General features: G+C 43.8%; 1 protein-coding gene across 2 annotated transcripts; it reads left to right on the top strand.

Annotated features, from left to right (window-relative positions):
• Positions 1-27,638: 27,638 nt before the first annotated feature.
• Positions 27,639-46,160, top strand: LOC123425948 (serine/threonine-protein kinase 24-like). 2 transcript variants are annotated; one of them, XM_045109721.1, is made up of 20 exons: positions 27,652-27,999; positions 30,810-30,866; positions 31,369-31,396; positions 31,508-31,630; positions 31,791-31,902; positions 32,861-32,898; positions 33,004-33,057; positions 34,342-34,410; positions 34,481-34,597; positions 34,708-34,776; positions 40,017-40,096; positions 40,209-40,340; positions 40,412-40,685; positions 40,766-40,858; positions 40,963-41,127; positions 41,211-41,335; positions 41,422-41,542; positions 45,442-45,566; positions 45,644-45,805; positions 45,896-46,160. In XM_045109721.1, the coding sequence occupies exons 1-20, from the start codon at positions 27,905-27,907 to the stop codon at positions 45,933-45,935; spliced, it is 2,079 nt and encodes a 692-aa protein (XP_044965656.1). In that variant the 5' UTR covers positions 27,652-27,904; the 3' UTR covers positions 45,936-46,160. The 2 variants fall into 2 exon arrangements, with proteins under 2 accessions (XP_044965657.1, XP_044965656.1); XM_045109722.1 differs by lacking the exons at positions 45,442-45,566; positions 45,644-45,805; positions 45,896-46,160 and having other exon boundaries at positions 27,639-27,999; positions 41,211-41,327; positions 41,422-41,514.
• Positions 46,161-72,089: the final 25,929 nt, after the last annotated feature.

The following is a 72,089-nucleotide window of genomic DNA, read 5'->3' on the forward strand; positions in this document are numbered from 1 at the left end:
GAAGTGATGGTTCAATAACCTCATCAAGTTCTACTACCCTCCCACTCAATTCTTTCGAGAGAAACCTTTCCTCGAGAAAGGATCCGTTTCTAGAAACAAACACTTTGCTTTCGGATCTGAGATAGGAGATGTACCCAACTGTTTTGGATATCCTATGAAGATGCATTTATCCGCTTTGGGTTCGAGCTTATCAGACTGAAACTTTTTCACATAAGTGTCGAAGCCCCAAACTTTCAAGAAATGACAGTTTAGATTTCTCTAAACCTCAGTCTATCCTGTGTCATCTCAACGGAAATACGTGGTGCCCTATTTAAAGTGAATGCGGTTGTCTCTAATGCATAACCCATAAACGATAGTGGTAATTCGATAAGAGACATCATAGTATGCACCATACCAAATAGTGCGTGGCTATGACGTTCAGACACATCATCACACTATGATGTTCCAGGTGGCATGAACTGCGAAACAATTTCCACATTGTCTTAACTGCGTACCAAAACTCGTAACTCAGATATTCATTTCTATGATCATATCGTAGACAGTTTATCCTCTTGTTACGACGAACTTCACTCCGAAACAGAATTGAACTTTTCAATATTTCAGACTTGTGATTCATTAAGTAAATACTCTAGTATCTACTCAAATCATCATTGAAGTAAGAACATAACGATATCCACTGCGTGCCTCAGCACCCATTGGACTGCATACATCAAAATGTATCACTTCCAACAAGTTACTATCTTGTTTCATCTGAATGAAAACAAGGCCTTGCTCATGTGGTATGATTTGCATGTCACTAGTGATTCAAAATCAGGTGAGTACAAAGATCCATCAGCATGGAGCCTCTTCATGCAATTTATACTAACATGACTCAAGCGGCAGTGCCACAAGTAAGTTGTACTATCATCATTAACTCGTATCTTTTGGCACCAATATCATGAACATGTGTAACACTACGATCGAGATTCAATAAACCATTGAAGGTGATTATTCAAGCAAATAGAGTAACCATTATTCTCTTTAAATGAATAATCGTATTGCAATAAACACGATCCAATCATGTTCATGCTTAACGCAAGCACCAAATAACGATTATTTAGGTTTAACACCAATCCCGATGGTAGAGGGAGCGTGCGACGTTTGATCATATCAACCTTGGAAACACTTCCAACACGTATCGTCACCTCGCCTTTAGCTAGTATCCATTTATGTCGTAGCTTTCATTTCATGTTACTAATCACTTAGCAACCGAACCGGTATCCAATACCCTTATGCTACTAGGAGTACTAGTAAAGTACACATCAACATCATGTATATCAAATATACTTCTTTCGACTTTTGCCAGCCCACTTATCTACCAAGTATCTAGAGTTGCTCCGCCTTAGTGACTCTTCCCCTCATTACAGAAGCACTTAGTCTCGGGTTTGGGTTTAATCTTGGGTCTCTTCATTAGCGCAGCAACTGTTTTGCCGTTTCACGAAGTATCCCTTCTAGCCCTCGCCTTTCTTGAAACTTAGTGGTTTTACTAACCATCAACTATTGATGCTCCTTCTTGATTTCTACTTTCGCAGTGTCAAACATTGCGAATCGCTCAAGGATCATTGTATCTATCCTTGATATGTTATAGTTCATCACGAAGCTCTCACAGCTTGGTGGCAGTAACTTTGGAGAACCATCACTATCTCATCTGGAAGATTAACTCCCACTTGATTCAAGTGATTATCGTACTCAGACAATCTGAGCACATGCTCAACGATTGAGCCTTTCTCCTTTACTTTGTGGACAAAGAATCTTGTTGGAGGTCTTGTACCTCTTAACAAGGGCACAAGCATGAAATCACAATTTCATCTCTTTAGAACATCACTTATGTTCCGTGACGTTTTACAACGTTTTCGGCGCCTTGCTTCTAAGCCATTAAGTATTTTTGTATTGAACTATCGTGTAGTCATCAGAAACGTGTATGTCGGATGTTCACAGCATCCACAGACGATGCTCGAGGTGCAGCACACCGAGTGGTGCATTAAGGACATAAGCCTTCTATGCAGCAACGAGGACAATCCTCGGTTTTACAGACTCGGTCTGCAAAGTTTGCTACTATCAACTTTCAACTAAATTTTCTCTATGAACATATAAAATAGTAGAGCTATAGCGCAAGCTACATCGTAATTCGCAAAGACCATTAGACTATGTTCATGACAATTAGTTCAATTAATCATATTACTTAAGAACTCCCACTCAAAAAGTACATCTCTCTAGTCATTTGAGTGGTACATGATCCAAATCCACTATCTCAAGTCCGATCATCACGTGAGTCGAGAATAGTTTCAGTGGTAAGCATCTCTATGCTAATCATATCAACTATACGATTCATGCTCGACCTTTCGGTCTCATGTGTTCCGAGGCCATGTCTGCACATGCTAGGCTCGTCAAGCTTAACCCGAGTGTTCCGCGTGCGCAACTGTTTTGCACCCGTTGTATGTGAACGTTGAGTCTATCACACCCGATCATCACGTGGTGTCTCGAAACGACGAACTGTAGCAACGGTGCACAGTCGGGGAGAACACAATTTCGTCTTGAAATTTTAGTGAGAGATCACCTCATAATGCTACCGTCGTTCTAAGCAAAATAAGGTGCATAAAAGGATTAACATCACATGCAATTTATAAGTGACATGATATGGCCATCATCACGTGCTTCTTGATCTCCATCACCAAAGCACCGGCACGATCTTCTTGTCACCGGCGTCACACCATGATCTCCATCATCATGATCTCCATCAACGTGTCGCCATCGGGGTTGTCGTGCTACTCATGCTATTACTACTAAAGCTACGTCCTAGCAAAATAGTAAACGCATCTGCAAGCACAAACGTTAGTTATAAAGACAACCCTATGGCTCCTGCCGGTTGCCGTACCATCGACGTGCAAGTCGATATTATCTATTACAACGTGATCATCTCATACATCCAATATATCACATCACATCGTTGGCCATATCACATCACAAGCATACCCTGCAAAAACAAGTTAGACGTCCTCTAATTTTGTTGTTGCATGTTTTACGTGGTGACCATGGGTATCTAGTAGGATCGCATCTTACTTACGCAAACACCACAATGGAGATATATGAGTTGCTATTTAACCTCATCCAAGGACCTCCTCGGTCAAATCCGATTCAACTAAAGTTGGAGAAACCGACACTTGCCAGTCATCTTTGAGCAACGGGGTTACTCGTAGCGATGAAACCAGTCTCTCGTAAGCGTACGAGTAATGTCGGTCCAAGCCGCTTCAATCCAACAATACCGCGGAATCAAGAAAAGACTAAGGAGGGCAGCAAAACGCACATCACCGCCCACAAAAATTTTTGTGTTCTACTCGAGAAGACATCTACGCATGAACCTAGCTCATGATGCCACTGTAGGGGAACGTCGCATGGGAAACAAAAATTTCCTACGCGCACGAAGACCTATCATGGTGATGTCCATCTACGAGAGGGGATGAGTGATCTACGTACCCTTGTAGATCATACAGCAGAAGCGTTAGTGAACGCGGTTGATGTAGTGGAACGTCCTCACGTCCCTCGATCCGCCCCGCGAACAATCCCGCGATCAGTCCCACGATCTAGTACCGAACGGACGGCACCTCCGCGTTCAGCACACGTACAGCTCGACGATGATCTCGGCCTTCTTGATCCAGCAAGAGAGACGGAGAGGTAGAAGAGTTCTCCGGCAGCGTGACGGCGCTCCGGAGGTTGGTGATGACCTTGTCTCAGCAGGGCTCCGCCCGAGCTCCGCAGAAACGCGATCTAGAGGAAAAACCGTGGAGGTATGTGGTCGGGCTGCCGTGGAAAAGTCGTCTCAAATCAGCCCTAAAACCTCCGTATATATAGGTGGGAGGGAGGGGAGGAGGCAGCCTCAAAACCTAAAGGTTTGGCCGAAATTGGAGGTGGAGGAGTCCTACTCCAATCCTACTTGGAGTAGGATTCCACCTTCCCACTTGGAAACTCTTTCCACCTTGTGTTTTTTCCTTCTCAAACCTTATGGGCCTTAGTGGGAACTTATTCCAGCCCACTAGGGGCTGGTTTATCTCTTCCCATAGCCCATGAGACCCCTTGGGGCGTGACACCCCTCCCGATGGTCCCCGGCACCCCTCCCGGCACTCCCGGTACACTACCGATGAGCCCGAAACTTTTCCGGTAATGCACGAAAACCTTCCGGTAACCAAATGAGGTCATACTATATATCAATCTTCGTTTCCGGACCATTCCGGAAACCCTCGTGACGTCCGTGATCTCATCCGGGACTGCGAACGACATTCGGTAACCAACCATATAACTCAAATACGCATAAAACAACGTCGAACCTTAAGTGTGCAGACCCTGCGGGTTCGAGAACTATGTAGACATGACCCGAGAGACTCCTCGGTCAATATCCAATAGCGGGACCTGGATGCCCATATTGGATCCTACATATTCTACGAAGATCTTATCGTTTGAACCTCAGTGCCAAGGATTCATATAATCCCGTATGTCATTCCCTTTGTCCTTCGGTATGTTACTTGCCCGAGATTCGATCGTTAGCATCCGCATACCTATTTCAATCTCGTTTACCGGCAAGTCTCTTTACTCGTTCCGTAATACAAGATCCCGCAACTTACATTAAGTTACATTGCTTGCAAGGCTTGTGTGTGATGTTGTATTACCGAGTGGGCCCCGAGATACCTCTCCGTCACACGGAGTGACAAATCCCAGTCTCGATCCATACTAACTCAACGAACACCTTCGGAGATACCTGTAGAGCATCTTTATAGTCACCCAGTTACGTTGCGACGTTTGATACACACAAAGCATTCCTCCGGTGTCCGTGAGTTATATGATCTCATGGTCATAGGAACAAATACTTGACACGCAGAAAATAGTAGCAACAAAATGACACGATCAACATGCTACGTCTATTAGTTTGGGTCTAGTCCATCACATGATTCTCCTAATGATGTGATCCCATTATCAAGTGACAACACTTGCCTATGGCCAGGAAACCTTGACCATCTTTGATCAACGAGCTAGTCAACTAGAGGCTTACTAGGGACAGTGTTTTGTCTATGTATCCACACAAGTATTGTGTTTCCAATCAATACAATTATAGCATGGATAATAAATGATTATCATGAACTAAGAAATATAATAATAACTAATTTATTATTGCCTCTAGGGCATATTTCCAATAGACTACATAACACTTCACCATTATTTGGGCCTAGAGGAAGGCATTGGGAAGTAGTAAGTAGATGATGGGTTGCTAGAGTGACAGAAGCTTAAACCCTACTTTATGTGTTGCTTCATAAGGGGCTGATTTGGATCCACTAGTTTAATGTATGGTTAGACTTTGTCTTAATTCTTCTTTCGTAGTTGCGGATGCTTGCGAGAGGGGTTAATCATAAGTGGGATGCTTGTCCAAGTAAGGGCAGTACCCAAGCGCCGGTCCACCCACATATCAAACTATCCAAGTAGCGAACGCGAATCATATGAACATGATGAAAACTAGCTTGACTGAAATTCCCATGTGTCCTCGGGGGCATTTTACCTCCTATAAGACTTTGTCCACCCTTGTCCCTTGCTACAAAAGGGATTGGGCCACTTTGCTACACCGTTGTTACTTTTGTTACTTGCTACTTGCTACGAATCATCTCACCACACAACTACTTGTTACCGATAATTTCAGTGCTTGCAGATATTACTTTGCTGAAAACCACTTGTCAGATCCTTCTGCTCCTCGTTGGGTTTGACACTCTCACTTATCGAAAGGACTATGATAGATCCCCTATACTTGTGGGTCATCAAGACACTTTTTTGGCGCCGTTGACAGGGAGTGAAGCGCCTTTAGTAAGTGGAATTTGGTAAGGAAACATTTATATAGTGTGCTGAAATTTATTGTCACTTGTCACTATAGAAACTAATCCTTTGAGGGGCTTGTTCGGGGTATCTTCACCTCGAACGGAAGCACAAAGAGTTGCTCCTCAACCTGCTGCACCTACTGAAAATATTTGCTATGAATTTCTTTCGGGTATGCTTGAGAAACTGCTGGCTAATCCTTTTACACGAGATGGAACATCACATCCCGACCTGCATATAATCTATGTAGATGAAGTTTGTGGTTTATTTAAGCTTGCAGGTTTGCCCGAGGATAAGGTCAATAAGAAAGTCTTTCCCTTATCTTTGAGGGATAAGGCTTTGACATGGTATAGGCTATGTGATGATACTGGATCATGCAACTACAATCGGTTGAAATTGGAATTTCATCAAAAGTTTTACCCTATGCATTTAGTACATCGTGATCGGAATTATATTTATAATTTTTGGCCTCATGATAGAGAAAGCATCACTCAAGCTTGGGGGAGGCTTAAATCAATGTTATATTCATGCCCCAACCATGAGCTCTCGAGAGAAATTATCATTCAGAACTTCTATGCTTGGCTTTCTCATGATGATCGCACCATGCTTGACACTTCTTGTACCGGTTCTTTTATGAAGAGAGATATTGACTTCAAAAGGAATTTATTGGAGAGAATTAAACGCAACGCTGAAGATTGGGAGCTTGATGAAGGTAAGGAGTCAGGTATGAATTTCAAGTTTGATTGCGTTAAATCCTTTGTTGAAACAAATACTTTTTGTGATTTTAGCGCTAAGTATGGACTTGACTCTGAGATAGTAGATTCATTGTGTGAATCATTTGCTGCTCATATTGATCTCCCCAAAGAGAAGTGGTTTAAATATCATCCTCCCTTAGAAGTCAATGTAGTTAAACCCAATCAAGTTGAAGAGAAAGTCATTGCCTATAATGATCCTATTGTTCCTAGTGCTTACATTGAGAAACCACCTTTCCCTGTTTGGATAAAGGATCATTCTAAAGCTTCAACAGTGATACGTAGAGGCTACATTAGAACACCTACACCCCCTGAGAAAATTAGAGTTGAACCTAGCATTGCTATTATCAAAGATCTCCTGTCCGACAATGTTGATGGCCATGATAATCACTTATGTGAAGATGCTGCTAGAATTGCTAAACCACACGCTAGAGACAAACATAGGCTTGTTGTTGGCACGCCTGTTGTTTTTGTTAAGATAGGAGATCATTGTTATCATGGTTTATGTGATGTGGGTGCTAGTGTCAGTGCAATACCTCAATCCTTATATGATGAAATTAAAGATGAGATTGCACCTGTCGAGATAGAACCCATTGATATCACTATTCAGCTTGCCAATAGAGATACTATTTGCCCTGTGGGAATTGTTAGAGATGTTGAAGTCTTGTGTGGTAAAACGAAGTATCCTGCTGATTTCCTCGTTCTTGCTACCACACAAGATAGCTTTTATCCCATCATATTTGGCAGACCCTTCCTTAACACCGTCAATGCTCATATTGACTGTGGGAAGCAAATTGTCACTGTTGGCTTTGAAGGTGTGTCACATGAGTTCAATTTCTCCAAGTTTGGTAGAAAACCTCATGAAAAAGAGTTGTCTAGTAAGGATGAAACTATTGCCCTAGATTTCTATTGCCGTGCCTCCTACTGATCCTTTAGAGCAATACTTGCTTGAGCATGAAAATGATATGCATATGGATGAAAGGGATGAGATAGATAGAGTTGTCTTAGAACAATATCCTATCCTTAATAATAATTTTCCTGTTGAACTTCTTGGAGATCCACCCCCACCAAAGGGTGATCCTGTGTTCGAGCTTAAACAGTTGTCAGATACTCTTAAGTATGCTTATCTTGATGAAAAAGAGATATATCCTGTTATTATTAGTGCTAGCCTTTAAGAGCATGAAGAAAAGAAGTTACTAAAAACTCTGAGGAAGCATCATGCTGCTATTGGATATACTCTTGATGATCTTAAGGGCATTAGTCCCACTCTATGCCAGCACAAGATTAAAACCGATCTTGATTCCAAACCAGATGCTGATCATCAACGGAGATTAAATCCTAAGATGAAAGAGGTAGTAAGAAAAGAAATACTAAAGCTCCTGGAAGTAGGTATTATCTATCATGTTGCTCATAGTGATTGGGTAAGTCCGGTGTATTGCGTCCCTAAGAAGGGAGGTATTACCGTTGTCCCTAATGATAAGGATGAATTGATCCCACAGAGAATTATTACTGGCTATAGGATGGTGATCAATTTTAGGAAATTGAATAAAGCCACTAGGACAGATCATTACCCTTTGCCTTTTATCGACCAAATGCTAGAAAGACTGTCTAAACACACACACACACTTCTGCTTTCTAGATGGTTATTCTGGTTTCTCCCAAATACCTGTTGCACAATCTGATCAGGAGAAAACTACTTTCACCTGCCCTTTCGGTACCTTTGCTTATAGACGTATGCCTTTGGCTTATGTAATGCACCTGCCACCTTTCAAAGATGTATGATGGCTATATTCTCTGACTTTTGTGAAAAGATTGTTGAGGTTTTCATGGATGACTTCTCCGTCTACGGGTCTTCTTTTAATGATTGCCTCAGCAACCTTGATCGGGTCTTGCAGAGATGTAAAGACACCAATCTTGTCTTGAATTAGGAGAAGTGTCACTTTATGGTTAATGAAGGCATCGTCTTAGGACATAAAATTTCTGAAAGAGGTATTGAAGTCGATAAGGCTAAGGTTGATGCAATCGAGAAAATGCCATGCCCCACAGATATCAAAGGTATAAGAACTTTCCTTGGTCATGTTGGTTTCTATAGAAGGTTCATTAAAGACTTCTCTAAGATTTCTAGGCCTCTTACAATCTCTTGCAAAAGGATATTCCTTTTGTCTTTGATGATGATTGTGAGGAAGCCTTCGAGATACTTAAGAAGGCCTTGATAACTGCACCTATTGTTCAACCACCTAACTGGAACTTACCTTTTGAAATCATGTGTGATGCTAGTGATTATGTTGTTGGTGCTGTCCTAGGGCAAAGAGTTATAAGAAGTTGAATGCTATTCACTATGCCAGTAAAACTCTGGACAGTGCCCAAAGAAACTATGCTACTACAGAAAAGGATTTTTTAGCAGTCGTGTTTGCGTGTGAAAAGTTCAGATCTTACATAGTTGATTCCAAAGTCACTATTCACACTGATCATGCTGCTATTAAGTACCTCATGGAAAAGAAAGACACTAAACCTAGACTTATCAGATGGGTTCTCTTGCTACAAGAATTTGATTTGCATGTTGTCGACAGGAAGGGTGCTGATAACCCCGTAGCAGATAACTTGTCCAGGTTGGAGAATGTTCTTGATGACCCACAACCTATTGATGATAGCTTTCCTGATGAGCAATTGAATGCCATCAATACTTCACATAGTGCACCGTGGTATGCTGATTATGCTAACTATATCGTTGCCAAATATATACCACCTAGTATCACATACCAGCAAAAGAAGAAATTCTTCTTTGACTTGAGACATTACTTTTGGGATGATCCTCACCTTTATAAGGAAGGAGTAGATGGTGTTATTAGACGTTGTGTACCTGAACATGAACAGGGACAGATCCTACAGAAGTGTCACTCCCACGCCTACGGAGGACACCATGCGGGAGATAGAACTACACACAAGGTATTGCAATCAGGTTTCTATTGGCCCACTCTCTTCAAGGATGTCGTAAGTTTGTCTTGTCTTGTGACGAATGTCAAAGAATAGGTAATATCGGTAAACGTCAGGAAATTCCTATGAATTATTCACTTGTCATTGAACCATTTGATGTTTGGGGCTTTGATTATATGGGACCTTTTCCAAAATCCAACGGGTATACTCATATCCTAGTTGTTGTTGATTACGTCACTAAGTGGTATAAGCTATCCCCACTAGTAGTGTTGATCACAACACCTCTATCAGGATGCTTAAAGAAGTTATTTTCCCTAGATTTGGAGTCCCTAGATATCTAATGACCAACGGTGGTTCACATTTCATTCATGGTGCTTTCCGTAAAACGCTTGCTAAGTACGATGTCAACCATAGAATTGTGTCCCCCTATCACCCTCGGTCCAGTGGTCAAGTAGAGCTAAGCAACAGAGAGATTAAACTAATTCTACAAAAGACTATCAACGGGTCTAGAAAGAATTGGTCTAAGAAGCTCGATGATGCACTGTGGGCTTATAGAACTGCCTATAAGAATCCCATGGGCATGTCCCCGTACAAAATGGTGTACGGTAAAGCATGTCATTTACCTCCTGAGCTAGAGCATAAGGCTTATTGGGCAATCAAAGAGCTCAACTTTGATTTCAAATTTGTTGGTGAGAAGAGGTTATTTGACATTAGCTCGCTTGATGAATGGAGAACTCAGGCATATGAAAATGCCAAGTTGTTCAAAGAAAAGGTTAAGAGGTGGCATGATAAAAGGATACAAAAGCGTGAGTTCAATGTAGGTGATTATGTCTTGCTATATAATTCTCGTTTAAGATTTTTTGGAGGCAAGCTTCTTTCTAAATGGGAAGTTTCCTATATTGTTGAGGAAGTATATCGTTCCGGTGCTATCCAGATCAACAACACGGAAAGTAATTGTACGAGAGTGGTAAATGGGTAGAGAATCAAGCATTATAGCTCAGGTACTCCCATAAATGTTGAAAGCAATATTATCAATACCATAACTCCGGAGGAGTACCTAAGGAATATTTATCATCCTGTTTCAGACTCTGAAAAACAAAGAGGTATGTGATTCGGTAAGTAAACAGACTCCAAAACTTTTCGAGTAGGATTTTTCCTCCGTTTTGGAATTTTTGAAAAAATGGAAAATTTTGAAGTAGTCCGGAAAGCGCACGAGGAGGCAACAAGCCTGCCAGGCGCGGGCCACCCCTTGGCCATGCCTGGGGGGCTTGTGGCCACCTCGTGCGCCTCCCGAACTCTGTTTTCTTGCGGAGTACTCCTTCTGGTCGGAAAAAAATCATTATATATCCTACCGTAAGGTCTGACCCTCGTATCACACAAAATTCCTCTGTTTATGTTTCGAGCATGTTTCTGCTGCAGATCTAGATCGCTATGGCGTCACCAAAAACTCCCAAGGACAAGATCTTCGAGAAGGTCATTGATACGTCTCAAACGTATCTATAATTTTTGATGGTTTCACGCTCTTATCTTGTCATCTTTGGATGTTTTATGTACCTTTTATATCTTTTTTGAGACTAACTTATTAATTCAGTGCCAAGTGCCAGTTCATGTTATTTCTGTGTTTTTGACTCTTTTCAGATCTGATTTTGGAACGGAGTCCAAACGGAATAAAAACCCCGAAATGATTTTTTTTCCCGGACGGAAGAAGATCAGGGGGCCTTTGGGACAAGCCACGTGGGCTCCAGGGAGCTCACAAGCTCCCACTCCGCCACCAGGGGGAGGCGGCGGTGTTAGGGCCTGTGGCCTCCCTGGCCGCCCCCTGACCTAGATCCTTGGCCTATATATTCCCAAATATTCAGAAAAAAATCAGGGGAGCCTCGAAAATACTTCTCCGCCGCCGCAAGCTTCCGTTTCCGCGAGATCTCATCTGGAGACCCTTCCCGGCGCCCTGCCGGAGGGGACTTTGGAGTTGGAGGGCTTCTTCAGTTAGTAGCTAGATGGCTTATTCTCTCTCTTGGATCTTCAATACAAAGTTCTCCATGATCTTCATGGAGATCTATCCGATGTAATCTTCTTTGGTGGTGTGTTTGTCGAGATCCGATGAATTGTGGATTTGTGATCAGAATATCTATGATATATATTTGAGTCTTTGCTGATTTCTTATATGCATGATTTGATATCCTTGTAAGTCTCTCCGAGTCTTGGGTTTTGTTTGGCCAACTAGATCTATGATTCTTGCAATGGGAGAAGTGCTTGGTTTTGGGTTCTACCATGTGGTGACCTTTCCCAGTGATAGTAGGGGCAGCAAGGCACACATCAAGTAGTTGCTATCAAGGGTAAAAAGATGGGGGTTTTATCATTGGTTTGAGATTATCCCTCTACATCATGTCATCTTGCTTAAGGCGTTACTCTTTTCTTATGGACTTAATACACTAGATGCATGCTGGATAGCGGTTGACGTGTGGAGTAATAGTAGTAGATGCAGAAAGTATCGATCTACTTGTTTTGGACGTGATGCCTATAGATATAATCATTGCCATAGATATCGTCACGACTTTGCGCGGTTCTATCAATTGCTCGACAGTAATTTGTTCACCCACCGTCTACTTGCTTTCATGAGAGAAGCCACTAGTAAAGACTACGGCCCCCGGGTCTATTCACATCCATCGTTTACACCTCCGCTCTTACTTTGCTTTGTTACTTTGTTGCTTTCAGTTCTCACTTGGCGAACAATCTATAAGGGATTGACAACCCCTTCATAGCGTTGGGAGCAACTTTTGTGTTTGTGCAGGATCTTGTGATACTCCTCCACTGGATTGATACCTTGGTCCTCAAACTGAGGGAAATACTTACCACCGCTATGTTACATCACCCTTTCCGCTTCGAGGGAACACCAACGCAAGGCTCCAAGGCCACGGGGGAAATCCTTTGCATACTTGCCTAGGAAGTCCCTTAAGGCGTAGCCGCAGCTGAAGGATTCCTGGTGCCGTCGACACGACTATTCTTGGCGCCGTTGCAAGGGAAGCACAGCTGACATCAGTCATCAATCCCTACCTCGCGGGAGTGTTGCAACACCCTCAATCTATTGAGGTGCGTGAGGGGATGTTCATATCCATGATGTTGAGGGGCCCAAGAAGACCGGAGGCATGGAGGCGAGGCTCGAAGCAATGGAACAACAAGTCTTCAAGTGCCAAGGGATGGTGGAGCGTGGACTCAACGCCAACCACATGAAGATCACGGAGTTCACCAACAAGCACAAGATCGATGCCAATGACATCGGGAAGCACCTCTCCAGACTCTATGACAGAATTGATCACCTCCAAGCCCAGATCTATGACCTGCAGAACCAAAACTGTGAGTATGAGTATAGATTTAAATCAATACGGTTGGGTGCAGATTTGAGGATTCCGGAGACTCGGTCATCTTTCCATGATGGAGCACCTATGCCTTGGAAGACAGAGGATCAAACGCATGTTGCAACAACTCCACCACCATCACCTCCAAAGGAAGACAACTGAGCATGGGTATGGGCAATCCCCTTGGCTTGTGCCAAGCTTGGGGGAGTTGCCCCGGTATCGTATCACCATCACATCTTTTGCCTTTACCTTTTCTTAGCTCGTTCCTTTTTGGTTTTATCTTTCTCTAGTAGAATAAAGGTCTTAGTGTTTTAGGCTTGAGTTTTGCTTTGTGTCACCCCTGATGTATTCGAGCTCGTGAGCCATATAATAAAGAGTGTCTTAGTTAAGGGCCTTGCCTCATGCCATGATCAAAAGAATGAGAAAAGAACAAAAGCATGAAAATATCATGCAATGATCTTATGGGAAGTGATGGCTTCACATATGAAAAGAATGATGATTCAAACTTGTTGAGGGTAGACAGACGTAGACCTTGGTCATTGTTGCAATTAATAGGAAGTGATAAAGAAGGAGAGGTTCACATATAAATATATCATCTTTGACACCATCTATGATTGTGAACACTCACTACACTATTACATGCTTAGAAGTGGATGTTGGACAAGGAAGACAACATAATGAATTGTGTTTGCTTGGTTCCGAACAATGTTATATGACTAGAGATCCCTTAGCATGTGACGATTGCTTCCACCTCATATTAGCCAAAACTCCCGCACCAAGTACAGATACTACTTGTGCATCCATAAACCTTCAACCCAGTTTTGCCATGAGAGTCCACCATACCTACCTATGGATTGAATAAGATCCCTCAAGTAAGTTGTCATCGGTGCAAGCAATAAAAATTGCTCCCTAATATGTATGATCTATTAGTGCATGGAAAATAAGCTTTGTACGAACCTGTGATGAGGAAGACATAAAAGCGACAGACTGCATAATAAAGTTCTTTATCACAGGAGGCAATATAAAGTGACGTTCCTTCACACTAAGAGGACGCACATCCAAACCTCAAAAGCGCATGACAACCTATGCTTCCCTCTGCGAAGGGCCTATCTTGTACCTTTACTTTTTGCCCTTGAAAGAGTCATGGTGATCTTCACCAATTCCTTATTTCGTCTTTATCTTGGCTAACATCATATGCTAGGGAAATATCTATATTCATATGTCAATGTGGAAGTAAGTATTCATGAATTATTATTGTTGACATTACCCTTGAGGTAAATGGTTGGGAGGCGAAACTATAAGCCCCTATCTTTCTCTGTGTCCAACTGAAACTTTGATCTCATGAGTACCACATGAGTTGTAGCAATTGTAAAGAACAAAAAGATGATTGAGTATGTGGATTTGCTTTACAATCTCTTATTTGACTCTTTCCGATGTTATGATAAATTGCAATTGCTTCAATGACTAAAGGCTATCGGTTGTTAATTCTCGGTAAGGATCTTGATCCATACTTTACCTTGTGAAGGAACTATCACTTTAGCATGAGAGATTATATGGTGGTATTGTTGTTCTAACTATGATCATGATGCATGCATGTCCGTATCTTGTTTTGTCAACACCTCTCTCCATAAACATGTGGGCATATTTATTGATCTCGTCTTTCGCTTGGGGACAAGTGAGGTCTAAGCTTGGGGGAGTTGATACGTCCATTTTGCATCATGCTTTCATGTTGATATTTATCACTTTTTGGGCTGTTATTACACTTCATGGTACAATACTTCATGGCTCTCATCGGAGGGGACTCATCACCATCAACATCTTCATAAGCACCTTCTCATCTCCAAACCCTAGCTCATCTCTTCTAACCAATCTCCGTCTCGCGACTCCGATTGGTCCTTGTAAGGTTGCTAGTAGTGTTAATTACTCTTTATAGTTGATGCTAGTTGGATTACTTGGTGGAAGATTCTATGTTCAGATCCTTGATGCTATTCATTACCTCTATGGTCATGAATACGATTATGCTTTGTGAGTAGTTACTTTTGTTCCTGAGGACATGGGATAAGTCATGCTATAAGTAGTCATGTGAATTTGGTATTCGTTCGATATTTTGATGTGTTTTATGTTGTTTTTCCTCTAGTGGTGTTATGTGAACGTCGACTACATAACACTTCACCATTATTTGGGCCTAGAGGAAGGCATTGGGAAGTAGTAAGTAGATGATGGGTTGCTAGAGTGACAGAAGCTTAAACCCTAGTTTATGCGTTGCTTCGTAAGGGGATGATTTGAATCCACTCTTTTAATGCTATGTTTAGACTTTGTCTTAATTCTTCTTTCGTAGTTGCGGATGCTTGCGACAGGGGTTAATCATAAGTGAGATGCTTGTCCAAGTAAGGGCAGTACCCAAGCGCCGGTCCACCCACATATCAAACTATCAAAGTAGCGAACGCGAATCATATGAACATGATGAAAACTAGCTTGACAGAAATTCCCATGTGTCCTCTGGAGCGTTTTACCTCCTATAAGACTTTGTCCATGCTTGTCCCTTGCTACAAAAGGGATTGGGACACTTTGCTGCACCGTTGTTACTTTTGTTACTTGCTACTTGCTACGAATCATCTCACCACACAACTACTTGTTACCGATAATTTCATTGCTTGCGGATATTACCTTGCTGAAAACGACTTGTCAGATCCTTCTGCTCCTCGTTGGGTTCGACACTCTTACTTATTGAAAGGACTACGATAGAACCCCTATACTTGTGGTTCATCATTCTTCTCTCTTGGTCGTCAATGACTTAGTAAATTAGAACATGTTCAGTCCCTAGCCGAACTCACAAAGGGTTGTTGCAACAACCCAATGTTTGGTTCTTAGTAATCGACAATTGCGATGGCGGTGGCGACACATCCGCGACCACGTGCTTGGGACAGTGGTGGCCGATAACGCTCTCAGCTTTCTCTATTCGATGGCAACTCTCGGCCCTGATCCCCGACGACCATCTATCATCGGAGATGCGCATGACAGAGCGTTGTGCCATGATGATGCCGGAACTAGCATATTGTTTTGTTACAACTAACAGAAAGAATGGTGAACCAAATATCCCAACAAATGCAACCAACGAAATATTCGGTCGTTTTTTTGTTGCAAACCGGTCAGCCTAGTGCCGGAACGGGGCAACCCAGTGATGTAACCAACGATGACGACAACTACCACCTCCAACAACGACCATTTTGTTGGCAAAGCATGAACCTCCACCTGAATTTTTGTTGGAACCACTGGTTGGGGATGATACAAACATGGGCAATTTTCGCTGGAACCATGTTCCTTTATTGTTGGAACGTTCCTAATTTTTGGCCACCGCCTTGTTCTGATTTTGATGGAACCATCTTAAAAATTGCTCCCACTGTCTTTCTATTTTGTTGGAACCGGTATTTTTTTTTGCTTCAAGAGAATTTTGTTGCTTTTAATTTTTTACTGGATGATGCCAATTTCAACCAGAGACGGGGATGAAGACCCGGGGTTGCGACCAATGGGGGGTTGCGGTGATTCCCGATGACGAGATCCAGCATGGAGCGGTAGGGGGACGTCGGACTGTGACACCGGACTATCGAGAAGGCGACGTGTGTTACGTGAGGAAGGAAAAACTTTTCGGGATGAATCGTTTTTTTAATCCAATGGACCAAACGACTAACATCCAACGACCGACACACGACCGGACGGATTTCTCGATAGGTCGACCGACGCCTATCACTGATGAAAAAAAGACCATCCCTCACGCATGACCCGCGGTATCCACGACCATGGTTTGGGCCACGGCCACGAGCCACAACCACAACCACAATGTATTCTATTCTATTCTAACCTATAAGGATGCTAGCCGACCCTCCTCCGCGGAGCTCCTCCCGTGCGCATCGTTCATGGTCGTTAGATGAGCTTTGACTTTCTTTGGTGACCATTGGATCGGTTGACCGTGTGGTAGTAAGTTTGACCCGTGCTTGGTTTTCACATCTGGATGACTTGTGGCCCTTGTTTGGGTGAGGTTTGGCATGTTCTTCATGGGTGAACGTCAACCTGTCCGGTCGCTACGCGTGGTGGTTGAGGAAAGGCGGAAACAATGGGACGTGCGCTGATGTCGAACCGCTTGTCCGCTTACGTGTAACACACTGTGATTCTCCTCCCCAATCCCCACCAACCATCTCCCGCACCTCTCTTCCTCCTTCCTTCAGCCGCCACAGCCGCCGCACCCCTCCTCCTCCATCTCTTCCCTCCAAAATCCTCCTGCGTCAGACGCCGCTAGGCTCGTCCATGGCTCCATATCTCGCCCTCCCTCTCTCGTCCCAGCCCAATGCAGGCGGAGCCATGGGGAGCAGAGAGGAGGAAGGAAGGTGGAGCAACGATGAGGAAAGTGTGGACACGACACACGAGCTTCATGCCCAGAAACTAGTTGCCCTGGGTCGTGCCTACACGAGCAGCGTTGCGTCTTGATGCTTCCCCGCCTAACGAGGACGGTGAGGTACATGTTGAAAATGGCAACGGGAGGCCGTCAGATCCATCACCGTTCGAGGCCGTTGTCGTTCACATGCTCCTCCTAAAGCTCCTCCTCACCACCACGGGGCAGCCAAGCCACAGAGCTAGTGTTGCAGCCTCCCCGTCGGCCTCCTTCATACATATGCGTACGAAGCCACCGCTCTCTGCCCATTCTTCCTCCCTTTGCCTCTCTTCTCCAGCACGCATCGCCGCCACTCTTTCACACCCCCTCCTCCCCACGGGGATAGGCTGTCAGGAACTAACATCATATCTGACGGAAATAAGTAGAAATCATACGAATTCAGAGGGTGGAAGGAGCCTAAGCTAGGGTTTTCGTTGCTTAACAAAAGGGGGAAGTAGGTTTTCTCGCCACAGGCGGCTTAGGGTTTTACCCGGAGATATATTACATGCCCAAATCGAGAGAAAGACCTGGCTTATAAAGGCCATTACACTCATAAAGTAGCTAAAAAACAAAAGTAAGTTGGTGTTGCTTTTCGGAAAAGCAACAACGACTCTCATCCTCCCTCATCGGTGAACCGTTATCGCGCAAGGTGAGCCGTCAGATGGCAGATCGATGCTTCAGGAAGTTTCACGCACGCATGAACAGGGGAATGCAGAGATTCAGAATATTGAAGCCTCACACTTTCTCCCCGATAAGCGACAACTTGTCCTCAAGCTGCAAAAGAAGGAAAAACCTTTTGAATAAAAGTTGAATCTTCCCAGGTAGCTTCTTCCACAGGCATGTTGACCCATTTGATCAACCATCTGACCACAGGAGTGCTTATGTTGCCTTGAATTATATGAATCAGTTTTATTTCCAAGATTGCCTCTGGTTCCATCTTGATCAACCCATCCTGACCCACTAAAGGAAGATTCTTGCAGGGTACAACTGATGGCCCAATGTGTTCCTTTAGCTGACTCACATGGAATGTACTATGTAATTTGCAATCCTCCGGCAGCAATAATTTATAAGCATGTAGACTAATCTTTTGATAAACTTGGAAAGGCCCATAAAACTTGGAGTGCAACTTAAGGTGCCTGTGTAGACTGAGGGAAGTATGCCTGTAAGGCTGCAGCTTCAATTAGACCATATCCCCAACCAAAAATTATCTTTCCTTCCTCTTCTTGTCAGCATACCATTTCATTCTAGCTTGGGCCTTGATGAGGTTTTTCTTAATCACTTCCAGTGCTAGTTCCCTGTTTTGAAGTAGATTCTCATTGTCCTCACAGATAGTATCAGGTAAGGTTGATTCAGCTACCATGGGAGGAGGAAAACCATACAAGGCTTGAAAAGGGGTCATTTGCAAGGAAGTGTGGAAGCTAGTGTTGTACCACCACTCAGCTAATGCCAGCCATCCATGCCATTTCTTTGGTTGCTGGAAGCACATACATCTCAGATAATTCTCTAAACATTGGTTCACCCTTTCAGTTTGTCCATTGATTGTGGATGATAGTTGGTGCTCATGTGCAACTTGATCTTTAGTGATTTGAACAACTACTCCCATAAGTTGCTAGTAAAGATTATGTCTCTATCAGTGACAATTACCACTAGCATTCCATGCAATTTGAACACTGTATCAGAAAAAACCCTTGCTACGGCTTCCACTGATAGAGGATGTTTCATAGCAATGAAATGAGCATACTTAGTAAATCTATCCACCACTACCAAAATCAGGTCCTTGTTTTCACATACAGGAAGGCCTTCCACAAAATCCATACTCACATGAGCCCAAGCAAAATCAGGAACAAGTAATGGTTCCAACAGACCTGGGTAAGGGCAATGTTTAGCCTTATTGATTTGGCACACAGGGCAAGATTTAACAAAGGAAATGACATCTTGCTTTAGTCCTTGCCAATGAAACACCAACTTCACTCTTTGATAAGTAGCTCTTTCTCCAGAGTGCCCCCAAGTTCAAAACTATGAAATGTTTTCAGAATATCCATTCTCAGAGAAGTTGTACTTCCCACCACAATCTTATTCTTGAATCTGAGGATACCATTTTTAAAGGAGTAAGAACTAGTTTTGTCCCTGTTCATAGCACACCGAGCAATAAGTTCCTTTATTTTTTCATCTTGGTTATATCTCTTAACCACCTCTACTACCCAAGTGGGAGTAGTACTGCTAGCAGTAAGCATGAAAACTAAGTGCTTGACTCTGGATAGTGCATCGGCGACTTTGTTTTCCTTGCCCTTCTTGTACTCAATAGTGAAATTATAGCCTAGCAACTTGAGTAACAACTTGTGCTGAATTCCTTCTGTTAACTTTTGCTCTTGGATATATTTCATACTCTCTTGATCTGTTCGGATTACTAATGCAGTTGCCAAGAAGTAATGTTTCCATTTCTTAACAGCTTCAATGATAGCTAGGGCCTCTTAGTCATAGGTTGACATAGCTGGAGCTCTAGGTCCAATTGTTTTACTGAAATAAGAAATATGCCTTCCTTCTTGCATTAGCACAACTCCCAATCGATATCCACAAGCATCAACTTCTAATATTAAGGGCTAGGAGAAATCTGGTAATGCTAGGACAGGAGAACTAGTGAGTTTTTCCTTTACCAAGGCAAAAGCCTGGTCTTGTTCTCTGTCCCAATGGAGTGCATCTTTCTTTAAGCAATCAAACAAGGGTCTACACATGTTGCCATAACCTTGAATGAATCTTCGGTAATAGCCACTCAAACCTAAGAAGCTCCTCAACTCAGTGATATTTGTAGGAGCTTGTCAGTCCTGAATTGCCTTGATTTTAGAAGGGTCAGCAGCAACTCCCTCCTGATTGATTATGTGGCCCAAGTGCTCTACTCCAGTCTGACCAAAAGAACATTTCTCCAATTTGGCATATAGTTTGTTTTCTTGCAGGATATCAAACACCTGAATTAAATGTTGCTTGTGCTCTGCCATAGATGGACTGAATACTAGGATATCATCAAAGAACACCACTACAAATTTTAACAGACCAAAGAGTAGATTCATGAGAGCATGAAATGAAGGTGGACCATTAGTAAGGCCAAAAGACATAACCAAGTATTCAAATAAGCCCATATGAGTTGAAAAGGTTGTCTTATGGATATCCTCGTCTGCCATTCTTATCTGGTGGTATCCATTCCTGAGATCTATTTTTGAAAAAATAGCTCCTTTCAGCTGGTCCAATAAGTCTTCTATTACTCGCATGGGATACTTATTCTTGATGGTAATAGAGTTCAGCTTCCTATAATCAATACACAATCTCCAAGACCCATCTTTCTTTTTGACTAATAGCACATGAGATGAAAAGGGGCTGGTACTTGGCTTAATCACACCAGATTTTAATAGCTCTTTAATGATCTTCTCAAGTATTTCCTTCTGGTGATGAGGCACTCTATAAGGCCTATGATTGACCACTTTTGCTCCCTCCATTAATGGAATTATGTGATCACAAGGTCCATGGGAGGTAATTCAATAGGTTCTTGAAATAGCTGCTCATATCTTTCCAAAAGTGGTTGTAGTTCTGCAGGTAACTCTTTAGTTGTGCCCCCCACTTCTACAACACATGTAGTAAACAGGAAAAATCTACACACAGCTTGTTCCATGAGTTTATTAGTTTTATCATTTGCTTCAGTGGGTTGTTTTATTGGCACTGTCTCATCAACAAATGTGACTAACTTGCCTTTCATAGTAGAAACTTTCATTTCCATTTTAATGAAATCCATATGTACTGGGCTATATTTCTCCAGCCAATCAACTCCCGATATCATATCATAACCCTTCAGTTGTAGCACTCTGAAACTGTCAGTAAACTGTTGACCTTGTATTTCATAGGAACAATCATGTGCTATGAACTCACTCCAAATTACTTCTCCACTTGATACTGCCACTTTAACTTTAGGAGTAGGAGTTGGTGTCACTGGTAGTTTAGAAACCATTTCAGGTGATACAAAAGTAGAAGTACTGCCACTGTCTACCAATGTTGTTGCAGTAGTGTTCCCCACTTTGACTGTCAAAATAAAAGTGTTTTAACTGCTCCTATACCCATAGCTGCATGCATAGACACCTGAAGTAGTGCATCAGCTGGAAGTTGCTCCAGGTTTCCAAGTCTGGATCAGCAAAGTCAGTGACATAAATGGTTTCAGGCACTTCATCTTCTTGAGCTTGTAATGCTTCAATTTTGTGATTTTTGGCTCATTTTACACACCTGTCTATGTCCTAGCACCCAGGGTTCCCTGCATTTGTAAAAAACTTTGATTTTGCTTTGCTTGTTGTATCACTAGGTTTCCGTTCTGAACTGGAGGTATCCCTTCTGTTTTTGGCTGTTCAAAAGTCATCTGTCTTTTAGGTTGTGGGACATAAGCCTTGGTTTGTATAACAGGCACTCGAAGTTGGGCTTTTCCATTCTCCTGGCATACCAGATAGTTGTTTGCAAATCCTTTGGCTTGAAACACTCCACATGGCTTTTGATATAAGTGTTGAGGCCAGACACAAAACTAGTAACATAGTAATCATTAGGAATGCGAGGGTTTTCCCTTCTCATGATATTCATTAGTTGCTCAAATTGCTCCACATATACCGTAACTATAGAAATCTGTTTTGCAGCATGGAAAGAGCTCACAATATCACACGCTGAATCTATAGCAAATCTGTCAGATAAGTAAGAACATAATTTATGCCATGGTACATTTCTAGGTGCATAACTAGTACCCCTCCACCACTGAACAACAGATCCTTTTAAATATGATATTGCTAATTCAGTTCTATGTTCAATTGGTGTTCTAGCAACAACAAAGTATTGGTCCAAGTTTTGAATCCAAGCTTCAGGGTCTTGTCCTTCAAATTCAGAGATATTCAGTTTGGCAGATTTCACTGTCAGCACATGTCTTCTATTGTGTGCAGGAGATTATTGTCTCTGTCTTTGTCCATCTGGCCATTCTTCCAGTGTGCCTTCATCCCATGGTGGTTGCTGGATTTGCTGCTGTTGCCCTGTTACTAGAACAATCCCTTGTTTGTGGTTGATGAAGTTAGGATGTTTGTAAGGAATCTTAGTAGTACCATCCAAAATTAGCTCTTTTCCTGTGTGATCTCTCAAAATTGCAGAGCCAATCACCACTTGTGCTTCCTTTTCTTTCCCATTAACTGACGGAGGAGTGAAGTTGTTTAATTGCTTGGGCCTGCCTGCAGGTATAGCAGGGGATTGCACCTCCTTAGCCTTGACTTGGGCGCTCCCTTGCTCAGATCTCTCTATTGGTCTCTCTTCAGGTTCAGGATCTAACAACAGCCTCTTAAAGTTCTCTTGAATCTTGTCAAAGTTATCCTGCATTATTTCAAAATTTCTATTCACCATAGCTTTGAATTCCTGGAATTCCTTGCGATCTTCATCTCTGTTTAATTGCAACGTCTTGATGTCCAATTCCAAGGAAGCCAGCTACAGGTTAGCCGTAATTACCGAGGTTGCTTGCCCTATCATGGTGAGTGCCAGAAAATAGGGTTTGGTGGTGGGAATTTGCCTCTGGTACCTTCGAGCTTCGATCTACCGCCGCCAACGCCTGCCTCCCTGATGCACAATCCAAGCATAGTTGCTGGTATTTTAACGCCAGGGAAATTTCCCCTGACAACCAGTTCTGCACTTAGACTGCACCCGAACAATGCCACTCCGACCGCCTCCGCTTGTACACCGCCGCCCGATCTGGATCTCGCAGAGAGATTTTACATCTTGCCCAACCTCTACGCGCCACCTCCCGAAGAGGATTGACAGGCTACTGATACCAATTGTCAGGAACTAGCATCATATCTGACGGAAATAAGGAGAAATCATACGAATTCAGAGGGTGGAAGGAGCCTCAGCTAGGGTTTTCATTGCTTAACAAAAGGGGAAAGTAGGTTTGCTCGCCACATGCGACTTAGGGTTTTACCCAGAGATATATTACATGCCCAAATCGAGAGAAAGACCTAGCTTATAAAGGCCATTACACTCATAAAGCATCTAAAAAGCAAAAGTAAGCTGGTGTTGCTTTTCAGAAAAGCAACAGCGACGCGATTTGACATCTGGACCGTTGAAGGCTGCATCAATGGCTATCATCCCCCTTCATCGGTGAACCGTTATCGCGCAAGGTGAGCCATCATATGGTAGATCGATGCTTCAGGAAGTTTCAGGCACGCAGAAACACGGGAATGCAGAGATTCAGAATATTGAAGCGTGACATAGGCATCGTGCCTGCGCGTCTTCTCCTCAGGTGCAACTTTCCGTGTTTGCAATCTCGCGCCATTGCGGGCCTTCGCCTCGCCCTTGTCCGCGACGTCGGAACCGATGGTTGAGGTCGAGTACGCCCATTGGTCGTCACCGCCTACGTTTGTTATCGTGCTCCTGCAGTTTGGCTTTTCCCATTCCTATCGCTTTTATTCCCTTTTGTTATCCCTTGGTGTTCATAATCTCAGGACGAGGCTTGATTTCAGTGTGAGGAACTTTATGGCACCGGATTCAATAGGGAGGAGATCTATGAGGCCTTTCATTATTGTGGGATTCCTACACATCTTACAAGTTCAAGGGGGTGAGCTCACCTGAATACGTGTCGTTGGACATTGTGTGCCTTTGGGAGCTGGGTACCTTGCTCCAATTTGTTGGCAGGGTAATATATAGGTACAGTCGCCAATCCATAGGCACTAATAGAGATTGTGTGCTGCACTTTTGTCTATTTCTTGGTCACATTGTTGATTTAGATTTCAAGATCTATGTGGAAGATCATCATTGTGTTGAGTTTTACTGAGAAAAGTCATTATCGTTCTAACTTTGGTTTATGTTTTGATGTACTGCTTCCATCATTTCTCCATTAAGTGGAAAAGGATGTGTAGAACGCCTAAGGCCAATAATCATATATTTTTTATGACGCAAGATGTTATTTTAGCTACAATAATGATTTGATTACAAATCCATGTGTAATGTCATTGTTTTCTGTTGCATTTGTTCTTCAGGTCCAGTAGTCATGGTTCTTTGGGGGTATAGTTAAAAAAGAAATTTTGAGGTGTTTGTCCAGATGTGATCATTTTTCTTTAGTGACAGGTGAATCATATATTTCTTTCATCTAACTTTGTGCTTTGTTATACAGAAACTTAGATGTACATCTGTCTACATACTATCATGCCATGAAACTGTGATATGTTTGCCCCTATTTTTGATTGTGTCGCCAGATCATTTCAATATATATATTGTAAGGTGCCATTAAATGTTGCTTCTTATAGAGTTAGAGTATTATAAGGTGACAATGGCAACCTAAAATAGTGGAGGATTTTCAATATTACCAAAGTTCAACTCATGTTTCTATTCATTTTGATTCCCCGTGGGAATTTCCAGCTCGTTTGTATGTACCTCCGGTTAGAGTTATTCTTGGAGGTTAAATTAGTAAAATATCTTGTGATAAAAATAAGAAAGTTATACTAGCCACCTTTCTGTTAATTATTGTTTCAAACCTGGAAATGAAAGTCTACAAAAAATCCTAAATTGGTACGATATATATGCAGGGCCTCATTGGTCAATGGCTCAATGGATAAAAGCCAGTGCACATGTCCTCTTAACAAAAAAAGAAGAAGATAGAATCTTCATGTGTTTTAGATGCTTACCCGTGGTGATGGCAACCTTTCCCTATTGCAAACGTTACTGGTTCTATCATATCAATATCACCATTTTTAATTCATTAATATTCCAGTTGCTACAAACATTACTGTAACTTGCATCATTTGTTACAATTCTATACTCCTCGCAACGTGCGCGGCGCGGATGGACGACACCCACAGGAGGGGCCAGCTCCTTGACCGCACAAGGAAAAAAGTGCAGCACGGCACACAGCCGCCACAAGATGGTGGCCCCGGGCGGAGAGGCGATCCACCCATCATGGACCTCCCAGTCAAATTGCCCGGTAGCCAAACCAGACCTCAAAGCCGGTCCATATGGCAGTATTGAGTCAGGTCGCGCGCGCGCCCCGACCAGTACTAGCTGCGCAGACGAATGAAGACGACACGAGGCACACTAATAAGTGGGACCTGCTAAGTCGGCACATATGTGTAACATGCGTGACCTTGCTCGCGAGCACCCCCCACCGCCCAATGACGATAGTCCTAGAAGCCTGCAGCGGCCACATGACAGTGGCCCAAGGAGGGTAGGCGATCCACCCATTAGGTACTTTTGCTATCCCTGGACTACACAAGTCAATAAAGCTAATGTTGATCATTGTTTTTGGATTGTCCATCTTTCAGTTGGATTAAGGTTTTTTCTATTATCTACAAATGAAACTTACTTGGTGCACCTCTGGTATGATAAAAGAAGAGATTGCCCTTTCCTTTTGCATTTTTTTCTGTAGACGATGTTGTGGAGGTTGATTTGAGAATTTATGTGCTCATTAGTTCCATTACTTACTAACCGTATTATACAGTAGTTTATAAATGACGCACCCGACTCTATCTTCCAAGGATATACGAATGAAGTTATTGTTTATTCAAAATACGACTTCTCTTTGCTTGACGAGGAAAGTAAAAATGATAACCTACCAGACAGTAAAATTACATGGCTGATCTCTGTTTTGTGCATGTTAGGTGAGCATTATTAGATGTTCTACTTCTCTTAAGAGAGTGTATCTTCCTCTCATCAGTTGCTCAGTTATATCCCTGGAATAAACAAATCTGTTGTGTTGTAACCTGTTTTGAGTTTTGATACCTTACCGTCTGCGTTCTCATCTGCTTTATGTTGCTTCTCTAAATTATTTCTTTGGGCCACTATCATAACTTGCTTATTTAGTTTAGGTGTGTAGGCCGGATTTTCCACGTGATCGTTTGAGACTACAACCAGGTTGAATTGGCTTTTTTTACAAAGGATCAACAGTTTGAGATGTAGTGCATTTTGATATCTTATGTTGCTGTTGTAAAAGGTGTTGCACTCTTGAGCTGTGATACATGTACATTTAAGTGGCGGATGAGGTAAATTAGGTATTAGGATTAGTCTGCACAATTAGTATGTACATCTAACACGCACTTCAGACTTTTTTCTCCAAGTCATATTGTGGTTGTACCAGTGTACGTGCGTGTGTATGTATGTGTTTTTTTGGCATCATACACTCCCCTGTGAAGTGCGTGTTTAATCACCATTCGATGGACATGTGGATTTGAGGTGTTGGATGGTGTTGGAAATGGTTGATGCTACTAGGTTCCTCACATGTTCTGTTCTTGGAGCGTGTGTGCTATTACAAATTCAAACAAATGCATGCATGCTCGCTTGGCTCTGACCATATGCCATATACTAGCTTTAGTTTGGTTAAAACAAACTCAACTCGATGTATGCAAACTATATGCCCAGTGTCTTTATGCCTTTCCTTGTCCCTCAATTGTTTCTGGCATGCTCGTGATTTTTAAAAGGTTTCTTTTGACTAATTATAACTTATATAGTGGGATATGTATGCGTGCTATTATTTCCAGTTTCAAGGTTGTAGCGAAGATGTGTTGCTGACCATGAAGCACTGCAAGGCTTGAGGATATGTATCACAACTTAGAGACTGGACACAATGCTCTTGCTCCTACCACCATGCAAGTGGTCAATGATTTAGTGTCGAACTATTGATTAGTCCCTCTTTTTTTTCTTTAATCTATGTGATGATGTCCTTTACCATAAGTTATTGTTACGTGGATTCAATAAAAATGATGTTTTAGGCATGTTTGATAGTTATGGAACAAATGCCATAGACGATAGCTATTGCTATTATGGAGATGTTTTGAATTATTGTTTCATTTGCTATTAAATGTTTGATGATCCTTCATCAATCATACACGTTTGCTCAAACCTAAAGCTCCTAAATAACGAAAATATTTTGAAAGCACTCATGATTTGAAAGGTACGTATATTTTTAAGCAAGAGCATATATATTTTTTGCTCAGATATAAAGTTATTGAAAAATACAAATGTTTTCAGTGCGAACATGATTTCAAAAGGATCTGTGCGAACATGATAGCAAGTATTTTGTGCTATCAAATTAAAATGTGTATATACATTTCATTGTAGACAATAATTCATCATGTTTTTTTAACAAATGAGATTAAATCATGAATATTTTTTCCATCGCGCACATGAATTTAGTGTGCCTCTGCCATTTGGCGCAACGGGTCCACTAGTTCCCCAAACCAAAAAACACCCTATAGGACATCCCCACCCTCCAGTCCCCTTCCCGCCTCTGACACCGCTGCCCACCTTCCAGCTCTTCCACGCGGCCCCACCACCTTGGCCACTCCAACTCGCCCAGATGAACAAACCAAACACCTGCACCAAATCTCGCGACATGTAAAAATGGGCCAAGCCGGAAGCAGCCAGCCGCCGACGAGGGCGTAGCGCGACACGGGCACGCCCCTGAATCCTGACCCCAGCCCTGAAGGAGGGAAAGGAGGACGAATCCGGCCGTCTCCTCCTCCCTCCAAAACCCTAGCCGCGGCAGAAGCGAGATCTCAGGGAGGATGTCGGACTCGGCGTCGATGGCGGCCGCCACAGAGGCGCGTTTCAGCAACCGCGACCTCATCGGCCGTGGCTCCTTCGGCGACGTCTATAGAGGGTTCGTTCGCTGACCCCCCCTCCATCATCGCGAACAAAGTTTATTTAATCATTTTCTTCCTCCCTTGTACGCGGATTTTAGCTGATGCTCCTCGGTGGCGGCTAGTGTAGCCTTTCGTTTTGCCTTTGATCGAGCAGCATTGCGGATTAGAGTGTCAACAGGGCATGTCTCATGGCGAATTGGGACATTAGGCGGCATGATTGATGCACTTAAGTAGCCAATCTAAGTGCTGCTCGTGACGTTTTTCACTGATTTATTCCTGTTAGCAAGGTGGCATTGGTGGATTGATCAGGATCTACGTCGAAAGCGTTCTATTTAAATGCAGGGTGATGGATTTACGGAAATAAGCAGTGCTAATTCGGTCAACCTAGTCCCTATCAGAGACAGGCCACAAATTTGTACCAACTAGATAATGCCCCGCTCGTTGCTGCAGGAGTTTTTCGTGTGTTTTCAGAGTAACATCCACATGCCAAAGAAGATAACAATATGAATAAATAATATGACAAATTTCATATTCAAAGATGTTACTACACTATAGATTGCCAGTGTACAATTTGATGAACTGCATTTTGTAATTCTTCTTGGGTATGTTATGTATAGAACTCAGATTGCATGGAAGATAAATATTGCATTGCAGAAATTAAAATACAAAGATGCAGCAGAAAAATAGTGGCAATTGTCTTACAAACATATGAGTTGAAAACATTAGATTTCAAAACCGAACCTGATCTGTAGACTATCTTGTCTTTCATCTTCAACAAAAACCTGGATGGGTGGGGCAGAATCAAGGGACACCTTGAGAAAGTGGTTGCATGGAGAATCTGGTACAGAAAATAGAGGCCACATCGAGGGCTGCAGATCTGTCAGGGCCAACACACATGGTACCAGCAAGCGATATTTGTCAAATATCAAAATCGCTAATGATGGAAGATCACGACATTGAGCTCAGTTGCTCTGCATAGATCCCTTCAGTAGTGCTCCAACACTCGAGATATCACCAACAGGGGATCATCGTTGTTTTGTCGTAACCGAGCGAGTGGCAAGTTACAAAAAATCAAATAATAAGAAAGTGTGCACATATGTCATTCATATATGGTTCCAAGAAGAATGAAAATAATAATTCTTATCGATCTTTGCTTTGGGATAACACCACAAAACTTCTGATTACATGATATCAAAAGGATGAATAACTGTTAAAGTTCAGTGGCAAACAAATAATTCAAATAAAAATATGTTCAAGCACTGAAATAATCAAACTATGAAGACTACATGCACTTCTACTATAAACAATTGATAAATCACCAGTTCCATTGTTAAATAAGGGAGGTGTAATACAAAAAAAAATCAAGAACCACTTTACTGTAAACTAAGATCACTGGCAAAAAAACTAAGATCAGTGATAAACAAATAGCTGAAATAAATGTACCTTCCAGGACTGAACCAATCAACTGAAGACCTGCTACTTGATAAATCATGTGGAGCTTTTCTTGTGGACCTCGGTGCTGGTCAGCCAACGTCTGAAGAATCGACTGGGAAGACGTGCAGTGAAGAACATCAGAGACCTGGAAGTTATGGAGATGACGGGAACGTTGCACCTCCGCTGCTTAATTGGATAGGAACTGCATACCCTGCAGGAGGAAGGGGATATAGATCTACCGGTCTCTGTTGCAAGAAAATACTGGAATCTGTTGGAGATTTGGGAAGGTGAAAAGGGGGAGGTGCTGCCATGAAGAACAGAGGAGGCGGTGATGGGGATCCTTGGCAATCAAAATAGCACTGCCGTGGTCCATGGAGAAGATGGGAAGCAGAGGGGGCGCTACGATGGGGAAGAAGAAACGGGGCGCTGCGACGGGGAAGAAGAGACGAAGCGGTGGTGTCGGTTTCCAGAAGAGAGGAGTCCTCTATGATTCTTTAAAATAAAAAAGAAATTACATCAGCAGGTGACGTGGCAGCACTACAATCCAGGAAAAATCAGTAGTGGGAGATAGCTATTTAGAAAAAAATAGAGGATTCATCTTAGATAGCAGGGTATCGTAATTGTTTGGCTTCAGTCTAGTGTGAGAATCTGTCCCTGTTATGAGTATCATTGCCAGTTCCTGCTAATTGGCTAAAGCTGGATCTCATTAACAACACCACTGAATGCGGGGCTGCTGAACATTCGTAGTGAAATGATAGAAACAAGATCTCTCCCTCCCTCTCTCCCTCCACGCTGATTTGTCCTCTATTTGACTATTGTAGTACAAGCAACGAAATAAGCCAAATGTTTGGTGAAATTGCTATAACCCTTATGCGATGCTATTGTTGTTTTCACCATCTCCTATTCATTAAGCCAGTTAAGCTTTGATTGCTCAACCAAGTACGGACCAACGGTTCACAGGTGTTGTTTTCAAGCGCATGATGTTTATTTTCAGTAGTCAGATTTACATGTATTGTCCTGAAATGATTAGTACATAGAGGCCTGCATGATATCTCCACACAGGATGAAATTACTTGAAATGATAAGTTGTTAGTTACTTTTCAGTAGAGTTTGCTATGCTGACTAGTGCCAGTATGTTAAATTGTTATTTTGCTGTGTATTTCTTGCACAAATTATACACATAGAGGCCAGCATGATATTTCCATAGAGGATGAGATAACATATGCACTAATGTCTGGATCCACTTTGTAAGCTATTGGATATTTTCTCACATATCTGTAGACATGGGCTGCGCGATATGTAGCCCATGACTTGCATCTCTTATTATTTTCTTCTGTTCTGTTGGGATGATACATTTAATGCTTACCAAATATTTACCTGCGTTCATTTATAGGTTTGACAAGGAACTCAGCAAGGAGGTTGCAATAAAAGTTATTGATCTGGAAGAAGCGTGAGTCTCTAGCGTAAATTTCACTTTGACTCTGTATCTAAAGCAGTATATTTAATTTAATAGGTTTACACTATAAAATGTTAATACGCCTGTTGTTAATTGCATTATTTGCTGCTATTTAAACCATGGTTCCATTTACTTTGGGATGTAAAAAAGAGGTAGTGTTCTAATACTAATATATTTCACAACCTTTATTCTACACAATCCGATTAAAATTAAATGGGAGAAGTTCAAAATTGCATCCTTGTTGTGGTGAGTTCAGCCTGATGATCGTATAAAATCATGCATTGAATTTCCTCTGATTAGTGTTCTAAACCTAGCGTAGAACCATATCATGTCATCACATCATTTTCTTGTAAAACAACACTTTTTTTATCATGAAAACATGTTTTTTTAATCTAATGCAGGAAAATGTAAACTGAAGGTAACCTTATTTCATATTGGTAACTGAATTCAAGAATTTTGTCTAGCTTCTAATGTACTTTTAACCTATTCTATACAGCGAGGATGATATCGAAGATATCCAAAAGGTTGTACTTCCACCTTATACGCTATGCTGAGTATTAGGTTATCATGATATCAACTTACCGTGCTATTAAGACAGAAAAATCTTTTCTAAAAGGATTTGTTTTATGTTGCAGGAGATATCCGTTTTGTCGCAATGCCGTTGTCCATATATAACTGACTATTATGGCTCTTATCTTCATCAAACCAAACTGTGGATAGTAATGGAGTACATGGCTGGCGGTTCTGTTGCTGACCTAGTATGTCCTATATATTCTATATCTTGATGGACACAGCACAATACTTGACACCATGTAGATAGTAGATACATGTGTATTTGATGAATATTCCAGTTCATAGTCAGCTCAAACTACTTGGTTCAAATTGTGATGTTGCTGCGACTTCTATTTCCATATGCAGCTTCAAGCTGGCCCTCCTCTGGATGAAATATCTATTGCATGCATTCTAAGGGACTTGTTACATGCAGTTGAATATCTGCATTCTGAAGGAAAGATTCACCGTGACATTAAAGGTCTTCATTACTCCTCTTGATTCATTTCTTCCTTATTAACTGCATTTGCCTTGCAAACATTTACTGTTTTGAGAAAATACCAGTCGGATAACCCCTAGAACTCCCAAGGATGCAAAATGGAAGTGATCTTATCATTAAGCTGTGTTTTACTTCAGGTGGTTCGTGGGTAATTTGTTTGTCCAGATTGATCCCTTGCCGCTTAGTGTGTTAGGTCTCTCGTTCTAGTTCGTATTCTTTTCTGCCTTGGCTGCTGCGGCTGTCATGACCACTGTAGTCAGCCTTAGCACCACTCCGTTCAACACAACAAAGAACCCCATGGAATCGAATATCTGGTAACCAGCACTCTTGCGATCCTTACTCGGTTACCCTCGAAGCACATTGAACCTGGCCTGCTCACCGTGTTCTCCTGTCTCCAATCGGCAAACAATCAATCATATTTTTTTACTGTATCAAAGGCTACAGGCAAGGGCATGACCTTTCAAATAGATTCCTTTTCGCAATGGAGAAACTGTTACTACAGCTGCATTGTCTCTCATGTAATCTTGCACTTAAAGATAGTGCTACACATGCATGAATTAGAAATGGAAGGAAAGAAAAAGGCAGGAACGGAATTAAGGGTTATAGATAGCCATGTATATGCATGTATGGCACAAAGATTCCTTTGTGATAAGTTTGTATGCAAGCCTTTTCAGTCCCTTGTTTTGCTAATGCAAGAGCAAATGACGGTTTTGGTTGGTTGTATTGCATCGGTGATGCATGCTAGCTAAAGGATGACACAAATTAATATGGATTCAGCATTAGCAGTCAGTTTTCGATTAAAGGACAAGCTATTGTGAGAGCATGGACTTACTAATACAGGGATGTTCTTCAGTGCATTGCATATATTTTTCTATACCGCATTATTTAGTTCCAGGTATAGTACAAATCGTAACAGACAACACCATGCCATGTTTCGCAGCGGCAAATATCCTCCTGACTGAAAGTGGAGATGTGAAGGTACACTTCTGTAGAGCATGTGGATGATTCTGTTTTTTTGTAAGGTTATTACTGCATAACTTATAATATATTTCTAAAGTTAATACGTGTATTTATATTCCATAGGTTGCAGACTTCGGTGTCTCCGCACAGCTGACTAAAACAATGTCCAGGAGAAAGGTACCGTCTTAACTCTTAACCATATGCATCAGGAACCTACCGACTCTTCTCGTCTGTAGCTCTAATTGACTGGGCTGTATATATAGTGGTTATACTAATAAGGGAAGCTTTGAAAAAAATATAGATTTAGTGTTGCTTGGTATTTACTGTAGTTGCACTCCCCTAAATAATTGTTATTTTACGTGTGTAAACTGGCAGTTTCTATCGCTGACAAATTTTCCTGTGTTTGCGATATATCCTATGCTATTAAATATTCAGAAGCAATCCATTCCAGATTGAGTGAATGCTGCATATCAATTGCCACCTCTTCCTTTTTTTGATGTTATGTCTTTTAGGCTTTTTGCGCAAAATATAGCTTCTCCCCATTGTAGCGAATGGACTTCTGTTGACATCATAGTAGCTTGTCCTTCACAGAGTGCATGTGGGCTGTTTTTAGTCGTGGAAGACAATTTATGGAGGGTTCTAAAATTGGATACAAATAGGCTAACTGGCTGTTCACGAGGAACTAACTAACAATGGCTAATTTTCAGTGGAACTTGGTAAAGAAATGTGTTATATACGTGTCTTTTTTCCTTAAAAAATGTTTGAATTTTGTATGACTTGGTTGAATCAGTGTTCATATTCATAAACTTTATCATGGAGCAAATTGCCAAAGTAGATGGTTCCCAAACCCCAAAACAAACTTCATTTGGGGGTAAGGAACCTTGCTTTTTGCTGAGAGTATGTTGAACTCCATTATATTGCTTGTTGTGTTGCTCTTCATTTTCCATTTGCAATCGTAATTGCTTGTTATTTTGGAAGTCAAGTGGAAGAATGTTGGCACACACTCTTGTAACATCTTGTGAGGGCCAAAGCGGGTAATTGGATTTCATTGCCAATCTGGACAGTATGGGGAAAGCAGCCTTGGTTATTATTGTGCATCTGGTTGACATTGGTTTTGCTGACAAGAGGTAGAATGTAGGGAAGAAAGGGGAACGTGAGTTGTCAAAAAAAGAATAGAAATGAGAAGGTGTGGATTGTTCATGGACAGAACACTAGTTATGCTTTCCATATGGGCAAGCACATGTATGTTTGCACCAGCCAAGCATGCACTAAATGTACTAAATGAAATTCCCCTTATCAGCTGTTGTGGGCCCATGGTAGTGTTTTAGCTTAACAGTGAACTTGTTGTTTCCCTTTTTTGGAATTGCGTACAAGAACCATAATTTGTTTTTCATTTCAGATAGATCAGCTAAGAATATGCCATAGTATGTTGCTAATGCCTAATGGCTTTTATTTGCCCAGACATTCGTCGGAACTCCCTTTTGGATGGCACCTGAGGTTATTCAAAATTCTGATGGGTACAATGAAAAGGTGCTTGCCAATTTGTTGAACCTTTTGCTTCATGATGATCTTTGTTACATAAGCTTTTGTCTCAATGCAGGCAGATATCTGGTCTTTAGGTATAACTGCTATAGAAATGGCAAAAGGTGAACCCCCCTTGGCAGATATTCACCCCATGAGAGTTCTTTTCATGATACCTCGTGAAAATCCTCCTCAGGTCACTTGAGTACTTTCAACAACTATTATAAAGTACTTTATTTCAGTTTATCGAGGCATCTGTTTTGCATTTTTTGCAAGAAAATAAGTATTATATTTATTAACATGCAGCTTGATGAGCATTTCTCTAAACCAATGAAAGAGTTTGTGTCACTATGTTTAAGGAAGAATCCAGCAGAGGTAATTTTTTTATCATGTGGTTCTTCCTGTACCAGGAAGCACTTCCTCTGTACTTGTTCAGCACCGAAGTTTCAGATTCATACTCACTTTGCTTTGTTCTTTTTGAACGTATGCAGTGTCACTCTTCTTTTTATAATTTAACGTTGTCTATTGCGACACTAGTTCTGTAATGTCCATTGATTTGGGAGTCCCACTAGCTATAAACCTATAACTAACATTACGAGATGCCATGAAGGGTTCCAGTTCTGCCAGATGTCAATGTTAATGTAACTAGTTGATCGCCCGTGCGTTGCCACCCTTGTTTTTAAGGCGTCCCTGAAGCGTTGCCTAGGCGACGCCTAGGCGTCAGAGCGCTCCCCCTCCGCTTTAGAAAATCGACCGCTTTGGGCGCCTAGGCGCCTAAAGCGTCCGCCTAGTCGTTGCCTAGGCGTCAAAGCGCTCCCCCTCCCTAAAGCGGTAAGGCGTCGCCTTAAAAACCATGGTTGCCACGGGACACCATACCCTATGAACAAGACAAACGCTCATGCGTAGGTGTGTGTTTCTCTTATATGGTATGTTAACGTTTATGATGACACGATATATGTTACCGACTTAGCGTTTACGTTGTGTCTCTTGCTTTTTATATGGATTAATAACACTCATGAATGGTGAGTTGTTTCCCTGAAAATTCATAATTTGTATTAACCAAACAATTCAAACCAATGCTTCATGTATTTTCCAAACCTGAATTTATTGTGATAACTCATCAAAGGGAATAAGGCAAAAGAACACCCAGTTGGGAAGATGAAAAAAAGACTAAGCCATATTAAATTATGATAATGATATAAAAAACTGAACATAATTTGATCAATATATGCTTGCCCACTAAAAATAATTTGAACCGCAAAGAGATATGTATAATCTTAAGTACATATTGGTAGCTAGATTGTTTATATACAACAGAGTGAAGTTTTTTGACCATGTATTGAAACCGGAAGGTCTTTAACTTCTTTACAGAGTCGTATGCCTTACTCCCACTGAAATCCCTATCAATCACCATGTCCATCTCTCCAAACCTAGGTGCCACCTGAAATACGAGAAGATAAAGTATGATGATGATGTCTCTCATGCTTGGCCACTTCTCTGTCTGGTCCTCATCTGTGGGCTCGCAATAGCTTCTTTATTATGTGTGCATTTCTTCCGAATAGTTGCCGAGCTCTTGTTGTTTCCTACAACAAATAGTTACATGTGAAGGGCACACGTTAATCAAGGAAGACATGGGACGCACACAATCGGATTTGTTTCGGGCTTCACATCAACCAATGCCTCGGCAAGGGTGAAAGGACTGGGAAAGGTTTAATGTAAACCAAACACAACTTAGAAAGAAAAAGCACAAATCATCCTATGAATCTGGCTTTGAATTTGCCTTATTAGCACTATTACTTTGTCATTTCTGTTTATGGAGCTCAAAAAGTTTTAAGACCATGGATACCCCGCTCCATGGTAAGCTTATGAATTCATCATCATGCTATATTATTGTTCCCTAAAAGTAAAAAAGGCTAAGCTTATGGTCAAAGTGCACCTAAATTCTGGTGAAAATGAATCATCATAAAAACACGTAGCTACTATAGTGAATTATCCTGTTCTCAAAATTCTGAACTATTCATCGGCTCCAATTTGCCATGTTCTAACCTAAATAGTAACCAATTTGATGCTATTCTTATGAGAATAAATATGTGACTTTCCAAGAGGATAGCAACCAGAATTTGTTCTTACCAGAAAGGAAAAAGGAGACCCGATTACCAGAAAGGGCGGATTTCTTCTTGTTCTGCACAAGCTCTCAGACCAGATTAGCATAAACCATCATCATTTATCCCAACCTAAAAAATCATATCAACCAAGGCATATAAACCTCAGCGAAGGACAAATGATGGTAGAATGAGGAAAAAGAACTACAACTTATCCTTGCCCTGGTTCATCGTCCTTGTCACTGATGTGCTCTGCAAATGTCATTCATTTGATTTTGAGGACACAATAACTAAAACACACACACAAGTCTCACACAAAAATTTAATTGGGATATCTGAAGAACCAAACTGTAGTGTGCCCAGACATTGTTCTTACCAGAGGAAGACCTCCAGCTGCCCTCTCTAACAGGTAGCTACAAGGTTTGAAGAACTGTCCATACTTCATCTCCCACTCCGACAGCATCGTGCAAATGCACCTTGTGCCGATGGAATCCGCCCAGTACATGATGCCACCCCTGGTTGCATTTCACAATTGGTTTCTTCAGCAGTTGCTGTCAGGGAGCTCGACGAATCATCTTATTAGCGTTCAAAATTATGGATGATTCGGCACAACACCTGTACGGTGGGAAACCCATGCCGAAGATGGAGGCGATGTCGAGATCAGAGGCTTTGAAGGTAATACCCTCGCCCAGGACACGGCATGCTTCGTTGATAATCGGGAAGAACACCATCTCTGCTATTGCGCTGTTGTCAAGCTTGAGCAACTGCCACCATGCACAAGAATCATGGTGATTAGAAATGGCCATTGGTATTTCTGATATCTAACAACATTTTACCTTCAACTGAAATATGGTGTGCATGGAGAGTAAGAGATCCATTCACTCCAAATACATGTATGCATAAATGGGATAATCTATCTGCCATCAATACTGAAACTTGTTTAGGTTATATCTAGTCCACCAAATAATGAGATTTCACCAAAAACACAGCAGGTTAATTAGAAAGCTGCCTTACTTATTTGACCATCAACACGTATTATCTACAAGTCAACACTAACCTCATAAGAACCTTTTTAAAATGTGCACCAGGAAGCATATGTTGACATTTTATTTTTTTCTTTCACAAACCCTCAAGAAAAGATGATGTTGCTAAAGTGAAGAAAAAAGGAACGTAGGTAAAAACACTGGAAAGTGAAACCAAACCTCGGGATCCGGTGTGGCTCCGGCAATTCTCCTCGACTCCTCGACATAGTTCATGATTTCAAGATCAGGGCTCGCCTTCCTCTTACCCTCATACCTGTAAAACCCCTTTTGGACAGTAAAGCCAGTACAGTTTCCGACCACTATTGGTATCTTCTTGATCTTCTTCCCTACATCCAGCAAAGTGACAACTGCTTGTAGAGAGGCACGAGGGGTGCGGACTATCTCAAGCAGAGGCATGATGTGAGCTGGACTGTCAAAAAAAGGGAGTGTATTAGGAAATAGTTCAGGAATCACAACTAAGGAATTTATTCTGAATTTGATTAGCATTTCCTTACACGAAGAAGTGTGTGCCAACAATGCGGTCTTGGGAATTTGTCTTCTCTCCGATTAGGTTAAGATCAATTGTGGAAGTATTAGTGGCAAGAATACAATGGGAAGGACGGTGTTGCTCCAATTCAGCAAAAATCTGCTGCTTCAACTTCACATTCTCGACAACTGCCTGAACAAGCAGCATAAGGATAACCGGGTTAACTAAAATAGTGGAAGCGATATATTCCAGTAGGGCTCTCTCCTACTATTCTTTGCTTGATGCAACAGATGAAAGGTAATTAGATATAGAAGTCGCCTCGATTGCTAAGTCTACACTCCTGAATTTATCATAATTGAGGACACCTGTAAGAAGTGAGAGTGTCTTCTCATATTTCTCATTGGTCATTTTTCCTTTCTTCACGCCTTTTCTGATCGAAGTGTTATAGTTAGGCACCCCTTCCATTTTCATGTTAGTCTGGACATCAAGATGAAAGAATATTCAAATAAGAAGTGATGAGGTAATGTTAAGCCATCATCTACCTTTGATCCTGTCGATTCCTACGTTTAGGAATTTTTCATCGACTTCTTTGAGCATAACAGGATAATGGCTCAGTATCAGCGCGGTTGCGATTCCAGAACCCATAAGTCCACCACCAACAATGGCAACTTTAGATACCTTCCTTGGCATCAAACCCAAGTCTGTGATCCCAGGAACCTGCTACAATTGATATAAGAGTGGCATTCTAAATTATAATGTAGTTACACTGACCTCATAAGAACCTTTTTAAAATGTGTACATAGCAAGCATATAGTCAGGTTGGATTTCCATCGTTAGCATCGAAAAACGAATCTGCAAAACCATGTGTTAGATGAAAATAGAGGGCCCGAAAACCTCGACGCGGGCAGCAGCGGTGTGGTCTGTGAGGCTGAATTTCTCGACGGATGCGAAGGCGCCGAGGAGGAGGGGGTTGTCTGCGGTGAGGTCGGGCTTCTCCGGCACGTACTCCACCTCCACCTGCAATAAATCGTGGAATTAGGCGCAACTCGAGCAGATTACAGGGCGATGGAATCGGAGCTTGCCTGGGGGTGGGGGTCGGGTTCGGGGCGGGCGCTCTCCTCGGAACCCTCGTCGGCCCTTGCATGGGCGCCCGCGGCCCTGCTCTTCCTGTCCCTACGGCAGTGTCGACAGCGGGGGTGGCCGCGCCTGGTGTCCCGCGGCTTCAGGCTCATTGCGTCCGCCGCGGCAGCGACAACAGTTGGGTGGCGGTGGGCATTATCGAGCGAGCAAGGCAACCCTCTCCTCCTCGGCGCCTTGGCTGTGCTCCTTCCTCTCTGCGGCCATGATTTTTAGCAGGAGAGAGACGAGATCGGGAACGAGGGGTGGGGAGAGGTGGGGGTGGTACGGTTTGCGTGGTGGCATTTTTTTTCTAGCGACAAGGGGTGGGAAACGTGGACTCGTTCTCTCGTGCGGCGGGATCTAGAGATTCTTTTTTACTGCATGCGATGACGAGAGGTCGAACTATCACGACAGACGGCAGATTCCCCTTTAATAGTAGAGATTACTAATTAGAGAAATGAAATTAAATGAATCTAAGGTTGCTTTATGGAAAAGCTGGGATAACACAGAGGCTTGACGGATATTTTATTGCTATGTTGTACTCCCTCCGTTCCTAAATATAAATCTTTTAAGAGATTTCATTAGGGGACAACATACTTTAGAGTATATATTCACTCATTTTGATCCGTATGTAGCCCCTAGTGAAATCTCTAAAAAGACTTATATTTAGGAACGGAGGAAGTAGTAAATTTGGTACATAACTCTACCTAGATGTATTTGACAATTTAGTTGCTATGCTGAAATTCAGAATATTCTTTTTTGTGTGCAAGTCCCTGGGTCATCTTATTTGAGACTAAGGTTGTATCATGTCTAAGCTGGAAAGAGTGCATTTTATAGTCTGTCGTTTTTTGCTTAACGCAGTTCATTTAAATTACTTTCTCACAGAGGCCTAGTGCTAAGGAACTTCTTAAGCATCGTTTCATAAAAAATGCCAGAAAAACCCCAAAGCTTCTGGAGAGAATAAGGCATGTGTTGTTCTTCTTCTCTACACTTTTTTAGTGAAAAATATTTTGGTTAATAGTTCAAGTGTATCGATATCTCATTTTCTCCGTGTGCCTCTGTTGGTGTTATTGGCAGAGAGCGGCCAAAATTTACAGTAAAAGGTAGCATCAATGCCACACAAAATGGTCAAACACACATCGAAGAAGATGATTATGGAGGTACTATTAAGGTTGAGCGAAATACAAAACATGCAGCTTCTCCTTCCAGGTATGTTTGTTAAAATAGTTAATAAGCTTTGTTTTTTCTTCATGTGCTTGATTATTTTTGATGTACTATAGTCAAGGAACAGTTAGGAAAGCTGCTGGCTGGGATTTTCCTGATAGATCGGAGGGCACGGGAACTGTTCGAGCTGGTTTAAGACCACCACAAATAACCTCCACCAAGGATGGTAGATTTGATATGCCCCAGAATCCAAGTACACTAAAACGTGCAACTGATCGAGAAAACCAGTGGAGAACATCTGGGACTGGATCTGAAGAATCATCCTCAACAAACATGTCCAAGAAAGAAGCTCAGACTGATCATGGGAGGCTAGAAAGTTCTACAGAATATGTGAGATTTCCATCTGCATGTGCAATCTTTAAACTCCTGATTAATGGTTGATGCTGATTTTAACTGTTGCTTCTTGCCAGAATGACCAATCTGTAAGTGGGTCTGGAACTGTGGTGTTACGCTCTCCAAGAGCGCCTCAGGTCTACTCAGCAGGTCCTAATCACAGTTCTAAGGTACATTGATATCAGTTTTGGGTTTTTTATATTTGCGATCCTACCTTATCCTGCAAGCAAGACACTAAGATAAGCCGCAGCATCTGATTCGTCATATTCATTAGCCTCCCAGCAGATTCTCCTCATACGAAGATATGTCTATTAGTGGGACAGTTGTTAGGAATCAAAGTGAAGAAGCAGAAACTCCACGATCTTCAAGGTCAAGGCTGGGGACTCAAGAAAAAACATCAAATGCTTCACTTGAGGATAGTGCTACTAACCTTGCGGAGGTAACAGACACGAATGTTTTGTTGCCAAATGCTCGCTTGCTTGGTAGACGCATAATTATAATGCACTTGAGCAATATGCGCAGGCAAAGGCTGCTCTACAAGCTGGATTCAGAAAGGGAAATGCCCGAGAAAGACCAGCCACCAACAAACATGAAAAGGAATCACAGGAACCTAGATCTTCTGTGGTAAACAGTCATGAGGTTCGAAGGTATTTCAAGTCTAGTTTAAGTGTTGTTTGACTTACACGTGTGCTGTTTATATCATTTCTTAACGAAAGTATGTTCTTTGTCCTAGTGAGAATGTTGACTCGCAAAAAGGTCGCAAATCACGGCAGCCATCTGATGGGCAATCAGCTCCCCGAGCTTCTGCAGCTTCACCTGCACTCTCATCCTTGATAATTCCTTCTCTGAAAGAGGTAAACTATATTAGATGCATTAACCTTGTGCCCTGTTATTGGAGTACATTGATTTTGCATTAGTGCCTGTAAAATCTCGTAAAGACCAGAGTGGGTTGAACTAAATGTTGATGGTCTTTATAGGAAGCAAATTGAATGCTATGTAGTCAAATCCCATCTCCAATAGGCGCACGCTGCCGCGGCGCGCAAAAAAACTTTTTGGGTGCCGAAATAGCGTTTTAGCGTGCGTGGACGTGTGATACTTTTCTAGGCGTTGCAAAATTTAGCGCGCTGCTGTAGCGCTTCAGTAGGCGCTGTAAAATACAGTGTGCTCGCCCAGCCGCTTGGCACATATGAATAATTTGTGAACAAAAAACAACATGATTTTGAACATTTTTTTTTTGCAAAACGATGAGTTGAGCAACATAACATAGTTCAAAATCATCTACCACAAGCAAATTCATGACAAATAAGTTCATACAAATGAATGGAACATCAAGAATCATGCTCCATCTTCTTGCTTCTCTTCTTCCTCCTCTTCATCCTTTCCGTCCTCCTCTTTTTCCACCTCTTCATCATCTTCAAGCACCTACGTGTCATTGGAACCTTGAACGGTGTTCGCATTATCTCTAAAGGCATGTGAGGCATCATGCGAGGTGCTCCCATGCCTCCTATGAGAGACCCAAAACTCATGCCTTACATGATAGCTCCCAAACCTTCCATGCTGCCATGCCTCCAATGCCTCACGTAGGTGCTCCCATGCCTCCCATGCTGGCCATGCCTCTCGTAGGTGCTCCCATACCTCCCATGCCGGTCATGCCTCCCGTAGGTGCTCCCATGCCTCCCATGCCGGCCATGCCTCCCACGCCGCCCATGCTGCCCAAGCCTCCCATGGTAGCTCACATGCCTCAAGCCTCCCATGGTAGCTCCCATGCCTCCGAAGCCTTCCATGGTAGCTCCCAACGGTGGCGTCCATAGACACATTCAACCATGTCTTGCATAGCAAGATGTCTTCGTCCACGGTGTAGTTGCACGCCCTTCCTCTCGGTGCATCAACCATACCCTCACCATTCTCATCCGCTTCATATTCATGATCACCTTGATGCACTTCGTTGGTTTGAGACCAATGAGAACTGTTGGAGCCAACACCCATAGTTGACAAATTTGCGTCATCATTGAAGTATTCACTATAAAGTATGACAAAGGAAACTATTGTTAGGAAGTATTAGTATTAGTCTAGGAGTCCTTATTAGTCTATTAGTATTAGTCTAGGAGTCCTTATTAGTCTATGTTTACTTTCCTTGCACCTCAAGTCATGTGTAATATATATATGCCCCTTGGGCCTTCAATACAGATAAGTTGCTTTCCTAACATGGTATTAGAGCTTAGGTTAATTTTTTAGCACGCGCAACTCGTGCAGATCCAATCTCGCGCCGCCACCAACCTCCTCTCGGCCGGACGCTCCCTACCCTCGCGATGCCGCCATCGTCCTCTGGCCGTCTTGCGCTGCTCTCCCTCCCACTTCACGCGCCCTGCCCAGGTCCTGCGCACCGAGCCGCCTGTACCGCGCGATCGGTCGCGCCCGCGATGTGGTGGCACCCGCATGGGAGACGCTTAAATTCGTCGGCAGCGTTGCCCAAGTTGTCGTCAGCGCGATGGAAATTGCTCGGGACGTGCGCTACATCGCCGATTGTGCAAGAAGCTCTCTGGACCGCAGACGCGGTGGCGACCCTCCTTCGACCTCCGCAGGTTCCGCGCCGTCTGCGCCTCCTGGCGCGCCGCGGCAGCCACCTTCGCCTCGGCCGGCGGCCGCCGCCTCCAGCCACCGCCGCCGCCTCTAGCCTCCTCCCTGCCCTAGTCCGCCCAGATCGAGGCGGCCCCAGATCTGTCTAGGCGGGCGGATCTCGGGCTCCTGCCGCTCCCGGGCCTCCCGGAGGATCTGCTCGGTGATCTCCGTGTCGCGGTTCGTGAGGAGGTTGAGGCTCGCTTGGTTTGACGCCATCTGGTCAAACCTGTGTTGAGGCCGAGTCAGTTGCTGCGTTCTGCTGCTACTGGCCGCTGGTCCGTTCCATCTGCATGCTCTGTTCCCGCTGCACCCCATGTTGCTTGCTGGTGCTAGATGCTACTCGCTACCACCTGGTGTTGTCTGCTGCTACGTGGTGCTACCTGCTGCTAGCTGCTTACGTGCTGCTACTGCTAGCTGCTTACGTGCTGCTACTGCTAGCTGCTTCGCAGCTTAGCTTAAAAAAAAGTACAATGTCTTCTGCATACATGATGGATTTTGCATCTTTGTGTCGTGTATGCTTCCTAGCTTTTAGCTTTCTTGTTTTCCGCAGCGTCCACCAAATCCGTTGATATTTTGTGTTTTCTCATGCCATGCAAGTCCACCATACCTTAGTCCGTCAGCCTTTCTACGGTCCTGATCCTTTCTATGCAACTTTTGTGGCCTACTTGCCCTTGTTGTTTTCTATAGGATTGTCTGGACTTCTTTTGCATTGTCGATCTACGTCCATCGTGCCTTATCCGCCGAGCTTCTTTCGCCGACGGTTGTCGTGGACTATGATTTTCTGCACAATGCTTTATTCTCTTGATGTGCCATCTTCTTTTGATAACCCATCTTCTCTTGATACTTATGTTGTATCTTCAAGTGATGCGGTGTCTTCCTCTGATGTGCCATCTCTTCGGTGTCTTCCTCTTGATGTGCCATCTTCTTTGACAACCCATCTTCTCTTGATACTTATCTTGTAGCTTCAAGTGATGCGGTGTCTACCTCTGATGTGCCATCTCTTCGTTCTCTCCTTCGGCGACTCGACAAGTTTTGAAGACTCTTCATGCTACGACGTCACTCTCAAGACGCGAATTTGGATTATCATTTTTTAGTATTACACTTCTTCAAATGCATGCTATTGCAGACGCTTTGCATTTGAGGGGGGTATTAGGAAGTATTAGTATTAGTCTAGGAGTCCTTATTAGTCTATTAGTCTATTAGTATTAGTCTAGGAGTCCTTATTAGTCTATGTTTACTTTCCTTGCACCTCAAGTCATGTGTAATATATATATGCCCCTTGGGCCTTCAATACAGATAAGTTGCTTTCCTAACAACTATATCAAGCTATTCATATGTACACATTTCTAGCAACAACAAAAAAAGATTTTTTTTTACCTTGCGGGCATTTCATCAAACACCATTTGGGCATTGGCCGCCGGCGCACCAAATTGCGACTCCTCAGACACTTTCGGCAGCGGCTGCGGAGGCGGGGCCAGGGGCGCTGCCCGTTTCTTCCTTCCCGCCACTTTCTTCTTTTGGCCCGCCGGCGCCAACGCCGTCGCCATCGGTCGCTTGATGACGGAGCTCCGTGGCTCGGAGGTGGGCGGTGGCGCGAAGCCACCATGAGGGTTCGTTCGGGGCGCCATGAAAAGGCCGCGCGCGAGACCAATGTTCTGCCGGCAGCGAAACCGGAGGTCCACCCCGTCGAAGGGTTTGCGACGGCGGCGGCGGTGGCCGATGGGTCGCGGGCGTAGGGAGGGGTCGAGGGGATGTCTGCGCGGCCGCCCATCGCTGGCGGGGGCACGGGGTGGGTCGAAGGCGGGCGCGGGCGGAGCGGTCAATGGCGGTTGGAGTTTCGCGCACTATTTGTTTTGTCCAGCGTGCTGGATCGGGCGTACCAAATAAGCTGCGCGCGATGCAGTTTTTTCCAGCGCGCTGGCTGTATTTTTACCGCGCACGGCATTATTGCACGGCTGCCGGAGCGGTGCTTTTCCGCTCGTGCGCTATATGGCCGGTTTTTTGGGCTCGCGGTTTATTTAGGGCCTCTGTTGGAGATGCTCTAACGTTTTCGCTGTGCCATAACTGTGATATTCCAATAACGATCTTTGCATTCCTCCAGAAGTGTATTCCAACTTTGGAACTTCTCTTGTAGGCTACTGGCGACAAGTATGAAGGACCTGTTGTTCATGCAGTCCTCAGTTCTCTGATGGATCTAGAACATGAGATACCTGGATCCTGTGAGGTATTGGTTGGCAGAATTCTACATCGGCTAGGGAGGTAGACCTTTAGTCTCACCGTGTCTGCTTGCTCACTTTGGTACTGTGTACTCAGCTTATTGTGCACCTCTCTTGCAGCTCGAAGGATTCCTCGTTGCAAAGTCTAAATGAGACAGCGATATCGATTTTTACAAAGAAACCTGAGCCTCCTTTGGAAGCTGAAAGCAACAAGAAACAAGCTAGTACGCCACCATTGGCTGCTCCTACTGTAAGCCCTCTGGCGAGGTTCCTTCTTACCAGGTTGGTTTAGAGACATTACACTCTTTTGCCCATCTTGATATTATGCATCCAAAACAAAGGGAGGTGTAATAGCTGCTATCATTGGTGCAGGTGGCAAAACCAAGTTTCCCAAGACCTTAACTCCGTTTGATTGAAAATTCTTCCATGTTTTGATTCGGTGTATAATTAATTTTGAGTGTACATAACTCTTTAGAAGAAACCCCTTTCTGCTAGATGTTCTTGGCGGCTTGTGCTGCCATCCGTTTGTTTTGTTTTACTAGAACATATTTCCTGCCCATTTTCTAATGTAACTGCTACTACCATACGTGCATGACATTTGAGATGCACAAATAACATATCCATATCTTGCTGGTTATACTTAGCAATATTTGTGAATGACTTGTTTTGGGACTGGTGACAAAATCTAGACTGTGCCTTTGTCCCTGGATGTGACCACTATCAGGATCATGCTCGTTCACTCACTAATTTCAGAGGAATTCAGAGGCTAGCCTTGAATTGGAGGGGAAACTAGTTAGGGTTTGTATTAGCAAAGGGGGAAGTAGAGACCAACCACACCAGTGGCAGCTAGGGTTTTCAAGAGCAAGTACAATAAGGTACATGCTGTAAGGATTAAAATACTATATTTTTGCTGAGTTGGATGAGAGAGAAGAGAGAGAAGGGAAACGAGCTTTTCGTGAAGAGTTAGCTTTAACATGTGTTTCTAGGTGCTTTGTGAGGAAAAAAAGTGGGTCATATATGATAAAAGTAGTACTCTTTTATAGCTAACTATTGTACAAACTAGCTATAAGAGAGCTATAAAATGGCTTATAGCCAGCAGTTGGCTATACTATTAACCATGTTCTAACCCGTTTACAATTTAAAGCCCACACCGCCAGCAATCCAAGGCTTTATGTAGAGCCATTACATTTTTGGAATGAAGACGCTAGAAGCGTTCGGCTTTAAATTAATAAAGCCATCGGGCAACATTCACAAAGGTTTCAAGTATTACAAACCACAAAGTTCAGATCACTCATAGCGCCACTAAGGATCAACGGGCCAAGTCCAAAATACAGGAGGCGAGGAAACATACAATAAATACACTGGAGCACCATATCTTGCCTCCGGGCACCAAACGAAAACTCCAAAGGTGAAGATCAGCTATGAAGAATGACGAGTAAGCGAAAGGGTGTTGCAGATCATCTCTATGATAGCTCTCACGCGTTCAATATCTTGTTGCTTCCCCAACGGAGTCCACACCTGTAGGAAGAGGTGGCATTTAAAAATAACATTAGCTGGATGGGATGGGAACCTTTTTCTCGATAGTAATTTTGTTCCAGATCGTCCATAATGATTATAACAGCGCCCCTATGCAATGCCACACCATCCTTGCACTAGCCCCGGGTTTGTAGCAAGGATAACAAATCTAAACCCGACGCAAGACTCCAATTCTGGTGGAAAGCGTCATTAACAACACTCCACGTAAACTTAGTTAAGACGCACTGAAAGAAAACATGATTCACATGCTCATGTTCACCACACACGATGCACAAACCATCAGAAGGGCCATTACGCTTGGCCACATTATCCGTTGCTGAGAGGCGGTTTCTAAACATTTGCCATAAGATCTTTTTTTTCTTCTGAAACTCAATGCAATTTGCATTAAACAGTGTGCGAAGCCAAATGACTCGCCACTAAATCGGATACACATGGGTCCAAACCATCAGTCACACTGTTCGGTTCCCCAGCCATCTGCGCGCCCTTCGACGCAAGGGTGTGCGCTACCTAATTACAAGTTCTAGGATAGTGCATAATCTTACACTCGATGAGATTACAAAGGATAAAAGCTTTCAAGCGGTATGCCACCACACCTAGGCAGGAGATATCAACACCCGTGTCATCCAGAGCTTCCTTCAACAACAGAGCATCGGTTTCCAAGTAGACTCGGCGTGAGGGCCTCGATAGGGATATAAATGCATCTCATCGTTTCGCAAGAATAGGTATCATTACAAGTACATGTACTGAAAAAATAAGTATAAAGAGTTGGCATACACTCGCCACAAGCTACATCAGAGTCACATTAGTATAATACATACAATCATCACGAAGAAGAGTAGGGTCCGACTACGGACGAAAAAATGATAAAATAATGACGTCCATCCTTGCTATCCCACGCTGTCGGCCTGGAACCCACCCTAGATTATCGACGACGAAGAAGAAACTCCAAATGAACAATCCACGCGCTTGCGTCAAATAACCCTTTACCTGTACCTGCAACTGGTGTTGTAGTAATCTATGAGCCATAGGGACTCAACAATCTCATTTCCAAAGATATCAAGACTAGCAAAACTTAATGGGTGAGGTATGGTTAAGTGGTGAGGCTGCGCAAGTGACTAAGCATTTATTTGGTGGCTAACTTACGAGTACAAGAATAAGAGGGGGAAGATCTACGCATAGCGGACGTGAACTACTGATGATCAAAAGAATGATCCTCAACACCTACTTACGTCATAGATAACCTCACCGTATCCTCGATCGGAGAAGGAACTCACGAAAGAGACAATCACGGTTACGCACTCAGTTGGTTAGTTTTAATTAAGTTTACTTCAAGTTATCTAGAACCAGATGTTAAACAAAATTTCCACGTTGCCACATAACCGCGGGCACAACTTTTCGAAAGATTTAACCTTGCAGGGGTGCTCCACCTAGTCCATCACAAACTACCACATGCTGCGACGGAATGACCTCGATTAGGGAAACCCGTGATCTCCTCGGGTTCCTATTGGAAAACCTCAACCTTGAGATAACCCAAAGCATCCTTGGAATCCCTCGCACAAGACGCTTGAGAAAGGTAAAACAAGTCCAGCAAGGCCGTCCGACGTGCCGACAATCCCGATAGGAGCCGCGTATCTCGTTCTCAGGGTACAATCGGACGAGCGCAACATATAATGGCCTGATAGAAATCACCTGAGTTGCCCCGGGTTGGCCCCGCACACGACTCTGTTTAGGACCAACACCATCAACACTGGCCCTCCCTGTATTATGTTGAATTACTCCTCGGGTTCATGACACCCTATGTTTTTCAGTATTATCAAAATTATTATGTTGTGAAAATATAGTACCAATGTTGGGCCTTGCCAGACGAGCTTTATCCCAAAACGAGAATCTAGGGGGTCCCCATAACAACCCCAAGCATGTTAGGAGCGCTCATTTATGGAACATAACACCGGTAGCCGAAACTAAGGCGACAAAGGTGGAATAAAACACCAGGGTAGAAAGCCAAGCCTTCCATCTTTTACCAAGTATATAGGTACATTAAATCAAATAACATTAATAGGATGATATAACAAGGAACCCATGTTATCACATGGAAGCAACTGCACCTGCAACTAGCAACACTAATACATGGTTAATCAAGCGGTAACATAGCCAATCAGTGGTTTGCTAGGTTGTGATCAGGTTGAAGGATTTCATGGCAATGTTGAGAGGCTGACATTTAAGTGGTAGGCAGCGAGACATAGCGAAACAAACGAGACAACTAGCATGGCAATGATAGTAATGGTATTTAGGAAAATGATCATCTTGCCTGAGATCCCGCTTGGAAGAAGAACGACTCCGTGAAGCAGATGAACCGACATAGTCGAACGGGTCCTCACATTCCAACACGCTTGCGGAACTCTATTGAGACGAAGCAAACAGAAACAAGAATCAACACACGATATTCACCATGACACAAGCAGGATAAGATGCACACCCTAATATGATGCATGATCGGTTTTAAAATATGCAAGGCACAACACGACAATTTACACAATCAAACACTACACATTAAGTGAAGATCAATATGCAACGAGTTGCATATTGACGAACTCCACATACAAATTATTTAGTTCACTCTCGTTTATTTACACGATAATATTAAATGTTGTTAAACATGTCAAGGGGTGAAGCACAAATTAATCTACTACCTCTGTCACAGTTTATAAGGCACGCACGTGTACCTAGGTCGTCAATTTGACTTATATAAAATATATTGTTTAATATAAAAATTATATCATTAGAAAATAGAACATCTAAAGTTTTTATAATGATATTTTTTTTGTAATATATGCTTATCATTAAGTTGGTCAAATTGATGACCTAGATACACGTGTCGGACTTATAAACTGAGATGGAGGTAGTACCTATCTAGGCATTTTAATTAGGCCGGAAACGACATACAACATCTCCGAAACGACCCCACGCGTTAACTTTTTAATCTGTTCAGATCTGTCATAACCATATTTTATGTTTGTTAAACGGCAAAACAAAGTGGTTCACGTGATTCTACTCGTCGTTCTAGTCCATTTACATATATGGCTCATCTCCAACGGAGCTACGATTAATTAACTACGACCTAAACCATTTTTAACACGTCGACACGCAAACCGATGCAAACATCACATCTAATAGTTTTAAATATGCACGAGAGTTGGAAAATATTAATCTACGCGAAATTCTACACGATAATCATATACAACTTGTCGCAATCCGACGCTCGGTTTAGAAACTACGAGTGTTTTAAAATCAATGCCTTTTCTAAAAATAAAGAAAATTGCAGAACCTAAAAAAAACTTATTCGGGCCGAATCTGCTTACTGGGCTACACGGAAGCTGAGCGCAACTTTGCAATACGGTGCCTAGAGCGCTTAATAGAGGGGTTGCAAGGGGGTTACCTTGGGCTTGGCCCGGCTTGGAAAAGGTGGTGGGCCGAAGCGGCGGTGGAGCTGGGCCTGGCGCTTGGGCAATGCCGCTGGGCCGCATGCGAGCTGGTGGCTGGCGCTGGTCGGCCCACGTGTCCCCGTGCGGGTCAACGCCAGGGACTCATCCCCTTCCTTCCCTCGCAGGAACATGCGCCATGGGAGCTTGAGGGGCTTGGCAGAGGCGCGGGATTCGACCGACCCTTGCCGGATCCGGAGGAGTCAACGACGGGGATGAATGGATCCAGGCTTGAGGGTTCCATTCCCGTCGTCGATGAGCCCGGAGGCGGCGGAACGGCGAACTCCATGGCGACTTGTCGAACCACGGAAGAAGAGGGAGACATGAGAGGGAGAGATAGCACGCGAAGAAGAGAGGTTCGGGGCGTGGGGCACGACGACTTGGGGAGGTCCGAGAATGACGATACTCGCCGGCGGCTCGGCACGGGGCGGCGACTGCTTGGTCGGAGGGTTTCTCGTGAGCGGGGCTCTCCCTCGGGCGCGAGCGGCTCTGGAGGCGCGGACTCGCTCGGGCGCTTGCGGGCGGCGGCGACCAGATAGGCCCGGGAGGGCCTGACCCATGCTCGGGCTGGCCGGCGGCGGGTGGGAGGAGAGAAGAGGTGGGATAGGTGGCGCTAGGGTTAGGCCTTGGCACGGATTTCGAGGCACAAAGGTTGGCTTCCCAAATTAGAAGGTGTGGCTATTTATATAGGGAAAGGGGGCTAGGGTTAGTGGTTTTAGCCCCGGTTTCCACCGTACGATCATGATCGAACGACCTCGGTAGCACCCTAGAGTTAGGTGGTTGTGTTAGAGAGGCTAGGCGGGGATGAGAGGGAAAACGGGCAGCCCGGCATCACGGTTTTAAATACCGAAAACGTCTGACGATAAACCGATGGCGGTGCCGCTACGGTCGACTGTTCGGGTACCAAACGGACTCCGATTGCGACAAAATTTGGCAGACGGTCTACCTACACTATATTAAGACCGCACGCCAAGTTTCAACCCAATTTGAGAAAATTTTACACACACTTTAAAAAATAATATTTTAATGATGTCGCGGGTGCGTGCGTGTGTGGTCGGTCTCAAAACGGTCAACGGCGAACACTAAGAGAACCGGCAACTAATAAGTAATAACAGATGCATGTTTTGAAGACTGGCGGCAATGGAGTGCCGATGCAATGCAGATGATGCAAATGATGCTATGATGAATGCGAGAGACAACCTAATCGCACAACGGCAACGGAATAAAAGGGGAATCTTCTAGAGCGTCGGTCTCGGGCTGTCACACCATCCCCAGCTCTGACGCCAATAGCAGGGCAACTTTAGGAGCAAGCATCTCTAAGTGCAGCGGGCTCAGCAGGTTTTCTAGGAAGCCCGCCGCACATGCCATCGCCTCTCCCTCATGGTATCTGAAAACCGCCCGAGCCTCCTTTACCCTCATATGGTTTGAAAGAGTCGTCGTTGTTAATTTTAATCCACTCCGCGGTGGAGGTTTCCATCTTTTCTTTGGAACCAGCCCAACAATGCTTGGTTCTAGCTGGATGTCTCGGAACTCGCATGTCTGATGCTCAATGATCCAGACGAGCTACTCGCTCCTTCTCCCTTTTCCTCCTTCCCTGCGGTTATTGCGCTCACACCACCAGTTCCACATAAGCGTGGCGATGAGAGCTTGCCTCTCCCATTCAGACTTGTCAATTTTTTCATCATTGATAGAGCTGTGCCCTGACCCATCAGCACCAGTCTCTCCTCCTCCAGCCCACACAACCTCCATATCTCCTTAACTTGTTTGCATTTGAAAAGCAGGTGCCCCCATCCTCACCATTTGCCTGGCAGACCGGGCACCGCATGGAGATATCCATTCCCCGTCTTCGTAGGTTCATGCAAACCACCATCGAGTTGTGAGCCAACCTCCACATGAAATGTTTTATCTTGCCTGGGACCATCATACGCCAGATCTTCTTCCATGTGGAGCCATTATTTGCCTCCTCCGCTCCGGACGCCACCCCTCTCAACCCCTCGAGGTTTCTCTCATGCATATGCACCCAGTATGCCGATTTAAGAGAGAATTTACCCCTGCTTTCGAAATGCCAAGCCGACAGATCTTCCAGCTCACAGTTTATGGGTATTGCCAAGATCCAAGAGGTATCTTCCGCATTGAAAGTGACCCTCACAAGGGCTTCATCCAAAGAACCCGTAGCCGGGTTGATGAGCTCTCCGACTTTTGACAAAATGTTTGTATCCCTAGGTGTAGCCGACCGCCTCGTTGTTCCCCTAGGGATCCAAGGGCCCTTCCACATATCTGTTGACTGTCCGTCGCCAATCCTCCAGATAAGCCCCTTTTTCAGAGTTTTGATACCTTGCAGAATACTCCTTGATAGAGGCGAGGGTCCCGATCTTTCGATGAGATGATAACTATCGATTTGGTGGAGACAACTTTGACGATCCGACTACAAACATGCACGACGTTGCGCCTTAGCAATCGCTAAACCAATCTCCAAGAGGTTATTGACCACGCCGGAGCATGATCAACCTGACCACGAAGGTCTATTCCTGCAAGCAATCGAAGAACAAGCAAGAATATGATATTGCAATCTGAATATTGCGAATATATATGAAGTATTGAAAAGGATGGAGATCCGAAAGCGGTCTTAGTCTGGTCGTTGGACACAAACGAAGTACATAAAGTTGCAATGGCTAACTTTTAACTAAACAAATCCCAAGCAAAAAGCTACTAGGTTGATCTACTTATATAGGAGCAAGGGGTGGCGGCCAAGGAGGTGGGAGTACGTCCCAGGGCAGCCTAAAACGAACCCTAGGTTGTACAAGGCCTATGGGCCCAAGTGGAGGTGATGCAACACCTTTGGACTTGTAATTTGACTCGGATTCTGGTGCAACGTTATATTGTTTGGTCGATATCTCCATGCTCCGGGCGAATTTGAAGGCGATTCCAATTGGGCATGAAAGAACATAAAATCTACTTTGCAGCCCAAAAAGAATCACCCAATTCGGAGTCCGGATGTAAAAGTTATTGGCGTTTTGGTACAGGCATGTCTGTGCAGTCCGAATCTGAGTCCAAAACGTGAAAGACTTGGACTCTATCTTCTCTTGGCTAAAAGTGACGTGAGAGAACTTCTTGAACAACAACCAATTATTTCTTTTGACATGAGAGGACCTATTGAATAGCACCCAACCATTTTCTCTTTCCTTGTCATCACACGTGGTTCATACAAGTGTTCGACCATTCTGCATTTAGATATAAAATAAAAACAGGTGAAGTATTTTTTGTTCCGGATAACATAAGTAAATTATTGCATGAATTTTATCAGAAATCACCTCAAATAAATACGCGTATGTAATGATTGTGATAATATCCAAGGTAGTAATATCCTCATCATCCTCCCCTTTTTGAAAATAAAGCCGTCCTCGGCGCTGCTTAATCTGAAATGTGGCTAACAAAAGAGATAATTAAGGTGTACATGTTGTATATGTATATGTCATCCATTTTTACTTTCCTTGGTTTTTCACATATGACACATGTATACATGAGTAACTTTCATAGGTTATGAAAAATAATGTCAAAATATTATCACAAGAAGTAAAACGCATGAAAATATTGCAACTCAGTTTGCACATATAAGTGAAGCTCTTATTTATATCAAAAGGTTGACAATGCTCATCACTAAACCATCCCAACATTGGTAAAGAAACTTGAATTGTTTCAAATTTACATGCTACAACACGCTGAAATAAGCAAACATGCAACATGTCATTTGGCATAGAATCATCACCAAGATTGGAGGTCATATCAAAATGATTAAACATTGCCACAATTATTTTCAAACATATTTGATCCAAAATAGATTTATTCCCTTGTTCACATGGTTCTTTCTTAACAATAATTAATTCAATGGGTGCACTCAAAATTGTTGATATTGTAGTTGTTTGATTACCTGATAAAGTCAAATCATCTACGTAGTTCTCCAAAATAGGTGGACTCATCAAAGTAATAGGTGGCTCATCAAAGGGTGCATTCAAATTGACAAGACATTCATCATACTCATTTGGAGGTGGAAGATCAGTACCTTTGTCATTACCTATTATGATCAACTCAGTTGATGTAGGCACTCTTGATGGTGTTGTGACACATGGTGAAGGTGATGTAGTTGTCACAACAATTGATGTGGATGTCACAATAAGCCTAGTAGTGGAATTAACAATCGCATCAACTCTTGGAATGTGCACCGTGAGCTCGTTCTCCTTGTGGGTAACACGTTGTTTTATTTCCTGTTCAGCTTTGCAAGCAAGACGGAACAAACAATCCATATGATAACACTTTTCATGACTTAGTAGTTCCTGAATATCACGGTTTAATCCTCCCCAAAATCTATCCATAAAATCTTCTTCACTTTCTTCTAACGAGGAATGCAACAAGGTCGTTTGTAAATCATCATAATATTTCATTACAGTGTCACTACCTTGTTTTAAATGTTGTAGATTTTTAATCATGCCACGAGTATAATAAGCAGGAACAAATGTTTGTCTCAGGGCAAGTTTCAAATTATCCCAAGTAGTAGGTATATAATCAGGGTGTAACCGACAATATTCGCTCCACCAAACTGAAGCATAACCGGTGAAAGAACCAACCGCGACCTTAACTTTCTTATGTTCAGTAAAATTATGGGAAGCAAATATATCATTTATTTCAAATTCCCATTCAATATATAAAGCAGGTCTAAAATGGCCATTAAATGGTGGTTTAGAAAGATTAACCTGATGATGTGCATTTGTATCGCTTTGCACCTCTCGTAACGGTTGTCGTGGTGGCACGTCTCCCACGATCGAAGAAGCCCATGACGCATAACTCTAGATCCTGTCATGACTAGTAAAAAGAAGAAACAAAAATCCAAGAATATTGTTCCTGTGAACTACTGGGAAGTGGTGGTGGTGGTGGTGGTGTGTCACAAATCCGTCAAGCCAATCTCAAATTCTTACCAGTTCTTACCCAGCTGCAGGTGGTGATCAACAACCGGTGTAGCCAAAACTCTCAAAGCTTGGATATAGCTATTGCCAGGTAAACATATGTAAACACGGTGTAGAAATATGTGGAGCTAGGAAGGGTTAATATATGGTACCAAAAGATTAGCAATAATCAATTCAGAGATGCAATGCTGAATAAACGCTCAACAACGGTATTATGCTGGTCCTAGGCTAGACCGTACTAGAGACGCGAGCCTAGAATACCAACGGAGTCACTTCAAAGCACAAATAGAAGCAACAGATGATATGAAGTAGCTCTGGATAGGAAGATATAAGTGAAGATCACAATGGTAGTAAAGATAGTGATGATAAATGACCTCCAAGCAGGATAAATCAAAACTTTCTCTAGAACTTCCCTCTTGAAAATATGATGTCAAATTTCTGATATTTTTTCTCAAGAATGCTACTGACTCAATATTTAGAATGCAAAAAGAATCACTCAATTCCGAGATCGTATGAGGACTCAAAAAAATTCTGAAACGAACCTGAAAAATATTGACAAACAGTATTCCTGATGTTTGGAGGGCAAAAATTCCTATCTAGAAGCCGATTTTGAGGTGACAATAGTGAAGTAGCTAGATGAACTATTCAGATGCAGCTCGTCGATCGGTCGAATTTGAGTACCCGTGGAGCCCAAATGAACTTCGTATGAGGAAGGAACACCTGTTTTACTGAACACTGCGCAAAAGAGTTTCCAATCCGAATTCAGATACGGGATTGAGTCTAGATAGATCCGAAATTTGTGTTTTTCTCTCTCACTTTTTTATACTTTTTTTCTCTATTTTTCTCTCAATTTTTTATTTCTTTTTTTCTCTTTTTTTGTTCTCACTTTTTTTCTCTTCTCTCGAACAACCAATTAAGATGCAGATTGGATCAATCACATATGCAAATGACCTCAAGTATGATAATGACAATGAACAATTAGAGCACGTGGTGAATATTGATGAATGGTGGTGGGCGACAACGGAAGGGATGACAGCGGCGTGATGGTGGTATATGGCAGCAGTGATGAAGATGGTAAGGCGGCGGCGTGACAACTTGTGAACAGAACTCGAAACTCTAAAAGAGTAGACGCTAAGACCAGCAACTTGACACGACGATGCAACCGATAATTCAACTATGCAAGCACTAAAAAGAAAATTGCAAAGGCTCAGACTGGCTTGGACAAAGGATGACTAGATCTAACTCTTTTTTGTGGTTTTTTTCTTGGATAATAGGTAAGAAAGATAAATCTAATCTAGGGATAACTGGAAATTTTCACCGAGCAACCTGAAAACTGATACCACTTGATAGAGGCGGAGGGTCCCGATCTTTCGATGAGATGATAACTATCGATTTGGTGGAGACGACTTTGACGATCCGACTACAAACATGCACAAGTTGCGCCTTAGCAATCGCTAAACCAATCTCCAAGAGGTTATTGACCACCCCGGAGCACGATCAACCTAACCACGAAGGTCTATTCCTACAAGCAATCAAAGAACAAGCTATACCTATGATATTGCAATCTGAATATTGCGAATATATATGAAGTATTGAAAAGGATGGGGATCTGAAAGCGGTCTTAGTCTGGTCGTTGGATACAAACGAAGTACACGAAGTTGCAACGACTAACTTTTAACTAAACAAATTCCAAGCAAAAAAGCTACTAGATTGATATACTTATATAGGAGCAAGAGGTGGCAGCCAAGGAGGTTGGAGGATGTCCCAAGGCAGGCTAAAATGAACCCTAGGTCGTACAAGGCCTACGGGCCCAAGTGGAGGTGATGCAACACCTTTGGACTTGTAATTTGATTCGGATTTTGGTGCAACGTCAGATTGTTTGGTCGATATCTCCATGCTGTGGATGAATTTGAAGGTGTTCCAATTGGGCCTGAAAGCACATAAAATCTACTTTGTATCCCCAAAAGAATCACCCAATTTGGAGTCCGGATGTAAAAGTTCTTGACGTTTTGGTACAAGCATGTTTGTGCAGTCCGAATCTGAGTCCGAAACGTGAAAGACTTGGACTCTATCTTCTCTTGGGATAAAAGTGACGTGAGAGAACTTCTTGAATAGCAACTAATTATTTCTTTTGACATGAGAGGACCTATTGAATAGCACCCAACCATTTTCTCTTCACTTGTCATCACACGTGGTTCATACAGGTGTTCGACCATTCTGCATTTAGGCATAAAATAAAAACAAGTGAAGTATTTTTGTTCCGGATAACATAAGTAAATTATTGCATGACTTTTATCAGAAATCACCTCAAATAAATACGCATATGCAATGATTGTGATAATATCCAAGGTAGTCATGTCCTCATCACTCCTCCAGGTATAAGACATGTTGCTCGTTTCCCCCACATTTAGCAGATTTCCATGGGAGAAGTATTTATCCCCCAGAACCCGCGCGCATAGGGACTATGGCTGTTTCAGCATTCTCCATTCTTGTCTCGCGAACATAGCCATGTTGAAACTGTGGATGTCACGGAAGCCCAGCCCCCTCACTCTTTGGCCTTATCATCTTCTCCCAACTCAGCCAATGCATCTTATTTGATTTATCCTGCTGGCTCCATGAGTATTTGCACACCACTGTGCTAATTTCGTCACAAATAGTTTTTATCAAGTCAAAGCATGACATAGTGAAGGTGGGAATTGCTTGCGCTACTGCCTTAATTAAGAGTTCTTTTCCCATTCGAGATAGCAGCTTCTCCTGCCAGCCGCTAATCCTTTGCAGGATCCTCTCAATTATATGCCTGAAAGTCTTGGATCTTGATTTGCCCACATGGATTGGCATGCCCAGGTATCTTTCATTCAGCGCCTCCTTCTCAATTCCCAAAGTGCCCATGACCTCCTCTTTATCATTTGCCTTCACATTGCCACTAAAGAAAGCCGCAGATTTATCTTTGTTAATGGTTTGGCCCGAGCTTGCCTCATACACTTGTAGTAGCCGCTGAATCTGCTTCGCACTCTCTTTATTTGCTTCAAACATAATGAGGGAATCATCTGCAAAGAGTAGGTGGGAGATGCTAGGGGCATTCGGACGCACCTGAATCCCCCGGAATTGATTGTTCTCTTCCGCACACAGCAAGAAAAGATAAGGGGGCAGCGGGTCCCCCTGTCTTTGTCCCCTCTCTGGTAATACTTCCTCGGTGAGGTCACCATTGATTTTGATGCGATACGTTACTGTCCTTACGCACTTCATAATCAGCCCCACAAAACTTTGGTGGAAACCCATTTTGACCATCATAGCTTCAAAAAAGTGCCACTCAACCCGGTCATACGCCTTGCTCATGTCCAATTCCACACCAACCGTCGGGGATATACCCCGCGGTGTAACCCGACTTGAAGCATGACCCGGCTGGGACTTGGCGACTCACTAGCGACTCATTAGTGACCTGGCGGGTGGCTCATACATGACCCGACAGGCGACTCACACAAAGGACAAAGGCCCAAGGCCCGGCGTGCACCCTGGCATAAGACGGCGCATAGAGAGGCCAAGAGGGCCGACTCACAAGAGAAGGCCCAACAAGAGGAAAGATTCCCACAAGAAGGAAACAAGATTAGGATTCAAGAGAGACTAGTACTATTCCTACTCCTAGTACGACTCTACATGTAAACCTATCCCTTCCACCTATATAAGGAGGGGTAAGGCGCCCCAAGAGGGACAAGATTCACAAGTTGAAGCCATTAGAGATAGAAAGATTAGACACCCTCGAGATTAGAGGTAGCGATTCCGCACCCTTGTAATCGAGATCACCATCTTCATCAATGAAACACAAGAAGGACGTAGGCTTTTACCTCCATTGAAGGGGCCGAATCTGGGTAAACTTGCGTCTCTCGATTCCGACCAACGCCTCTCAAGCCGTCACGTGGTTGCGATGGCCTCACACCTAAGTTCTTTCATGAGGACATATGCCGTGAGAAAACCACGACATTTGGCGCCCACTGTGGGGCAAATCGCATGATGGTATTGTGTTCTTGAAGGAAGATTCTTAGGGATGAAGGAGTTTGCTATTGATCAGTCAAACAAGAGCCGGTTCAGAAAGATCTACATCATGGATGAGCCGTCAGAAACTGCGTGTATGAGATCTGAGATTCGGGACGCGATATTAGGGTTTCGTCCGATCCAAAGCCATCAAATTTCGCTGCTACGTACGTGATCAAGTCCCGAGGCTCCTGAAGCAAGGGATTTACGCGTCGATCGAGTCACCGTGTTCACACTCCTGTGTCTTCACGAGTCAATAAGGCAAATCAATCGCTCGTTTACAGATCATCAAGTGCTAACGCAAGAAGCTACGCGTGCATATGTTGCAACAGTTGTAGGTAAAAAAAAGGAAGAAGGGGCCACGACCCGGAGGAGAAGGCGGAGGCGGATTCGCCAAAACCGGCTTGACTCGGAAAATGCCGCGGCTTCGCTCCGCCTGTTCGGCCGCCTCCGGTGTAACTGGCCTCGCCTCAAGTCGGTCCTCTCCGCCGCTCGGACTCGCACCGTGCTGCTCCCGCGCCTCGGCCGCCAGCTTGCCATGCCATCCAGGACCACAAGCACACCCATGGAGCCGTGATGCGCGCCTCCACAACTGAACGGCGGCGTTACCTCCGAGATCCTGCTCCGTTTCCCGCTGGATGAGACAGAGCACCTTTTCTGCGCGGCGCTCGTGTGTGTGTGGTGGCTTGGCATCGTCTACGACCGGGTTTTTTTCTCGTCTCGCTGAGCCGGCCCGCCGCAGTCCTTCGCCGTCATCTCGTCGAGCCGGCCCGCCGTGTCTGCCCTGCTCCCGCCGCTGTCCTCTGCCAACGTATCGCGCCGCTCCGCGTTAGCCGGGCCACCCCGCGTGTGCCCCTTCTCCCGCACATTGCGAGTCGCCATGTCTGAAAAGAAATTGCATTCGACCGATTCAAATCGGCGATCCCCTTGAGCAAGTTACGATGGTGGAACCGCAACGAAACCACAGCAGAATGAAGTATGTTTCCTGATTCGGCGACGCAGTGTGCTATCCGTAAAGAAGATGAGGTGCTATCTACTCTAAATATTTTTAGCACACGTTAATTTCTTCAAATATTATTACTTTTTTCCACATTACTATTGCTCACAGGTTAGTAAAAGCGACTGTCTAAATGGCGTCGATCCGCGGATACAGGGCCCACACACCCTCTTTGGAGCTCACATCAGCATCCACATGCTTAGCACTGCCGTCGGACACCTGCCGAACTCGTCGTGTCTGTGTTTTAGTTTACAATCAACATGACGAACTGTCGAAGGCGGCACGAGTGTTGGATCTTGATCAGTAAATATTCGTGATGAGTTTCCGGCTGATTCCCACGCATCCGCACCGACTGCGACTGGCTTATCTATGGCCACGGCAGTCAAAAATCATGGCAAGTCTCAATCTACTACAGACCAGAGATGGTAAAAATATCTGATAAGATCAATGCAACAGTGAAAAAAGTAATCCACAAAGGCTACCAATCTGCTGCTATCAGTTAACATGTAAAAGGTGCGGTCATTATAAGGCTGGTTGTAATGGGTAGTATCATGCATATGATACTAGTCTATGATACCACATCCGTAATGCATAGTATCATAGGGTAGTTCATTTATTGTCATGCAAGACACACAGTAGCACATCATTTAATATGATACGGTATCATGATATGATACTCAACCCTCTCTTTCTTCATTTAATTCTATGCCACCTCATCAAAATTGTCTAGTTGGCATGCATGATACTACCTATGATACTTCCATTACGGGCATCCTAAGGACACATACAGAGAAAAAGATTCAGATTCCCCATACTGATAGTGGCACACGTACAACCAAGTATTACCGGGTGCGAGCGCATATTTTGCAGACAAAGTACACTGATCATATCGGGGAGGCTACACGTCTGCATTCACCTGACGAAAATCCCAGGTGATATTCATCCTATCTATTTTTCTCATACATATTAATTCATTTGAGAACAATTACTGTGGCCTGCAATATTTTACTACGCAGGACAATTACTCACTACAAAAGCAGCAACATACTTCGAGACGAAGCTTGTGTCAATCAACACCGCGGGCGACTCATTATCCACGTCGGCCTACAACATGATGGGCGACTCATCGTCCGAAATGTCTTATAATGACGCGGCCAACTCTTACGTCCATGCAACCAAGGCGACTTACAATGACGCGGCCAACTCTCACGTCCGCGCGACCTAGATGACTTACAACGTCGCGACCGATTCTCGAGTCCATGCGAAATCGCCATACAACTCTCGCGTTCAACTCAGCACGTAGGTGCAGTGCTCGCATGTACGAGCCGCCCAACATACGGACACAAGTCGCCGCTCCCATGGTCTGGTTTATATCAACTCACTAGTGCAGTGCTCGCCTGTACGAGCCGCCCAACAGATGGATGCAAGACGCCACCCTCGCGGTCCGGACGACATCAACATATCGGTGCAGTGCTTGCTTATACGAGCCACCCAACAGACACGTGCAAGCCATCGTCCCTATGGTATGTTCTCCATCAACATATCTGTTAGAGCATATATCTCCATATGTGGTTTTGGTACTTGATGACAATTCCTATGGACTAATGGTTGCCTTAAGTTACATTTATAGGATTTGTCCATAGGCACTTCTTGAAGTCCATATGTTGGGTTCAAGGAGTTTATATGATGACCAAGATGGTATTCAAGGTATTATCCAAAGAATGGTCATAGAGACACATGGTTGATCAAGATCTCAAACAAAGAGTAAATCAAGATGATCAACACACAAAGCGTACAAGATGTACCGAGAGGGATCAAGTGATCCCATGGTATGGTAAGCATTGTCCATTACGTGTTTGTGTATTAACCCATGGTCTTCGTGAGAGTTCTATGTGGGGGTTAGGTGTGTTTCCATGGGCTTGCGTCAAAGGGAAGATCTCATACAACCCATGGAGTATGACGTCAAGTTGTGATCATCATCAATGGTTGATCAAGATCTCAGACAAAGAGTAAATCAAGATGATCAACACACAAAGCATACAAGATGTACCGAGAGGGATCAAGTGATCCCATGGTATGGTAAGCATTGTCCATTACGTGTTTGTGTACTAACCCATGGTCCCCGTGAGAGTTCTATGTGGGGGTTAGGTGTGTTTCCATGGGCTTGCGTCAAAGGGAAGATCTCATACAACCCATGGAGTATGACGTCAAGTTGTGATCGTCATCAAGATTGCGATGTGCAAGTTCAAGTGGATCAGCACATAGATAGCATGCTTGAAGCTTGCCGTCCATTGTGGTGGCAATGGACTTGTGAAGATATGCTGAAGAGTGGCTCACCCATAGTGAGTATGGGGGAGCAATCAACTAGTCTTCATCAAGCCAACGCAATCAAGAAAGGTGGTCCATCTTGAGGAAGCCAAGATCATCATCATCTAGCTCAAGAGGACGAGGTGCAAGGCATAGGTTTGCCCTTGATAGGTTTTCTGGTTAGGATAGATTGCTGTACTATCAAGGGGGGCTCTCAAGTAAGTAGCTTGATCGTATCATTCGTTGAGAGCTCAAACCATTTGCATCCTTGCATCATACTTCTTGGTTCTTGTTTGGTGTTTCTCTTTGTGAGTTTTAGAGCTTATGGTCATCTTCGTGACAAGCTCGAATTCATCGAAAACAGAGTCCATATGCATCTACTATGATGTTTTCGATGTTGGAGTTTTTGCTGGTTCTTCATTCATAGAGGACTCACATCTCTATATCATTGGCATTTTCATATGTTGGAGTTTTGGATAGCTCTTGTCGTCCTGAATCCAACAAGCTTGGGTTTGCTCGATTCGGAGCTCGTATGCGAAAGTAATGGCTGTTTCAGTGGCGAGCGGTAGTACCGCTAGAGTTGGCGGTAGTACTGCTGGCCCTAGCGGTAGTACCGCTGGCTGGCGGTAGTACCGCTCCAGGAGCTTAGTACCGCCTGCCTAGCGGTTGTTCGTGGACGGACCTTTTTGCGAAGACTTTCTTGGCGGTGGTAGTGCCTTTGCACTACCAGGGGCCCAGCGGTAGTACCGCTGGAGTGCCAGCGGTAGTACCGCTAGCTGGCGGTAGTACCGCTGCAGTCAGCGGTAGTACCGCTGGAGTGCCAGCGGTAGTACCACTGGAGCTCGGGCAGAGAGTGGGGGTAACGGTCTGATCCCTTCCCCCACTATATAAAGGGGGTCTTCTTCTCCCTTGGCTTTATCCATTCGTTGAGCTCTTGTTCTACCTCCATTGTTGACATTCTTAGAGCTTGCTTACTCTCAATCCCTCCAATGATTCTTGCTTGTTCTTGAGGGAGAAGAGAGAGGAGATCTAGATCCACATCTCCACCAATCACTTTCTCCTCTATGTGAGGGGAACCCCTTGGATCTTGATCTTGGAGTTCTTTGTGAGCTCCTTGTTCTTCCTCTCATATTTCTCCATAGCTTTCGTTGTTCTGGAGGGATTTGAGTGTGAGGGACTTGACCACTTCGTGTGTTCTTGCCATTGCATTAGTTGCATCGGTTTGAGTTCTCCACGGTGATACGTGGAAGTGAAGTTTGAGAAGCTTATTACCTTTGGTACTTAGTACCCTAGATATTGTTCTTCGCGGATGCTTTGGCATTCTAGAAGCTTGGTGGTGTCTCGGAGCTCAATCATTGTGGTGTGAAGCTCCGGGCAAGCGTTGGGGTCTCCAATTAGGTTGTGGAGATTGCCCCGAGCAATTTGTACGGGTACCGGTAACCGCCCCAAGGGTTGCCACGTGTACGGGTTCGGTGACCGCCCCCAAGGTTTGCCATTTGTACGGGTTCAGTGACCGCCCTCAAGGGTCCCTTAGTGGAATCACTGCATCTTGCATTGTGCGAGGGCGTGAGGAGATTACGGTGGCCTTAGTGGCATCTTGGGGAGCATTGTGCCTCCACACCGCTCTAACGGAGATTAGCATCCGCAAGGGTGTGAACTTCGGGATACATCATTGTCTCCCCGTGCCTCGGTTATCTCTTACCCGAACCCTTTACTTATGCACTTTACTTTGTGATAGACATATTGTTTATTGTAATATATCTTGCTATCACTTAGTTGTTTATCTTGCTTAGCATAAGTTGTTGGTGCACATAGGTGAGCCTAGTTGTTTGTAGGTTTTGTGCTTGACATATTAAACGTTAGTTTTATTCCGCATTTGTTCAAGCCTAAACCTTAATTGTTTTAAAGCGCCTATTCACCCCCCTCTAGGCGACATCCACGTCCTTTCAATATCGATGTGGTGCTCTCCTATACGAGCCGCTCAAAGGACACATGCAAGCTGCCTCTGCGGCCCATCTCCCCCTACAACATTGGAGTAAAGGAAAAAATGACATTCATATCTTACACAACATCATCGAAACACGGACTAGCTCTAACTTGCGTCAGATTGTTCAATGGATCGGCGCATTATCCAATATTATCTACTTCAACATATCAAAAGTAACATGAGAGTTTGTCAAGGAAACATCCCTCGTGAAGCTACAATTTGAGCTGACCATTATTGAACCGGCAATTCAAAGCAAGCAGCAAAGGAAAAGGAAAGTGGCCCTCAAGGAACCACGAGAGCCGGACCACCCGAGAATTAAGCACTGGTGAAAAATCCATCATCAACTATCAAATCTTATGCCGGTTTATGCCACAATCAAGTACGAAGACTCTCAAGCCGCCTCCTTGAGTCGACTTAAGACTCGGGGCTACATGGACATGACTCGCCAGATTCAACCGGGCCAAATAATTCAAGAACACCGGGTCATTACAGAAAAGATAACCCGGTCTCGGGGGCTACTGCCCCATTGGCGAAAGAGTAAAAGTCACCCAAGAGGACGAGCCACCATGATGCGGCCGTTCAAACATGGGTGCCCTGCTTCATTGGCGGGCAAATTAAAAGTCGCCCAAGAGCACGAGTCGCCACGATGCGCAGTTCGTACATGGGTGTCCGGCTTAATGGCAAAAATTCATGGTTAAACCTGCTTGTCTTCATGATGCTACCATGAACCTCGTGTACCCTCGTTTCATGATAAGTCAATCCATATGGACCCTGAACTTATCCGGGTTAAAACATTGATTGGGTCATGTGGGAGCCGGCTTACAGAAAGCAAGGATACTCCATGGGCTATTAAGCCGCCTTCTTTGAAACTTGGTTAAACCTGCCTGTCTGCATGATGCTACTCCGAACCCCGTGTACTCTCGATATGTCAATCCAGTTGGACCCTGAACTATCCAGGTTAAAACATCGATTGGGTAGTGAGTGCTGGCTTAGAGAAAGCGAGGATATTCCATGGGCTATTAAGCCGCCTTCTTTGAAACTTGGTTAAACCTGCCTGTCTGCATGATGCTACTCCGAACCCCGTGTACTCTTGATAAGTCAATCCATTTGGACCCTAACTTCTAGGTTAAAACATTGATTGGGTAGTGAGGGCCGCCTTACACAGAGCGAGGATAAACCAGTGGCTATCAAGCTAGTTTCATTGAAGTAAGATTCAGTCTCATAAACCAGCACTATTCTGGCATATACATGCATCATCTTGCATCATGCATCATGCATCATACATACATATCATGCCGGTCTTCAAACCGGGTCAAAGCATAAATTCTTGCAGGTGCAAATAAATCTTTGAATAGCCAATTTGGCTGGATTTTCATCATAGTTTATCATAACCAGTGTTAAATGATTGGGGTTTTTAAGCCATCTCGGAAGAGTTGACTATTGTCAAAGAGCCGCCCTATCACATATAATGTCGGGTCATCTAATTGACCAGCTCTTAGATTTCTTCAACTTGTGCTTTGTAGTAAACTACAACACTTATGGATTTCTCAACCATATATTTGTCGGGTCACATTGCAACCACGACCAAGGAGTTCTTTCATCACAAAGGTATCATGAGAGTGGATATGATTCTACAATGGAAGGAATAGTCCCAAGTCGCTGCATGCACACAACCCGGCACTTGGGGGTTACATTATTCAAATCGAGATTACATCAAAGTATGGAAGTCCCATGTCGCCGCAAGCATGCAGCATGACACTTGGGGGCTAATGCAAACTACTCTTTCAAATCATCACATCATCATCAGACCCGGCTACCTCAAGGAGATAAGCCAGCCGTGGGGGGCTACATATCGCTCTTTATTCAAGTATGGATGCAAGGAAGCACTGGCTCATCATTTTTTAATGACCCGGTCCTTGGGGGCTACATATTGCCGCTCAAGGTTACATAATCAGATCTACAAAGTCCCAACTCATTATTACATAATGACCCGGCCCTTGGGGGCTACATCATATGATGTTTTACTTTCAAAGGAGAAGAACATGGAAGTCCCGAGTCGCCGCAAGCAATCAACCCAGCACTTGGGGGCTATAGCACTCAGCTGTTTTCACACATCATGAGGTCCAAATTGGAGACCCGACCCATCACACATTGATGACCTAGCCCTTGGGGGATACACCAGCTGAAGCTTTTATAAATACAAGATGATTACAAGTTCCAGGCTGCTGCAGGCAAGACAACCCGGCACTTGGGGGCTATATGGTCAAATATATTATTGCAAATCTCCAAGTCATCATGAACTGCTAAACTTGGAGCTTGGGGGCTACAGGTAATATGGATATATGAAAAAATTGAAGAGCACTTTCAAGATGTCAATTGTGAGCGAGACCAGATCAACATATTTGTATCTAGTTGAAGCATTGAAAGACCGGTTCAACATCACATGAATTTCTTTATCCCAAATAATTTGATCAAGTCAATCGGAGTTCAGTTGTTTGACGGGGTATTACAACCAATAATGACCTGTCATTATCAATCATAACCCGCCGAAGCAAGAGAAGCCGACTCAACATTGTGTGGATTTCTTATTCCCCAATTTTTTTTATCAAGCCAAAGCATTGGAGGCCGACTCAATGGCATATGAATTTTATTACAAAGGACACGTACGTGCAATATGATGGTGAAAACGGCTCAAAGAAACCCGGATTTTTCAAGGAGCCACTTCGGTAAATCAAGCCGGCCTATGGAGCAAGCTGGTCCCTTAACATATTTATTATTCTTACTTTAGGAGGTTACCATAAATAAATTCAAGCTAACCTGGGGGCTAATGCCGGGGATATACCCCGCGGTGTAACCCGACTTGAAGCATGATCCGTCTGGGACTTCGCGACTCACCGATGACTCATTAGTGACCTGGCGGGCGGCTCATACATGACCCGGCAGGCGACTCACACAAACGACAAAGGCCCAAGGCCCGGCGTGCACCCTGGCATAAGGCGGCTCATAGAGAGGCCAAGAGGGCCGGCTCACAAGAGAAGGCCCAAGAAGAGGAAAGACTCCCACAAGAAGGAAACAAGACCCGGATTAGGATTCAAGAGAGACTAGTCCTATTCCTACTCCTAGTAGGACTCTACATGTAAACCTACCCCTTCCACCTATATAAGGAGGGGTAAGGCGCCCCAAGAGGGACAAGATTCAGAAGTAGAAGCCATTAGAGATAGAAAGATTAGACACCCTCGATATTAGAGGTAGCGATTGTGCGCCCTTGTAATCGAGATCATCATCTTCATCAATGAAACACAAGCAGGACGTAAGTTTTACCTCCATTGGTGGGGCTGAACCTGGGTAAACTCGCGTCTCTCGAGTCCGACCAACGCCTCTCACCTAAGTTCTCTCACGAGGACATATGCCGTGACAAAACCACGACATCAACATAGGCCTCCTTCCCACTTCTTTTGTTGCGCATATAGTGGATTGCCTCATAAGCAAGCAACACATTATCTGTCAGAAGCCTACCAGGCACAAAGGCACTTTGTGTCGGAGAAATGATCTCAGGCAAGATCACTTTCAACCTTTTTGAGAGAATCTTGGAAATGACCTTGTAAACCACATTACACAGGCTTATAGGTCTCAGGTTTTTGATGCAGTCCGGGTTCTTTACCTTGGAATCAGCGTGATGGAAGTGTTGTTCCAATCACTCGGCATAGCCCCCCCCATTCGAAACAGCTAGCACTTCTTGTGTGACTTTGCCCCCACTCTTTCCCAGTAGTGCTTGTAGAAAAATGCTGGCATACCATCCTCCCGTGGCGCCTTCAGGTCCCCAATATCCTTCAGGGCCGCCTTCACCTCCTCAGCACTGAACACTGCCATTAGTCCACCGTTCATCTCCCTTGTTACATTGCTTTCGACCGCATTCAGAACCTCACCATGATTTGTTGTGCCCTCTGACTTGAACAACTACGTAAAAAGCTAGTGATAACCTCCTTCTTTTCCTCCTCTCTCACCGCCCTGCTCCCATCTTCACGCCCCAGCTTCCCTATCTTGTTCATTCTTCTTCGCTCTTTTACACTTGCGTGAAAAAGGAGGCGTTTATGTCCCCCTTCCTCAGCCAGGTCATGTGTGCATGCTACTTGTAGAAGGTGTTCAGTTGCTCCTCCAGCCTCTCCATCTTCTCCAGCTTCTCCAGTCTATATCGTGCCACTTCCTCCCCAGCCACCTTCTTCTTACTCACTGGCATCCACCGCCATCTCTCCACTTCTTTTCTTGCTTTCTTCAACCTTTTCTCCAAACCCCCCAAAACATTCCGACTCAAGTCTTTTAGCTTCCCCGCCACCTCCTTCAGTCCCTCTATAACACCCTGACCCCCCTGCCATTGAGCGACCCCATGTCTCCTTCACTATTTGATCATAGTGTGGCTCCTCCAACCAACACGCCCCAAACTTGAACTTATGACCCCCTCCCCTTCTTTCCTCTCTTGTTCCTCCCTCCCCATCCCGCATCTCGGTTGTGATGATGACGGGCCTGTGATCCGAGTATCTAGGGTCCCCATTCACCACCCTTAACTCCTCAAAATGCTTCCTCCATCCCTCATTTGCGACTGCCCGATCCAATCTTTGCTGAATGCAGTTCTACCGACGGTGATTGTTGTTCCACCAGGTGAATTTGACCCCCTCAAACCCAGGCCCTCCAACCCACATACCTCCAAAGCTTCTCCAAATCTGCCCATGCACGCCTGGGTTTTTTCATTTCCTCCCTCCTTCTCATCAGCAAACAGTACCTCGTTGAAATCTCCTGCGCACACCCACGGGAGTGAGGCCTGATTATGAAGGATCCTCATTACCTTCCACGTGACATGCTTCTTCTCCGCCCTCGGCACACCATATATTTCTGTGAACCTCCACTTGAAACCGTCTTCCTCTTTGATCTCCAGGTCCATATGGAACCTAGAGAAGTCACGCAACTCCACACTTAAACCTCTCCTCCAAAACACAGCCACTCCACCCCCTTTGCCCTCACTGTCGCGTGCCACCATGCACGAAGCCCGAGAAGATCTTAATCTTGAGTGAAAAACCCTCCTTCCATAGCCCCCTAGATATTGTTGGAAATATGCCCTAGAGGCTATAATAAAGTTGTTATTATTATATTTCCAGTTCATGATAATTGTCTATTATTCATGCTATAATTGTATTAACCAGAAATCATAATACATGTCTGAATATATAGATCACAATGTGTCCCTAGTGAGCCTCTAGTTGGCTAGCTCGTTGATCAATAGATGATCATGGTTTCTTGATCATAGACATTGGATGTCATTGATAACGGGATCACATCATTGGGGAATGATGTGATGGACAAGACCCAATCCTAAGCATAGCACTAGATCATGTTGTTCGTCTGCTAAAGCTTTTCTAATGTCAAGTATCATTTCCTTAGACCATGAGATTGTGCAACTCCCGGATACCATAGGAATGCTTTGGGTGTACCAAACGTCACAACGTAACTGGGTTATTATAAAGGTGCACTATGGGTATCTCCGAAAGTTTATGTTGGGTTGCACGAATCGAGACCGGGATATGTCACTCCGTGTGACGGAGAGGTATCTCTGGGCCCAGTCGGTAATTCATCATCATATTGAGCTTAGTGTGACTAAGGAGTTAGCCACGGGATTATGTGTTACGGAACGAGTAAAGAGACTTGCCAGTAACGATATTGAACAAGGTATGGGGATACCGACGATCGAATCTCGGGTAAGTATCATACCGGTAGACAAAGGGAATTGCATACGGGATTGATTGAATCCTTGACATCGTGGTTCATCCGATGAGATCATCGTGGAACATGTGGGAACCAACATGGATATCCAGACCCCGCTGTTGGTTATTGACCGGAGATGTCTCGGTCATGTCTGCATGTTTCCCGAACACGTAGGGTCTACACACTTAAGGTTCGATGACGCTAGAGTTGTAAAGGGAATAGTATGTGGTTACCAAAGGTTGTTCGGAGTCTCAGATGAGATCCCGGACATTGCGAGGAGCTCCGGAATGGTTCAGAGGTAAAGATTGATATATAGGAAGTCCTGTTTTGGTCACCGGAAAAGTTTTGGGCTCATCGGTAGTGTACCGGGAGTGCCGGGAGGGTGCCGGAGGACCCCCGGGAGGGGTGTGACGACCAAAGAAGTTCATGGGCTGTTAGAGGAGGTGTACTAGCCCTTATTTGGCTGGCCAAGACCTTCCCTAAAGGTCCATGCGGCTAGGGATAAAGGAGATAAGGCAAAAGGGGTTTAAAAGTAAGGGATCTCCTCCCTAGCTCGGCCAAACTCCTCCTCCTTGGAGGAGGGGCCAAGGCAGCCCTCCCTCTCCTCCCCCTATATATACTTGAGGTTTTGGGATTTTTGAGACACAATAATTCATATCTCTCCCATGGCGCAACCCTACCTCTCTCTTTTTCCTCCTCTGCAGCGCTTGGCGAAGCCCTGCCGGAGAACCACATAGCTCCACCGTCACCACAACATCGTGCTGCCGGAGATCCCCCTTAACTTATTCTCTCTCCTTGCTGGATCAAGAAGGAAGAGATGTCACGAGGCGGTACGTGTGTTGAACACGGAGGCACCATCGTTTGGTGTATAGATTGGAATCTACCGCGATTTGAATTGCTGCGAGTACGACTCCATCAACTGCGTTCTAGCAACGCTTCCGCTTAGAGATCTTCAAAGATATGAAGATGCTCTACCCCTTTGCTCATTGCTGGTTTCTCCATACATAGATCCTTGTATAGCGTAGGATTTTTTTTTTGAAACTACTACGATCCCGAGCAGTGGCATCCGAGCCAAGGTTCTATGCGTAGATTCTATGCACGAGTAGAACACAAAAGTTGTGGGTGTTCATTTGTCAATTTGCTTGCCGTTACTAATCTTATCTTTATTCGGCGGCATCGTGGTATGAAGCGGCTACACGTACTCTTACGTGAGACTGGTTCCACCGACCGACATGCACTAGTTGCATAAGATGGCTAGCGGGTGTCTGTCTCTCCCACTTTAGTCAGATCGGATTCGATGAAGAGGGTCCTTATGAAGGGTAAATAGCATTGGCATATCAATGTTGTGGCTGTTACGTAGGTGAGAAACGTTCTTGCTAGAAACCCTAACCAGCCACATAAAACTTGCAACAACAATTAGGGGACGTCTAACTTGTTTTTGCAGGGTATGCTATGTGATGTGATATGACCAAAAGGATGTGATGTTACATATGTAATGTATGAGATTGATCATGTTCTT

Source organism: Hordeum vulgare, chromosome 2H (assembly GCF_904849725.1).
Source record: "Hordeum vulgare subsp. vulgare chromosome 2H, MorexV3_pseudomolecules_assembly, whole genome shotgun sequence".
Taxonomy (NCBI): Eukaryota; Viridiplantae; Streptophyta; class Magnoliopsida; order Poales; family Poaceae; genus Hordeum; species Hordeum vulgare.

Bases quoted from the DNA above. Each gene is read 5' to 3' on its own strand.
- LOC123425948 (XM_045109721.1), top strand. From the start codon at position 27,905: ATGTCGGACTCGGCGTCGATGGCGGCCGCCACAGAGGCGCGTTTCAGC. The intron at 32,899-33,003 runs GTACACTTCTGT...TATATTCCATAG, and splicing joins CTGAAAGTGGAGATGTGAAG to GTTGCAGACTTCGGTGTCTC. The intron at 45,806-45,895 runs GTTGGTTTAGAG...TCATTGGTGCAG, and splicing joins GCGAGGTTCCTTCTTACCAG to GTGGCAAAACCAAGTTTCCC.